Source organism: Schistocerca americana, chromosome X (genome assembly GCF_021461395.2).
Source record: "Schistocerca americana isolate TAMUIC-IGC-003095 chromosome X, iqSchAmer2.1, whole genome shotgun sequence".
Taxonomy (NCBI): Eukaryota; Metazoa; Arthropoda; class Insecta; order Orthoptera; family Acrididae; genus Schistocerca; species Schistocerca americana.
The window spans coordinates 259,296,146-259,368,234 of NC_060130.1; the positions used below are offsets into that span (position 1 = coordinate 259,296,146).

A 72,089-nucleotide genomic window follows, 5' to 3' on the forward strand; every position below is an offset into this window, starting at 1 on the left:
GGTATCGTGTATTGGAATCCTCAATACAAACAACCTGCTTTCAGAAAAAAACAGAATTGAGTTACCTATTGAACACCCTTCGTATAAATGATTGATTCGTTCCCTAAGCTCTATATTTTCGAAAGCATTACGTGTAAAAATACGACTGATGCAATGAATAGACAGCAAATTTACAACGGAGAAATAACTCAGCCAACCGGTTGCAAATAATTTTTTAATACACTGACTTAGGTTTCGACACCTCTAAGGATGTCTTCTCAGAATTAAATATTATGTCTTTATATTTTGATACAGCCTTAGATACCTGGGCCGGTAGGAATCTTACAGTTTTGAATATGGCTGTCTTTCAGCAACCGTATTTAGGTTTCAACGGAGAAATAACACAGCCGATAGGTTGCAAATAAAGACAGCTTCGTTCAAAACGGTAATATTTCTACCGCGCCAGGTATGTAAGGCTGTATCGAAGTATAAAGATTCAAAAATGTCATTCTGATGAAGACATCCTTAGAGGCGTCGAAACCTAGGTCAATGTACTAAAAAATTGTTTACAACGGGTTTATTGTGTTACTTTTCCGCTGAAATTTATATACGGTTGCCGAAAGACAGGCATGTTCAAAACTGTCATCAAATTTACATTCTGCACCCTACAAAAATGCGTTCTCACATTCTCTGAGCTGCACCAGTGTTCTTCGCAAAGGGGTCACGTATACACGGTACTTAACGTAACCCCAGCAGAAAAAGACACAAGGTGTCAGTTCAAGCGACCGGGGGGGGGGGGGGGGGCTAGAGAGCAGAGCCACATCATCTTCACCACTACGCTCAATCCAACAATGCTGAAGTTACTCGTTCAGATACAGAAGAACATTGATGCTCCAACGAGGCGGTACCCCATGTTATTGGAAGCTGAAATTCTCGAAATCAGCAGACAGTTACGGAAACAACCACAACCGCAACATATCAACGTAAGAGGTACTCGTCACAGTGTTCTCACAGAAGAAAAACAGCCCAAGCAGCTTCGACTGCAACACTGCATAGAAAATATCAACCTTGGGCGACTATTTTCAGTGTTCCACACCCTCACATTGTGGTGATTAACGTTTCCAGATAAATGAGACGTTGCTTCGTCGCTGAATGTCAGCTTGGGGACGATAGGTTCATCCTCAAGTGCTGCCTGCATTGTGATGCGAAACTGAAGGTGGCAGCCATAATCTTCCGGTTTTAATTGTTGGACGAACTGCAGACGGTACGGTTGCAACGGCCGTCGCAAAATCTTCAAACTTGGTCGGCCGGTGCTTTTCTGTATACAGGGCAATGAAACAGCGTCCCTAAATTGTCGATACCAAAGCACGGTGCTGTGGTTACATGGCAGTTCTTTATCGTAATTGGTTATAAATGCGCACTGCACTGTTGTAACAGATAAACAGCTCACACATTCCAACACACAAAAACTCTTTTCTAGCTATGTCGCCATGAACTCGTAATGCCAACTGTGGGGCGCAATGCAAACTCGAAAATGGTTCAAATGGCTCTGAGCACTACGGGACTTAACATCTGAGGTCATCAGTCCCATAGAACTTAGCACTACTTAAACCTAACAAACCTAAGGACATCACACACATCCATGCCCGAGGCAGGATTCGAACCTGCGACTGTAGCGGTCGCACGGTTCCAGACTGAAGAGCCTAAAACCGCTCGGCCACTCCGGCCGGCAATGAAAACTCGGTGAGTTTACTGTTCTGTCTATGAATCAGTCATATGAGTACATGCAGTACTTTGGAAAATATAGAACTTAGAAAACGAATGAGTCATTCAGCACCCCGGTATAAATACGCGAACTTCTGCATGCCTCACCTGAAGCTGAACCTGAAAAGGTTCTAAAACTAATTAATTAAAGTGAAGTAACACTTCATAAGTGAATGGTCGCAGCTATCTTTATTAATGATTCGTTTTTGAGAAGTTCCAGAATTGCACTTCAGGGATGAAATCTGCTCACTGATTTTAGTTTGGAAGGTTATAGACAGGTTATTGGCTCTACGCTGAAGTTTCCGCTCAGCGACTGAGCAGTTGTGTAAGAGAGAGTAATTCGTTAACAAAGACGACGCAGAGTATTAATGCGAACAGTTCACGTTAAAATCCATATCTCAAAAGACTTATTGGCTGACTCAACTGCTCAGCGACTGAGCAGTTGTGTAGGAGAAAGTAATTCGTTAACAAAGACGACGCAGAGTATTAATGCGAACAGTTCACGTTAAAATCCATATCTCAAAAGACTTAAACACAAAGCAGTAGTCGTATCCCAACAGTCGCACATAAAGTGTAAGAGAATGTTATCATGTTAACCGCTTGCCATTAAAAGTCGAGTATATCAGTTCTGCCAACAGCACAGAACTGGGATAATGCAACCCGCTTTACACGGGCGAGTGTCAACGGGATTGTTCCGTGACGCCCGACGTAGCCGCCGCCGCTCCAATTTGGTCGGTGTCCAGCGAGTCCGAGGAAACGCGGGAGGGGGAGGGTCGCGAAACGAGTGTGACCTCCCTCCCTCGACCTTGTGTGGGGCAACGTTTGCAGTTACGCCAACCACCTCCGAGTTTCCGTGAGAGCGCGCGGACTCCGTATATAAACGCGAGTGAGATAGCTCTCTCCTCATCCCCACGGCAAGGCGCATCCTCAGAGGAGCGGCGTCCAGTCGAGCAACCCGCAGCCCGCAGCCAGGACAGCTTCAGAGGTATTTTCTGCTAGACTGCGCACCCGAGGAGCATTGGACGGTTGTGCCGCGGAATGCAGACTTCCTTCGTGACTGTGCGTGCTAGAAGCTGCGTGTGCGACCTTTAGAATGCGTGTTCAGATATTCGGTGCCCAAGTTGAGATGCTTCTCACTATCTATTGGTTCCAAATCAATCTTCGGGACTGATTTTTAAAACGGCGATACAGAGTAGTGATGCATATTTGGATACGTATTCAAAAGAGTATACAAGAACAGGAATTTTAATGTCTGGTCCTGTTTCTTTGCTCTGATCTTGCTCAGATGGATTATTTGCAGTAATATTTTGTCTCCAAGCTTCAAATCGTGTTCATCAAAAGATTTATTATTCTAATTTCTTTTATAATGAAAATTTTTAATCAAATCTCCTAGCAGGCAGTTTATGGACAATTTTAGTTACAAGTGCTTCATGTGTGTAGAAATCTGTAGTAAGGGTTGCTACGTGTGTCTCATAGCAGTGGTAGCAAACGTCTTTAAACTTCTTTCTCGGTGGCTTGAACCAGAGCGTTCTTCGTTAGTGCCGTGTCAAGCGAATAGGAAGTGTACAGCCATGAACGGGAATCCGATTATATTTGTGGTAGTTAATGGATATGTGTATGAGGTTTTCACATGAATCACCTTCTTGTTCGGATTTTTCTAACAACTTTTTGGTTACGAATTCGTTAGAGCACTTTGACTGACGATATACAGAAACGCCCGTTACTTTATCGAAACTCTGTTCCAAGCAAAAATCACGGAGATATAATGGACATAACATAACGAGAGTTTACTGCGTATGGTGCTGTTGCACAGAGAAAAAAAATGTTGGAACTAACGGGCTCGGGAGCACTTGTGGGTGTTGACGTCTATGGTAGCAATTACTTTGAACACTATAATAAGTATTGCAGCTATCACTTATCATTTTCGTAACGAATGCAGAAGATAATACGTTTTTAAGTCGTATTGTATAGGGGTAACGTTTGTTAAGTGCGACCAAGTTTACGTTCCAGGTTACAAACGTTGCTCAATATGACGACCATCTACATCCACGAGAGCCTGGAACCTCACTAGAGACACTATTTCACAACTGCTCGCAGCCCTTTTCGAACGGTGCACCAAGGAATGTTTATCTGCCACGACACAGCTCGTGCTCTGCTTTAAGATTGCACATGCCGTCCAGCTGTCTTAGCCATGGCAACAGTTAACTTCTTCAACAATTAGTGGCGCAATTGGCCGTTGGCCTCTCTCAGGAACAATCCTGATATCGCCCGTTAATTCAAAATTACGAATCGTATTCTTTAACTACTGTGCACGAAAAGTACCTCTACGTATTCCCTTAATGCGCCGATACTCACTAAGAGCAGCACCACTATTATTGTTGTTTCGATAAAACAGCTTTGCAGGTAAAGCCGTGCTCAGTTTGTCCAAACACGCGTTGACGTCTGCAACTATAACGCACACTGATGCTTTTGTTTCCTTCCTACGTCGCTGTACCAACACCGGCGCCTAACAATGCAAACCCGGAGAGTACAGTCTGAATATCATTACTATAAAGTTTGGTACCAACAGAGTGAATAGTTTCCCGTCTACACTGTCTCAAGTAGCGAAAGTTTAATTATAATCACCATGTGCATCAGATACTTTACAAAATGTAGTTTCTGACTTTTGCATCACAGCAGCTGCGTATATCGCAGTAGAAACCAAGGCACCAATGTGCATTTGAAAAATGGTTGAGTTAACTGCAGGAATACATGCATTTGCGACCGGTGGATGTTTTCATTAGTTATCCTTTCCTTTGTGTCATATCAGTTTGCAGAATGCAGTGGATGTTTTGGCCCTCTGTAACGAGCTACTGTAGGTTCTTTCCTCGCTGCAGAGCTCCGTTACAACAATGGGTAAAACGCAATTTCTGTTGTACTTCATGGTCTAAGTTGACATAATTAGATAAGAATTTAAAACAGCCAGAGTTTCCACATAATTTTGTCTCTGTATTTTATAAGTATGTGTACTTACAGTGTAATGTATCAGATTAGAAATTACTTTCCGATTCATGCTAAGGACTATAGCTGAGAACTTCAACATTTTTTTCTGTAATAGTAGTCTCTAGAATAGTTAATTTTAATTACTTATTAACTGATTGTTCCCAGATGGCGCAGTGGTGCAGTTTTTCGGCCTTCGTGTTGCTCGTGTCTGCGGCGTGCTTAGCCTTGGCGGTAAGCTGACATTGTTTCTCACTTTTATACTGATCACTATTCTTCACAGCATTTTCTATTGTCGTTGTTCCGCACTGGATAACATTTTTGCTAGCTCCTCTTGCACTGTTTCTTTTTAAGCCTTCTTTTTTTCAATTGTGTGGTCAGGTCACACGAGATCATTCACATGGAAGATAACTGAATAGTATTCAACTAGTCTAATATGCCAAGTTCTTGCACTCATAAGTTTCACGCCAAAATTGTCCTGGAGCACACAGTGACATATCCCTATTTGTATACTTGTTGGCTCAACTGCACCCTGCGACTGTGTTGAGCCAACATCGAATCTATTGCCGGAGTTGGTTGGGCACGGAAACTTCGTGGTTTTCCCATGGGACAATGGAAACGCAGGATGGAAGTTTAAGATGCCGTTGACAACGAGGTCATAAATGACGGAATACAAAGATACCGAGCGAGCTAGCGCAGTGGTTAAGCCGCTATACTCGCATACGAGAGGAATGGGATTCCAATCTCCGACCATCCATTAAGAGTTAAACATTTTATTATTTCATTAAATCGTTGAAGATAATCACTACGAAGGTACCTTTGAAAAGGTCACATTCAGTTTCCATCTCCGTCTTTGCCTAATCTTCCATTTTTCGTTACAGAAGGATGGGCCAAGAAATCAGCTATTGACTTTCCAACGGAACAATCTCGTCATTCAGCCGAAGTATGTTAGGGAAACAGAGAAAAATATTGACTTAAATGATCAGGTGACAATTTGATCATTGCTCCTTCCAGTTTGCTAATTGATTGGTCACCTCGCTCGATAGTAGTGGTATGATACCCCGTCTTCCAAGAGAATGCACACTCGACGTAATTTACATACGCTAGCGGTAATAGTATTGTGGTTCTTAAAGAAGACACCTTGGAAGCTTTAGGTTACGTTCACATTATTACTGACCACGTGCAGCCCTTCCGCATCTACATCTACATCTACATATATACTCTGCAAGCCACTGTGCAGTGTATGGCTAGGGTACACCGTACCAATATAATCGATTTTCTTTCCTGTTTCATTTTCGTCCAAAGTGGGAGAAAGAGACATGTAAAGGTGTTGCAGGGTAGGTTATCCTGAGAAACAACTGTTCAGAAAAAAAATTCGATACGTTGCTCCGTTTCCGAGTTGATTAGCATTTAATTTAACCAATCAGGACGTTGCGAGCGCAAATACCAGCAGCCCGCCGCATACAATTAGTGTCAGCTGTTCTCACGAGACTGCTCAACCTTTGGCTTGGGTTCGAGCCTTATTATTGTCCCATGTCCAATTTTTGTATCTCTCTCTAGTTCGGTTTTAGGAAACCAAATGAAGAACACGTTCCGCGACGCCGTCTCGGGCGAGCCGCTAGAATTTGCGCGTGCAAACGCCTGATGGGCTAACACGAATGCTAATTAATTCGGAAACGGGACAACGTATCGAATTTTTCTCTTAGCAGTTATTTCTCAGCGTAGCCTACCCTGCAACACTCTTACAAGCTTTTCAGGCTGTTCCTGACCACCATGTATATACATCTGTACGTAGCCTAATGTAGTATCTTATACTTATGATGCCTACGCTATATATACGACAGTGGTAGCATAATGGTTGTACAGTCATATTTGAAAACAGGTTCTCTAAATTTACTCTACAAGATTTCGGGAGAACTATGTCATCTTTCATCCAGGGGTTCCCTTTTCAGTTCCCCGAGCATTTATGTCACATTTTCTTATGGTCTATACAGACTTGTCACGATCCTAGTAGCATGTGTCTGAATTTGTTCGATATCTGTTGTCATGCCTACTTGATAAACACTCCAAAACACTGGAACAGTCTCTAGAATTGACTTCACTGTCATTTCGGATGCGACTTCCTTTACATGTGTATTGCACTTTCCCGGAGCACTTTCCCGGAACATTTCCATTAGATTTAAGCCTTCCATTTGCTTTCCATAATACTGATATTGCGAGATCGTCCTATTTACTATCACTTCTTGGTATAATGATGTGAATGTTCAAGATGCTCACCACTAATTGTTAATCTGATACTATTGGGTTCTTTTTCATTGTTATAGACAGTATTTTACGCTTATCTCATTTAAAGGGAGGTGCCATTCATTAGTCTAAGTGAAAATGTTGTGCAAGTTTTTCTAGGATTCCTTACGGTCGTCCAACGATGATATTTTTTTTTTTATACTGCAGAACTGTCAGCGAACAATCTTAAAGTGCTGTTAAATCTGTCTGATAAATCGTTTACTTATACTGAAAACATCAGACGTCCTATTACGCTTCCTTGGGCACACTCAATGTTACTTTCATTTCTGAGGAACTTTCACCGTCCATTATAACGTACTGGGTTTTTGTAGTCAAATATTCGTCGACCCAGTCGTATATGTGTGACGCTGCTCCATATGACCATAACTTCTTCGTACTCAATCATGTGATACAATGTCGCATGCCTTTCTGAAATCTAGGAAGACACAATCTACCTTCAAGGCTAATGTCTTTCCTACTATCAATGGCTTTGTGCTGCAGGACAATTATTAAACCCATACGGCAGGGGTGTGAGAATCATTACGATGATGGTCTGGCTTAACAAGTTTCTTCGTGTCGACACCGAACAATACGGCAATGCAGGTGAGGCACTGGATTCGAGACAATAACCGAACGAGGTGGTGCAGTAGTTCAAATACAGTAGTCGCATTCGTGACTACAGGTTCTTAAGACCCTGTTCTGTCATCCAGATCAAAGCTTTAAGTTGTTTTTCTAAATCAGTTAAACCTATCGACGAGACGATTCCTTTGAAAAGAACATGTCCTATTTCCTTCCTCAGCCTTTCCTAATATACTCTCGGGCTGACTCCAATTACAGCGTCAACGACGGTGCGTCAAAACTCAATCTTCTTTCCTATCTTTTTCGAGAGAGGAGCCGTGTTCAAATCTTCTACTGGCCTGTCTGATTCTAGATTTTCGTGCTTTACGTAAACCAGACCTGTAAATTTCCAGGACGATGCCTTCAGTAAACCTGCTGACGAATCCGTCCCACTTTCTTGTCCGGCTGAGAATGTGATCGTTTTCTGATATCTTCGTCTACGACGAGACTTTCAAATATCTAACTTTTTACTTAAAGAATCATCGAAAACAGTTCGAGCGTAGTACTTACGGAGAAGTTCTGAAAACGTATGGCAGTCCATCTCGCCCTTCCGGAACCTTGCGATCTAAAGGTGCGTCCTCACAGAACGAGCAGCCTTCCTAAATGGTTACGAGTCGTGAGGCGTTGGTGTTGTTGACGGTATAGTCCACCAAACTGAGCTGCGCCGTAAACTGGTAAACTCGATCCACTATCATTTCATCAAAGTGTGTGGTTCGTTCGTGAGCTGTGCATTTAGACGGCTTTTCAGGGATCGTTGACGCGCTCTGTTGCAAGGTGACTTCACGAGCAAAAATTGCCTTTACAAAGGCTGCCACAGCATCATTACCCGCCTCCGTTACCGAGCTCGCGAATGCACCAGTGTGCGGTGGCGGTAGACGCGGAGGTAAGCGGTTTCGAGTCTTGGTGATGAAGTAAATTTTCAATTGACTGGCAAGGGAAAGAGAGGCGGTGGCGTAAACTTAATGATCAGCAGTTTTTGCGCCAATGTTCTGGATTAAATTCCAAACACCTCTGCTCATGAAGTGAGGGCATATGACACTACTGATAGTGATCCATCCATCGTATGGGGACGTTACGTTCGGCGCCTTCTTGGTGCTATTCGAGAGGCGTAGGCTATGTGCCAGCACCGGCTTTCATCCTCTCCCTTCTCTCGTCATCATATAACACAAACATAGCACCACCCTATACACGCATCCATCAAACTCATCTACGCTCTACAAATACGCATACAACGCCACTCTCACATATCCGCGAGGAAAGAGCCCAATGTGCGTGGAAAAAGTGTTTTTCTTACCGATAGGCAGCTGGACACACCCTTTGGGATACACCAGCTAGTAACGCCATAAGACATTTACGTTCATTGCATGAGTGCGAACCGTACAAACATCACTGTCGATAGTTACTATACTTTGCTCGATAACTTTCAACAGACATACCTAGCTTGCGGATGAATCTCTACTGTAAAAAGTCCAAGTTTATTGCGAATTTCTCTTCGTAAGCGATCCTGTTATTTGTGCCCTTCTTTATTTTTGCTGGTTCCGCTAGAGTGACGCGATATTTGAATCTTTGAATAACATTCGATAAATACTATCGAAATGTCCGTTACTGCCTGCAGTCATTTAAGTGAAAAGATTTTTCGCATCAAACGTTCTCCCACATTTTAATATTTGGATTATTCGTTGTTGGCAACTATTTCTTGTTGTTTTTACATGATGGCACAGCACAATAAACGCTGAACGTACTATTTTGCCTCGCTCCATCTTAGACAGGGCGCAGTTACTAACTGAACCAGCTGCGCGTTCACAAACATCAGATTTGTGCCGGGGGCAGTGAAGCGAAGCGCAGCGGGATGGCTGTGGAGCCACCTCAATACGTATGTCCATCGCCAGTGCATACAAACTCGTTGACCACTGACAATTTTTTAGCGTACAAATTGGCTGCTGTTCTTAATGAAATGCTGCGATTTTGACTAGAAAGGAAGCTCAGGGAACAACTCGTTGTAATTCTATTCCTACGAATTGTGTTTCGAATACTGGCCCAGGCAATCTATAGGAATCTCTTATCGTCTAAAAATCGGCTGCCAAACTCCGTGACAGCTCCACTCAGAAGATCACTTCGTTCTTGTCAAAATAAGAAACGTATAGTCTCTAATAGTTTGCTGAACATTAACATACGAAAAAGATCTGGAGTTGAACTTTGTTTGGCTTCCATAACGTTAATTTCATCAGGTCGTTTTGCTGCCGTTTATTTAATATACATGTATATAAATTCATCTGTACATTAGCTTCAGCAATGGTTATGCGCTCTACGTCGTAACTGGTTATGCTATTGGACAGTTATAAAAATTCTGATTGTAGACAATAACAACAAACAACGAGGCGTAATAAACTGCTCACTAAAGTTTTGTCCAACTTGCAGGTCTGCAAACGTGCATGGGCATAGATTTTAGGAGAGCAAAGAATGAAAGGCTAAGTCTTATGGAACCAAAAAATACGCTGGTGCTCAAAAATTAAGGACGAAAATAACTCACGCAAAATGTGTCACTAAAAAGACACGAAGGTCGATAAAACTTGGACGATACACAGAAATATCTGCCACAGTATAATACAGAAGGTAACTGAAAGAAATTTCCAATGAAACGAAATCTAAAGGTACTTTTATTCAAAGATAATAATTACTCTGAATTCACTGCAGTTTATGATGGCCCTCTGAACATTACAATAGGCGGTACATGCTTCAAGATAGGGTGTGTGAGCATCACGGAGAGCAATGCGTGCTCTGAAACGTACTACCACATTGGCCACAAGGATCCTAAGGAGTTCTTGTGGCAGGGCGTTGTATTCCTCTACAAGCGTCGCTGACAACTGATGGGTGACCTTTAGGGTGTGTGGAAGTGCTGTAATACGCCTCCCCACCGCATTCTACAAGTGCTCAATTGGATTTAGGTCGGGGGAACGGGCAGACCACTGCACTCGCCGAATATCCTCTCGTTCTAAGAGCTCTTCCACCAGCGCTGTTCGAAGCGGTCACGCATTGTCATCCATAAAAATAAAGTCAGGGCCGAAAACATCCCTGGAAAGACACACATCGGGAAGCAGTACAGTGTCAAAGAAACTTTGGTTGATGAGTGTACCGTGTTCAAAGATTTTGAGGTTTTGAGGTCAATACGCCAATGCAACATTATTCATCCCTGCACCGTAACACTTACACCACCAAGACGATCATGTTCGACAATGCTCCTAGATGCATTACATGTTCGCACCGTATTAGGGTACGTCCAGAATCACTACTCAGACTGAAACTACTTTCATCAGAGAAGAACAGGTGATTCCACCTCTCGCTGGTCCAGTCCCTAACTTCTTGGCACCACTTAAACGGTGCCGCCGATGTGCTGGTGTCAACAGAACACGACGAGTTAGTCGTCGGCAAAGATACCACCGCGATTTAGTCGCCGTGCCGCTGTGGAGTGTGAGACTGCAAGTCTTGCAGTCCTGTTAAATGTAGTTGCAATTGCATCCGCCGTTTGACGAGGCCCCTTCTTGACTGTTCCACAGCGTACTGTAGTAATTAACAATGGTCGACCACCTCCTCTATTCCGGGCAGCAGTACCTGTTGTTTGTAACACTCTCCATGTACGTGAAACAGTGCTGTGACCAATACCAAACTCCTGGGATAAACTCGGCTCACTATGTCTTCCTTCTAGTCCCCCGATCATTCTTTCCTGTGTGAAGACATTTAGATGTTGTATCAGGGCCTTATTGTAATGAAGAACAGTGCCACGGCGCAACGTAACTCTTTGATTGACACGTACTGTCCTTTCCCGTTCCTTCTACTACTTGATTTTGTGGGGCCAGCCCCTTTTGGCGCTATAGTCACGCTGACCTCACGCCATGTGACGCCCAGCTTTCTGTGCACTACTTTCATTCATTTCTAGCGTTTAATTAATGTGTTATGTTACTTTATCTATCTCGCCCTTCCGTTCTGCAAAGCAGTGTAATAACTTTACTGTGAAATAAAAATAAAGCGTAAACAAAATAAAAGCAGTCTGTTCGAAAGGGCACGTTTGCATACCTGTAAATTCAAAATCTCCTTCTACTTAACATTCAGTACCGTATTGACAATCACTGTGCAGGATAACGTGCTTGGATACACCTTTGGATGGTGTCAAGAAGAGACGTTGCTATTGAAGATTATCCCACTGTTCGACCGCGGGTCTCCTGGGATCATGCACTCTGTGAGGACGATCTCTGCGACAACACACTGCAGTCGCCAGTTGGTCTCAAGCATGCTGAGTCTGGCTCTTGTGAACACATACCGCAGGGCACTGCATTCGTTTCATCCCTGGCTTCTTGAGATGGACGTTCATGAGGTGTTCGCGATGTGTTCATGCGTTTTCGTCTTGAAAGACCGACTCATCGCTGAAAGGGGGGCTTTTGAACTGGACAATAAGTTGTAGGACCTTTTCCAGGTATAGCACAACTCTCGAACTACCTTCGATAGCGATGGGAGTTGCCTGACATCCGTACATGATACTGGCCCAAAATATGACTGATGTAGCTCCCAGCTTGACCCGGGAGACTAAATGCCTAACACATTCATTTGTGCCTGGCTCTCTGCGCACTCTTCTACGACGATGGTCACACGACAGACACATCCTGTCTCGTCGGTAAAGTGGACCCGACGTCAATGATCCTGTTTTTTAACTAGTTCTAAGTTCTAGGGGACTAATAACCTCAGCAGTTGAGTCCCATAGTGCTCAGAGCCATTTTGAACCTGTTTCAATACCAGGTCTTCCCACGCCCGCCTACTTCGCGCACGACAGTCTCGGCAGGCTTGTAATGTTGTTCGTAATGGACACCCACAGGTTAAATTGTTCGTATGGAAAGGGTTGCGTATTGTCTGGGTCGATACAGCCTCACAGTTGCCTCCTAAATAGACAGCGCGCATTGCTGTGGTGGTCTCCCTGGGGTACCTCCGCGTAACGTAGATAGCAGCCATCGGATGGTGTTGTCGACTTCGGAGGATCACTATGAGGCAGATCTTACAATGTTTATTGTCTCACGATAGCAGTTTAATGCTCGAATACTGTCGCTTAAGTGTTCATGAATTCGGTGAGCAACTTCCAAGACTTAAAACCCTTCTTGCCATAACATGGCAACGCGTGGACAGTTAAAGCTTGAAATGATTGCTCAGTGTGCGTGAATAGACAGACCAGTGTATCCTAGACAGATTGTGTTTTGCACAATTCGCGACACATAGCCTGCCCTAGTGAACTGCTCCGAGAGGTAAGTTTAGTTTTACATACCATTATAACGTGATTACACACCGAAAGCGACAAAGAAACTGATATAGGCATGCGTATTCAGATACAGAGGTACGTACACAGGCAGAATACGGCGCTTCGGTCGGTAAGCCCTATATAAGATAGCTAGTGTCTAGCGCAGTTGTTAGACCAGTTACTGCAGCTACAATGGCAAGTTATCAAGATTTAAGTGTGTTTGAACGTGGTGTTACAATCGGTGCACGAGCGATAGGAAACAGCACCTCCGAGGTAGCGATGAAGTGGGGATTTTCCCGTACGAACATTTCATGAGTGTACCTTGAATAGCAGGAATCCGGTAAAACATCAAATCTCCGACATCGCTGCGGCTGGAAAAAGATCCTGCAAGAACGGGACCAATAACGACTGAAGAGAGTCGTTCAACGTGACAGAAGTGCAATCCTTCCGCAAATTGGTGCAAATTTCACTGCTAGACCATCAAGAAGGGTTAGCGTGCGAACCATTCAACGAAACATCATCGATATGAGCTTTAGAAGCCGAAAAGCCCACACGTGTGCCCTTGGTGACTGCACGACGCAAAGCCTTACGAGTCGCCTGGGCCCGTTAGCACCGACATTGGGCTGTGGTGACTGGAAACATGTTGCCTGGCTGGTTCAAATGGCTCTGAGCACTATGGGACTTAACATCTGAGGTCATCAGTCCCCTAGACTTAGAACTACTTGAACCTAGCTAACCTAAGGACATCACACACAGCCATGCCCGAGGCAAAATTCGAACCTGCGACCGTAGCGGTTACACGGTTCCAAACTGAAGCGCCTAGAACCGCACGGCCACTCCGGCCGACTGCCTGGCCGGTCAGACGAATCTCTTTTCAAATTGTATCGAGCGGATGGACGTGCACGGGTATGGGCACAATCTCATGAATCCATAGCATGTCAGCAGGGTATTGTTCAAGCTGGTGGAGGCTCTGTAATGGTGTAGCGTGTGTAGTTGGAGTGATATGGGACCCCTGATACGTCTCTGACAGATAACACGTACGTAAGCATTCTGTCTGATCACCTGCATCCATTCATGTCCATTGTACATTCCGACGGACTTGGGCAATTCCAGCAGGATATTGCGCCTTGCAACGTGCTGTTCAGAAGAGATTTCCACCCCGTCGTACTCTTACGCATTTATGGACAGCCCTGCAGGATTCATGGTGTCAGTTTCCTTCGGCACTACTTCAGATATTAATCGAGTGAAATGATTGCTCAGTGTGCGTGAATAGACAGACCAGTGTATCCTAGACAGATTGTGTTTTGCACAATTCGCGACACATAGCCCGCCCTAGTGAACTGCTCCGAGAGGTAAGTTTAGTTTTACATACCATTATAACGTGATTATACACCGAAGCGACAAAGAAAGTGGTATAGGCATGCGTATTCAGATACAGAGATACGTACACAGGCAGAATACGGCGCTTCGGTCGGTAAGCCCTATATAAGATAGCTAGTGTCTAGCGCAATTGTTAGACCAGTTACTGTTGCGGCACTTCTGTGCGCTCACGGGGCCTCTATACGATATTAAGCAGGTGTACCAGTTTCTTTGGCTCTTCAGTGTATAACTATACGTAACGAGCGATTGCCTGTGGTCGAAAGAGTATTGACAAAGATAGTGGCTTTACAATACGTGGATGTGAATTTTCGTTAAGTGAGACTCTACGAGCCTAACACTGTGTTTAAAGCGACCTCAAACAGATGAAAAATGGAAACAGTATGTCTCCAGGACACTCGGCGGTAGCAGTAGGCTAATGAGGATCAACTACATGAAGAGGATACATTCGGTAAAATGCATACATTTTATCTCAGTTCCCGATCTCCTAAGAAAAGTTTTTATAATGACTCAATTATGTCTCGACGAGAAACAATAATAATAACCTAAGAACCGGAGGCTACTGGGTGTTCAGCAGGGTTATTGCGTCTATTCTTTGCACGGTATTGGATGGCTGTTCTCGTCTTCTTTACGAACTGTGACCGCTGAGCTCCGCTGCATAGGCTGGCTGTAGTTTATTAACGAACTCAACACCACAGAACATAGTGAAGATGTTTAGGGCAGCTGTCGAAATATTGTACGGAACGTGGAATTCTTTTACCTGGCAGGAAGTTGAAAATTTATGTTCTATGTGTCACACTGAAAATGTGACAAACACAAACTAACGAAGGTGGTAAACTGGTTAAGATTATGAGCTCCTCACTCGGGAAAGAAGGGCTTCAACCTCCATTTGGTCATACCAATTTTAGATTTCTGCGGCTCACCTAAAACATTTTACGAATATGATAGCACGCAAAAAAAATATACTGTCGATGATTCGCTTCTCTATGTTTATCAATGTGAGCAGATATTCCGTATGTCTCGACGAAGTCACTGTAAGGACTTAAAGACGCTTATTTGTTTACGAACAAGAAAATAACGTTAAAGAGAAGAAACTGTTCCCATTTCTCGCCAGTTGTCAGATGTTAACTGATACTTAACCTGATAAAGAGTATTTCTTTGGCTGTGTATGTTTGTGTGACAGGATAACGTGAGAAGAGGGAGCTCTGCACTTGAGTGGACACAGCTGCAGGTACCTAAGTAAACGTGAACACTCACTCATCCAGTTTTCTGAGTCGAATATTCCCTTATCAACAAGGGATACACACTACACGAACTGATAAAGCTACACTTTGGTCCAGTCCCACACTATTCTCAAAGATGAGGTGCCGAAGGTGTGTTACCTCAGTAGTGACCTCCACACATAAGTGACTGGAGTTCCCCTTCCACGAATTTCTCTTGAGCCAAAGGTTGGCTTTACATATGGTGAAGCTGAGTTTGTGTTCATTATCTATCGGATTACTTTCTTTCATACCCCGTAGTGGAGAGTTCATTTCTAATCAGGAATTATTATTCTGTGAAGAGAATCTTCAATAAACAAGGGCTTTTCGAAAAGTAAGGTCCGATCGGTCTCGAAATGGAAGCTACAGTGAAAATAAAAATATTTCATTTGCAACAGTTTGCTATATCTTCCAGCTACTTCTCTTCATAGTCGCCGCTCCTACGCAAACATCTGTGGAAGCGTTTTACCAACTTTCCAATACCCTTGTCATAGAAGGTAGGCGCCCGTGCTTTCCACTATTTCTCTACGCTGGTCTGCGGTTCGCTGTCGGTGCCAGAAAGTTATCTTCACAGCTAGCGGTTCATGTGAGCAGAGATGAAGGTCAGACGGAACCAAGTCGGGGCTGTTTTGTGGTCGATCAAACACTTCGCACGAAAACGCTGCAGGGGCACGCTCGTTGTCCCTGCAGTGTGAGGCCAAGAACTGTCATGAAGAAGGAAATGCATGACAGGGGCGTTATATGGGGTTGCATAAAATCAGGCTATATCTCGTAACGGGCATCCACACCTGGCGGTAGTCCGCTTGCTTAGCTGGGTGGTAACGTGCTTGCCTCCTGAGCAAGCGGGGTCGGGTTCGATTCCCGGCCGGGTTGGAGATTTTCTCCGCTCGTAGACTGGGTGTTGTGTTGTCCTCATCATCATTTCATCCTCATCACCAGCACGCAAGTCGCCCAAAGTCGTGTCGACTAAAATAAGAGTTGCACTTGGCGGCCGAACTTCCCCAGCTGGGGCTTCCCGGCCAACATTGCCATACGCTCACTTCCAATTTTTACCTGGCGGGAGACACTGGTGTTCTAGGCATTTTTTAGTATTCACTGTGTACTCAGAACTGAAAAGAGCGACGTGACGTGGTAGATAGGCGTGTTAGAGACATTGCCCAACACATTGTGTAAAGCTTCATCCGATTTTCAGTGTCGTTTCCATTTCTTGACCTGTCGGACCTGTCTAAATAGCCTTCGTATCATTCATTTGCTTCAAATTTACCACGAGAAGTGGAAGGTCTACGGGTATCCATTGCATCTTCTCTAATAATTTGTGTCGCTTAATCAGGAAACAATGTAATCTTTACCGCAGAGGCAACAAGAAATACAGCGTAGTGGTAGAGCGCTGATGTATCTCGTTCATAATTTCTATCTGCTGTCTTCACTTTAATGTTTCTTCAGTATCAGTGTTACTGCTGCCAATGCAGGCGTTTCGTAAGGTATAAGATATTCAGATCTGTAAAGATATACAAAAATTGTATTTATCATTAGAATCAGATGTGACGAAACAGTAGATATATGTACATCTACATTCTTCTTTTTATTTAGTGATTTTCTTAGATGGCATGCCTCACAAAACGTGTCAGGCATTAATTAAAATTTATGGTTCGGAAAAAAGCTGCTGTGTTTTACATAACACATTTCTTTTGAAGCAAATACCAAACTCAACAGTTTCATAAATTTCCAAAGTCCTTAATCAGTGAGTCTAAGACGTTCTGATTTCCATACTAGTCTCTTGCTGTGATCCCCCAACGTAAGTACCAAGTAGACAACATTGGAATCAGATTTTTGTAATTTTTCATATTTGTGGTACTCGAAGCTCAGACCCCAAGTAACAATATCCCAAACCAGTTCAAAACAACTATCAAAAATTCTCGAGATAATCGACTTTGAAGTTTTCCGAGCGTCGTTCATACACTGAAGTAATTTATGTATTTCGAGAGGTGGTGTGGTACTGTGGTGGTAGACGACTCCGCTGCCCTGTGGGGGAGGGGGGGGGGGGGTTCTGTGTTCTATTCCCAGCCAATGCAAATTTTTAAAGAAAGGTGTATGTTCTACGAGCATTTCCGTGAAGCTTAAAATGCATAAAGCTGGGGGAAAAAACCAGTAGGCCTCGATATTGGTAATCGCTGTATGGCTATTTCAAATTTGATTTTAGTCATTTTTTTTTTTTTTGTTTCTTCCGTTCATTTGAATACCTACGCCATCTCAATACAAAATTCATCAAATATAAACTAGGAATCACATATCCAATTGTCATTTTTGAAAGAATTCAAGGCTTTTTATTCCCTATTGAATATCGCATACAAAAATCCAGTTCTCATTCTTCATCATCATCATTTAAGACTAATTATGACTATCAGTGTTTCACTGCAAATATGAAATCTGAATTACCGATCTTTTATAAAAGATTGTCTAAAAATTAATTTTTTTTCGTCTTTGTATAGCTTACGTATCATGAAAATGTTCGTGGAACAAGTACCTTTATTTAAAAATTTATCATGGCTGGAAGTCGAGCCCAGGCTACCCACATGGCAAGCGAGGATTCTACTAAAGATCCATGTGGCCCAATGAATGAACGACCTTGTTTTAGGGTACTGAAGACGCCTAGAAAGCTTCAAAGTCGATTTCCTCAACAACTTTTGGGATCTGCAGCGAACTGGTTTGGAACACTGATATTTGAGTTCTCAACTTGACGTACTTTTATCATTACTTATTGTGTTGCCAGTAAGATTTTTATAGCATGCAACCTCTTTGTACCCTGTGTTCCATTTTCGTCTTGCTTACTCCTTTCAGGATACTGTGGATGTAAAACTGGTTTCTTCTCGGAATCTGTCGTTTGTTAAGCCTATGTAACTTCGTAATAGGGTGCGACTTTAACTAATTTATATTCTGAATTGTAAAAATAAACCGTAATACAACATTCACAATCTTGAGATGCCTGAGTGGACACGTTCACGTATAATAAAAAAAAAAAAATGAAAAAAATCTAATTGGTATCCTTGTAAAGTCTCCAACGCGAGCTACTACGATGGTACACGGCACATAGATAGCCAGCTCGAGGCCTAATAACTTCACATTACTAATACTTGGCAAGTAGAGGAGAGGTAATGCCATAGAGATATACAACACCAGACTCTGTTGTAAGGTATTCGAAGAGTACGGATTTCCAGTTAACTGCTACCATGTCTACCAAGTCTAGGAAACGGATGCGTGTGTCACTTCTAAGAGCTTAGATATCTGTGACACGCTGAGGTGCCATTGTATCCTGATGAATTTCACAATCATGGTACAATCAAAATCATCAAAAAATGCATTTTCTGTGAAAGTAAGGCTTTTCACATTCGCGCTGAAAATGACCTCGAAATGCGACATCATTTGTACAGGTCTAATAAGCAGCGTGAGACAAACAACCATCAACGGAGGAAAGGCGTTTGCGAGATGCGAGAAAGCAAGAAAACATTCCCTCGGTGCGTGTCGTAAAATGAGATTCTAATCTGTGGCTGCGTAATACTCGGCGCTCACTTTTCCCGAACAAACGGAAAGAAGTCCGTCCGACCGAGCTGCTCTCACTCACAGATGCTTCTCTGAGTATCGAACAATAAGAACCAAAGGTACCAGTCGTAATTACGTTTTCAGAGTTGCAGTTTTTCATTGAACATTGATATTCACATGCACTGGAATCTCACGCTCTGCATCGACTCGTCACTGGTCTACGAACACCACTGCTGAAAAACTGCAGACCAGAGATGTACATTATCTTTCACAGCGTTTGAAGGTCACGAGTGATAACGAGTAAAATCTGAGAAGCAATCAAGTAAACCTTAGATACATTTCCATTAGGAGATCGCTACTTCAGATGAAGTGTAGCTATTACGCTTTTACAACGTATCTGACATGCTATAGCAGTTCGAAAACGAGACGTTATTTTAAAGAAACAGCGTTTAACTGATAATATTCAGTGGACAAGAGTTCTGCAGCACCTTACTGATTCAGATATCGTCATCTTCTAACGGTCACGAGTTTATTTCAGTTGTCTCACTGGAAACTTTCCTTCGCTTGTCTTGTATCTTCTGTTCAGGTTTGGTCTCTCCGTTAGGATTTAATGGACCGTCGATGGTGCGGTTGTTACAGCAGAGATTTATTATAGTAGCACAAAGATGGCAGAAGAAACTGCCATTTGCCTCGGGTGAAGGAACATTCGCGAAACAAACTAGGAAGTTGCTTAGGAAAAACCACAGAGACCTAACCAGAACGATCAGACCAGGATACGAGCGTAGTTTCCAAGCAATACGAATTCATTCCAGTTGATAATTTCACTAAGTCATGAAAGTTGTGTTATTGTAACGCACATATCTGATGTCTTTCAGAACAAGGAATCATCTCCCTCTTTTCTTATTGGAAGATACGTGGAACTGAACAATCTACCAACGAGAACGACATGGTTCAAATGGCTCTGAGCACTATGGGACTTAACTTCTGAGGTCATCAGTCCCCTAGAATTTGAAACTACTTAAACCTAACTCACCTAAAGACATCACACACATCCATGCCCGAGGCAGGATTCGAACCTGCGACCGTAGCGGTCGCACGGTTCCAGACTGAAGCGCCTAGAACCGCTCGGCCACTACGGCCGGTGAGAACGAAATGTTTCAAATTTAATATTAATGTTTCACTATTCAACAGTGATAAAACTTCCTGACTGTGATATTAAACTGAATAAACGCATGAAATCAGTGATAAGAATTGCAAATAGAAGTAGTCTGGGAAACAGAGCTGCAACTGTAATGGTACGACAAGAAACATAAATGAAATTGATAATCGCGCAGTTAACACCCACTGGAAAGTGTAGCTCCCAAGCTACAGGAACTTACATTGCAATTCTTAGAAAACAGCTGACCTAGTTCTCACGAAAGACTGTTGGATAAATTCAGAGAAGTTATATTCGAGGAATAATGAGAAACATTTCAGCTTCCTACAGAACATATCTCGCTTAGCAACCATTAGGCTAAGCCAATGTGAGAACAGGGTGTACACCGACGCATGCAGAAAATTGTATTTCACTCATTCCATATACGAATCAAATAGGACATAAAATCGCTATAATTGATCCATAATAGTCTCCAGAACGTACTGCATAAGGACTTCCGGAATTTATATGTGGATATCGATTAAAACTCTGAGCTGAATTGTTATCAAACCTGCACGAAAACAAACGACCAGACATAAACACTATAATACTGTGCAGAGAGAGAACCACATACAACTTCAGTTCAGTTTATAAACGTGAAGTCAAAATAACCCAACTGCAGCGCGAGAAATACTGCAGAATGGCAAAAACTACCAAGTGTATATGTGGAACGAAGTCTTTCGACGCCAACCGCTGCTAACAAGGAAGAGGAGACTCAGTGGCTTGGAGAATATGCAAAGAAACACCGTAATTAACTTGCACTCCAACCTTATATACAAAACGCTGTCTTTAATCTAAAACAACCAAAAATGTACGTGAATCCAATTTGCACAATAACCACGGAAGATGCTTTATAAATAAAAGCGAAACGCGTCTGGTGTAATTCTCTATAACTAAATAGCAGTAACCTCAAGGCGGAAAACCAATAATAATGGATTGGATATTTGCCTTTTGTAGTCAACCATCTACCACTTGAGCATTCCGAGCACACGTCAGAAACCACCTCTGACATTCTATTACAAATTCATATTGAATCTTTCAAACTTCAACGCCTAAGATGTGATTAGTAGATACGAGCTACTTCCACGGAAATTGCGTCTTCTTAAGATTTGCGACATTAGCACAGAGAAAATCTACTTGAGACAATAGAATTTTTAAATGATCTACTGAACAGAAATAGTATGTCCATTGAATTTACGCTCATAGAGGTATTCGCGAAAATCTACAGAAACTTTAGGCGGATATTTTCTTTGCTCATCAGTACATTCCTGAACTTTTTATCTCTTTCATTCAGGATACACATTAAATCTTGGTTCTGCGCTGCTATCAGTGTTCAACAAAGCCGCTGACTTTTTATTTTTCTTCCATCTACGTTCATCTGCAGTCCATAGCCATATTGGTTGTTTCCCGACAATGAGGCTGGGGTTGTTTGGGGAAGGAGACCAGACAGCGAGGTCATCGGTCTCATTGGATTAGGGAAGTACGGGGAAGGAAGTCAGCCGTGCCCTTTCAAAGGAACCATCCCGGCATTTGCCTGGAGCGATTTAGGGAAATCACGGAAAACCTAAATCAGGATGGCCGGACGTGGGATTGAACCGTCGTCCCGAATGCGAGTCCAGTGTCTAACCACTGCGCCATCTCGCTCGGTCTCCCGACAATGACTATATCTTCTAACTAATAAAAATTTTTAACAACCTCTGCTAGTCATAACAAGGACATAAAAATAACTGCACTTTAGTAAAACTGTTTAATGTTTCTAATAAATGGTATCTTACCATATGTCACTAAAATACCACCACCAGGAAAATCGATTAGTGTAATGTACGCAAAAATAATTTCCGTGTGTAAATGGATGTCTGTTTAGAGTAGGATTTGCCTTTCTTTGAATGAATCGAAGACAGTTTATCACATCAGTAACAGAGATCATCCTGGTGTAAGAGGCCCACTCCTGCCACTGACAACTGGAAGCAAGGTCTACGAATTAATCAGAGAATATAAGCACTGAAGTCATGCCAGATAGAAATTAAAGTGAGGATGCAAACCAGGAATCTATCTTACCACACTTACTCAAACAAAATCTAAAGTATTATAGTCTCTCCTGAAAGTTTAATTTCCAGATGTCTAAGACCTTTATCCAATCAATTACGTTAAATGGAGGTATCCGGAAACAAAACTTCCACAATCTCCTTGTTTTTGAATAGAAAATACTAAGTAAATGCTTCGGTCCACTGCAAGATGTGCATCAGGAAATCTGGTGGATCATGTTCGCTCGTGAATTACATCACATGTACAGCAGACTAACCAGCGTAAGCCTGATGACAAATGAGCGTGATATGTGGAGATGTCACATGAACGCTCACACAGTCTGTAAAAGAGCTTACTTTAGTTATCGTTGGAAGAAGGCCACTGGGCAGCCTAAGAAAAAGGAATGGATTCCGGAAGGACCTGCTACAGATCGGTACAAAGGTCGAGTGGTGGTAGAGTTAGAGAAAGAGAGCAAAATAGAGGAGTCCTGTAGGTGCGAACGGCCCCGGTACGATGATAACGATGAATGAACGCCGGATGATGAACGTTATGAATTGGAAACCGTAAAATACATAAAATAAAATAAGGACTTCAATAAATTATAAACAACAGTGCCCTTTAAAAGCGTTTATTTATTTTGAATATTTTCTTTTCTGTATGCTGTTCTGCAGCTTCTATAAATGGAATTACGAGGGGTAATCAACAAGCAATGAAGTACTTTTTTTCTCGGGTAATTTAGTTGAAAAAATGTAGAATTTGTTGCGGGACATCGTGGAATATTCCCGCTTCAGTCTCTATAGTTTTCATGAAGCTCCGATAGGTGGCGGTACTATACGTATCCCTCAAAACCTCAAACGGAGGTTCTTTCCAAGCAGAGAGATGATACTGAGTTTCAGACGACAGAGGGGCAGGATGGCGGGGTACCAGCTAATGTCTGATTTAACTCAGGGGTAAGGGTCTCAGAAAGTTTGGGAACAAATGGCCTAGTCCATAGCTGGCATAGTGCCTTCGATTATTACCAAAGGTCCCATAGAAGTCCACATGAATATATCCACAGCATAATAGTACTGCCACCGCCCTGCTGAGCTGCTGCTGTGTTCGTTCTGTGGCGCGGGGCATGTTTCGAACAGCTGGACGCCTGGATGTCGACGTATCAATCTAATGTATGTGTGTATGTATGTGTGTATTAAACCGCGGACCTAGAAACGACGGAGAAGCTTCGACCCGCCGTAGCCCTCAGTGGTCCACAACCCCACAACAGGCCACAGCAGTCCACTCACCCCACCGCCACCCCACACCGAACCCAGGGTTATTGTGCGGTTCGACCCCCAGTGGACCCCCACTCCCGGGAACGTCTCATACCAGACGAGTGTAACCCCAATGTTTGCGTGGTAGAATACTTATGATGTGCGCGTACGTGGAAACAGTGTTCGCGCAGCAATCGTGGACACAGTGTAACTGAGGTGGAATAAGGGAAGCCAGCCCGCATTCGCCGAGGTAGATGGGAAACAGCCTTAAGAACGATCCACAGGCTGGCCGGCACACCGGACCTCGACACTAATCCGCCAGACGGATTCGTGGTGGGGATCGGCACACCTTCCCGTTCGGGAAGCAGCGCTTTAGACCGCGCGGCTAGCCGAGCGGCAACCTGATGTAATAAGAAACGTAATCTACTAGAGCCGGCTACACGTTTTTCATGATCCGTGATCGAATTTTGAGCATCCCGTGCCACCTGAAATCGCAATTGACGTTGTCGTTGGGTCTACATGGGAGCACCTACGGGTCATCTTCTATGGAGCCCCACGATCGACGGTGCAAAGTGAACTGTGTGCTCCGAAATACTCGTTCTTGTGTTCCACCAGTATTGTACTCGACCGTCAGGTTTGCCACAGATCGCCGCCTGTGCTGCTTTGCGAAGTGGTCAAGCCTCCGACCACCAAGTTCTATGATGGTGTGGACGGCGAACACCTTATCGCCTATTCGTACTTTCTTCGTCTGTCAACCGCTTTCTATACCTGCTTACCACAGTAGCACGACAATAACACGCCGTTTCTGAGATGCTCGTTCCCAAGCGCCATGCCATAACAATATGCCCTTCGTCAAAGTATATTGTCATTTGATTTGCCCATTTACGGCCCGTATTGTAGAATGACTCTCCATTCTTTCCTGCTCCATTTAAATACTTCCTTTATCGTGTCAGGCACTCGGAACGTTACCTGGCGTCACTGAGGCCTGGGGTGGGCAATGGTCATAAAGCTTTCTTCGTCTGTCAACCGCTTTCTATACCTGCTTACCACAGTAGCACAATAACACGCCGTTTCTGAGATGCTCGTTCCCAGGCGCCGCGCCATAACAATATGCCCTTCGTCAAAGTATATTGTCATTTGATTTGCCCATTTACGGCCCGTATTGTAGAATGACTCTCCATTCTTTCCTGCTCCATTTAAATACTTCCCTTATCGTGTCAGGCACTCGGAACGTTACCTGGCGTCACTGAGGCCTGGGGTGGGCAATGGTCATAAAGTTGTGTACAAGAGGAGAAACTCGGCGTTAACCAGGTATTTATTTACGGCCATACCACGCAGCATTTGGCCTTCTGCTAAATGTTTATGACGTCATATCTCCTGAACTATGTGTCGTACAATGATATAACTTTGTAGGTACGTTCAGCGACGTATGTAGATACTGTCTACAAAGTGTGTTGCAACGAAATAACAAATTTAAACGTCATGCACGATGCCGTAGTTTTTCAAGCATCTCACATCGTGTGATGTCACGTCTCCTGAACTATGTGTCGTCCAACGATATAATATTGTAGGTACCCGCAGCGGCATATGTGGATACTGTCTGCGGAATTTATTGTGAATTGAGTCAGTAGCAAAGAATTAATAAATTTAAACGTCATGCATGATACGGCAGTTTTTCACGTGTCTCATTGTTTACGACTTCATATCTCCTAAACTTCGCGTCATACAATGATATAATTTTGAACTTATATTCAGTGGTATATGTGCATACTGTCTGTAAAATGCATCGCGTACAGTTATTACTAAAAAAGTAATAAATTATAACGTCGTACCTCATGCCGTACTTTTACTGCACGGAAAGTGGAAAAGTAGTAAGTGATAAATATTTTTCCTGTCGTCATTTTTTAGGAGTTGTAAGCGATAAAAGAAATTCGTGAAGGTTTGAATGCATGTGTAAAGTTTGTTGCAAGTCGTTAAGTCCTCTCATTCATTCTCAAACACTGAATGAATAAATTCGCTGTCTGTATACACGCTGTTTGCTTAATCGAAGTTTCCCGTATTAAGAAAATGGAAGGAGTGATCTACATTTAACCTGAAAAAACTTTTCGTAACCAAAATCGCATTAATTAATGTTCATTATTGACGACCGGTTTCGACGGTTGGAAATATCGTATTCTGATCTTCAAAAAATTTATTGGTTATAAACCGTGTTCCATTATGAGTTTATCACTCATGCTATGTCACCATTATGGTGGAAGATATACAGTGCATTATACATAAGTTTGTCAAAAGTAAAACCATATCGAAAGTACCTTGAGCAAATGGACATGTACACACACGTAGCACTCCACTCAGGCTTGGTAGTTCTATAAGTGAACGATATTTAGTAAAAACGCACATTTGCACAAATTTTTACGTTTACATCGCATGTTCTGTACGTCATGGCTACATCTCAGTTGGAGAAAGGTCACTTGAATGATGTGACTGACCTGCTCGCGAGTGACTGCTGGGAGTGAGGCTGGTTCAAATGGCTCTGAGCACTATGCGACCTAACTTCTGAGGTCATCAGTCGCCTAGATCTTAGAACTAATTAAACCTAACTAACCTAAGGACATCACACACATCCATGCCCGAGGCAGGATTGGAACCTGCGACCGTAGCGATCGCTCGGCTACAGACTGTAGCGCCTTGGTACATGGGTTATAACCAAAAACTTTTTTGAAGAACAGTGGTCAATAATAAGTATTAATTAATGCGATCTTGGCTATAAAAAGTTTTTTCTATTTACTTATGTTTACGGGTCTTTAACGCTATTTATGAACAATGACATCATTTTGATTTGTCATATTTATAACGTAATCAGGCAAATGTCATAGTAACAATTTCTTTTCCTGTCAGAGATATAGTCTGTCCTTACATTTTACCATCTTTGATTGAAGTCGATTTTCTTATTTGATGTAAATGTTAGTGGTACCTTTTGTTCATAATTACCTATGCACTGAAGAGAATTTGTCGATATACAGGGTCGAGAAAAACTGTGTTACGAAATTTTAATCTTGGATAGCTGATGCCAGTAGGAACCAAAATTGCTAATGTTGTGTAGGTCGACAATGCACCATTTTTAAACTACTGAAACTTGGCGCCGCGTGCTCCGATTGGCCGTGGGATTGCCCTGTTACCGTTCGTCGGTTGACGGGCAGAGCTATGGTTGTCGGTTCACACATACCAACGTCCCTCGCCCTGCAACTGCCCCAATTTTTTACGCACACGTGTCGAATAGGTCTTGCTGTTTGTCTCCATCTCACGTCAGAGACATCCACACGTAAGCTTCGCTTCGGAGCACAGCCACGTTACCTGCGATTTAGTCATACAGTAAGTATGGCGGCACAGTACTAGTTTGAAGAACAACGAGATATGGTTTTTGTTTATAGACTAGCCGACGGTAATGGGCATGAAGCTCGACTCTTGTATAAGGAACGTTACCCAGCAAGACACCACCCACACGCTCAAACGTTTACAGCAATTCACCGGTGACTTGGCGAAACAGACTCGTTAGTGGGATTTTATGCTGATGCTGAAAGATCTCGAACACCGCGGGATGCTGCATTAGAAGAAACTGTTCTCCATCGCTTCCAGGGAGTACCTACGACAAGTACTCGAGTGGTTGGACATGACATGGGGTCACTAATCGGTTAGTTTAGGAGCTTTTGAGGGATGATGGTCTGCATCCACTTAGTTTCCACCCTATCCAAGACCTAAATCCTGTGGCGGACTATGAACATACGCTAGGGTTTTGCCGGTGGTTTCTGCGACGTGCTGCACGAGATCCCGACTTCCCCGCCATTGTGTTGTTTACCGACGAGTGCTCCTTCCATCGGGATGGCTTTTACAACACTCTAAACGTTCATTACTGGGCAAGGGGAAATCCTCACGTCACGAACGTCCACAGACACCAGGAACGATTTTCGCTCAACATTAGGTCAGGCATTGTGGCTGACCATCTGATAGGCCTGGTTCTTCTACATCCTCGACTTACCGGGACAAATTACCTTCACTTTTTGCAAGAAACTCTACCTGGCCTGTTGGAAGATGTTCCCCTGGACATATGGCTACGCATTTGGTTGCAGCATGACGGGGCGCCCACACATATCAGTCGTGCTGTGCAAGGATATTTAAATGAACTCTTCGACGGCCGGGTAATTGGCAGAGGTGCTCGCAGGACATGGCCCCCACAATCACCAGACCTCACGCCACCAGACTTTTTCCTGTGGGGATTCTTCAAGGTACTAGTTCACCCGCCCGGTCACGAACCACCTAGAAACGAAGGGGAATTAATGGATCGCATTCAACATACAGCCAATCACATCAGGGCAATGTCATGAATCTTTGAAAGAGTTCAGCAAAACACCGTTCGAGGTTACCAAGCTTGTGTCGCGTCAGAGGGTCGCCAGTTCGAGCATCTGCTTTAAGTAAACAATGTCCTAGCAACAAGGAAGCCCTTTTCAGGGCCAACGCAATTTGTAAAAGACTTTCTGTACGCGATCTAACAGCTGTTGACGGGTTTGTTCCCGGTGCATCTTATCATGAAACTACAATGGATGCGTCGGGATCCCGGCGGATTCGTCTCGAGGCCCCCAGAGTGGAAGGCTTGTGCGCTACCACCGAGCGTCCGGGCCGCCTTGGATACATCACGATCTCTGGCAGGCAAAGCATTCGCGGTCATGCGTTGTCCAGAGCATCCGGCAACAGAGCAATCCCGCGACCAATCGGAGCGCGTGGCGCCAAGTTTCCACGGTTAAAATTTCGTGACACAATTTTTCTCAGCCCTGTATATTTCATTTCAAAATCCGGTTTGTTCGTTTAAACTGCAACTTGGATTTTTTCAAACATATGTAAATCTCAATCTTCTTTAGAATGTTCACGTTGTACCCCTTTTTCCATTTACGAAGGATGTCCCCGTCGATGGAACGTTACACCCTAACCTATGTCCATTCCTTCCTTTCTTCCTTCCTTACATTGCGTCAAAATGGTTCAAATGGCTCTGAGCACTATGGGACTTAACATCTGAGGTCATAAGTCCCCTGGAACTTAGAACTACTTAAACCTAACTAACCTAAGGACATCACACATATCCATGCCCGAGGCAGGATTCGAACCTGCGACCGTGGCAGTCGCGCGGTTCCGGACTGAGCGCCTAGAACCGCTCGGCCACCTCGGCCGGCTACATTGCGTCACATGAGACGTTCGGGATTAAATCACTAGAATCAACTAAGTGCTAAATGCCATTCAGTGACCGGCGTTAGGTACAGCGAGTAATCGAGAACCACATTTCTGTCTCATTTCAACATGGAGCATGGTTGACCACTAATTAAGGCACTTGAATGCTCTCCCCGATCTATTCGAAAGTATTCTGTTTGGAATGAATTTCTCACGCACTTCAAATAGAGATGCCTAAATTCACAAGAATGGTGTCATAGTGGGTCTCAATATACCTAGGGAATCTCTCCCCAAGCGCTTTGTATGCGAGTCCGGAAAACGACGTCAGCAATTGCTGGTGGATCACGGCTGTTGTCCGTTTTAACTATCATTCCTCGAAGACGGCATACACATTCTTCGCCATATGCGGCCAGATATATTTCTGCTGAAGTATCATATACTGAGTTGCCCGAAGGAAGCACAATATCTCATCTTGATGCAGCCGTTGATGTTCAAACTATCTAGCTAGGAGTCTATTTCGCATGCTCTGTCTGGTAGCGCCCAAAAGTATAACGTTTGGCATTTGTTCGCAATGGCGATAAACACCCTGGCACTCCGCCTGTGGTCGACACTATGTGACTAGACGTCTTACACGTTTGTGGCTCTCTCTGCAAAACATACTGAAGTAAAACGTGGCTGCCATTGCTAAGTTTGGCCACTCAGCTCGTCAGAAACTGCGTTCACGAACCTATTGCTGTTTGAGGAGTTTGTTGGTGCTGGATAATGGAAGTCTACGAAATGTCATCCGCACCTCCAGTCAAGATCAAAGCAGCCTTCAATGAACCTTCAACGGATGCGGGTCCACACCCTATCCCATGTCCCAGGGTCGAGAAGAAACAGCGCAGACAAATACGACCGCACGGATAATATGCTGATAACGTAACGTTGCAAAGAGATACGAAATGGACGAGCACGTAAGGACGGTAGTTCAGAAGGCGGATGGTTGACTTCAGTTCATTGGGAGAATTTTAGGAATGTGCAGATCATCCATAAAGGAGACCGCGTGTTGCCACCCATTATTGAGTACTGGTCGAGTGTTTGGGATCCTCACCAGATCAAATTATAGGAAGACATCGAAGTAATTGAGAGGAGAGCTGCTAGATTTGTTACCGGTAGGTTCGATCAACATTTGATTGTTACAGAGATGTTTCGTGAATTCAAATGGGAACCTCTAGAGAGAAGCCGACGTCTTCTTCGTGAAACGCTACTGAGAAAATTTACAGAACCGGCGTTTGAAGGAGATTACGGAACTAAAACAATGAATAACTAAATAAATTAGGTTTTAGAATACTTGGAATAAGAAAATGCCTCCACTGTGCATTAATAAGAACGTAAATACATAAAAGTTTAGAATGAAAATTATTAAAAAGTCATGAAGTCACCTCTGATGAGGCAGACAAAAACATGTACAAATGTGTGTTAAATCTTATGGGACTTAACTGCTAAGGTCATCAGTCCCTAAGCTTACACACTACTTAACCTAAATTATCCTAAGGACAAACACACACACCAATGCCCGAGGGAGGACTCGAACCTCCGCCGAGACCAGCCGCACAGTCCATGAAGGAGACAAATTGTGTCAGATGTTGCTTCGCACTTAGAGAACAGGAGACAAAGGATAACGTAAAACAGGTCTATGTACTGCCTTATGCATATAGTTTGACGTGTTTGTATGTATTTATTTCTCAGGTAAATTTGTGATAATGGTTTGTAGCGTTTGGACGACGCTTCTCGTATCCTTTCAGTTTTCAACAGTGTGTAGAATTTCCGTACATCTGTGACATGAATTCGGCTTTGACTGTTACTAAACTTTACCATCATTGCTACTGCCTTAATGATGTGACTATATTCCAAATTTTTTAAAGAAAGACGGTCTCTCACAATTTCACTTTCACAGAAGCCAGTACTTAGATGACATGGTATTTTGCCCCGATGTCTAAACAAGGAAGTCTTATTACAGGAATAATACTCCACGGGCGCAGCAGTAGGCTAACTTGCCACGTGAAGTTCACTGAAGAAGAAAATCGCTCTCGTAAAAAGGACTTAACTTTTTTTCGGTCTTATAAACACGCTGAAAACCGTACCGCAAAAGTTTCTACATCTACATCTGCATCTAGATGATAATTCACAATTAAGTGTTTGGCAGAGGGTTCATAGAGCCACTTGAACCTACTTCTCTACCGATCCACTCTCGAACAGCGAGCGCAAAAAATGAAAACTTAAATCTTTCCATGCAAGTTCAGATTTCTCTTATTTTATTTTGACGATCATTTCTCCCTATGTAGGTGTGCGCCAACAAAATATTTTCACACTCTGAGGAGAACGTTGGTAATTAAAATTTCATGAAAAGGGCCTGCCGCAGAGAAAAAACACCTATGTTTTAATGATTGTCACCACAATTCGTGTATCATATCCATGGCACTTACTCCCTTATTTCGCGATAATACAAAACGAGTTGTCCTTCTTTGAAGTTTTTCGATGTCCTCTGTCAGTCCTAGATGATGCCGATCCCACACCACACAGCAGTACTCCAGAAGTGGGCGGACAAGCGCACAAGCAGTCTCTTTAGTAGACCTGTTACGTAGTTCTAAATACTCTGCCACTAAATTACAGTCTTTGGTTTGCTTTCCCTTCACAACATTATCTATGTGATCGTTCCAATTTAAGTTATTCGTAATTATAATGTGTAATCCCCAAGTATTTAGCTGAGTTTGCAGCCTTTAGATTTGTGTGATTTATCGTGTAACTGAAATTTAGCGGATACTTAAGGGCGCTCACGTCGTTGACTTCACATTTTTCATGATTTCGAGTCAATTGCCACTTTTCGCACCGTACAGATATTTTGTCTAAATCATTTTGCGATACGTTTTGATCATCTGATGACGCAACATGACGGTAATTGACAGCATCATCTGCAGACAATCGAAGAGTGCTGCTCACATTGTCTCCTAAATCGTTTACGTAGATCAGGAACAACAGAGGGCCTATAACATTTCCTTGGGGAGCGCCAGATATTACTTTTGTTTTACCCGATGAGCCGGCCGCGATGGCCGAGCGGTTCTAGGCGCTACAGTCTGGAACCGCGCGACCGCTACGGTCGCAGGTTCGAATCCTGCCTCGGGCATGGATGTGTGTGACGTCCTTAGGTTAGTTAGGTTTAAGTAGTTCTAAGTTCTAGGGGACTGATGACCTCAGAAGTTAAGTCCCATAGTGCTCAGAGACATTTGAACCATTTTTTTTTACCCGATGACTTTCCGTCAGTTATTACGAAATGTGACCTTTCACGAATCCAGGCACACAACTGAGACGGTACTCCATAGGCACGCAAGTTTCCAGCGCAACAAACGATTAGAATCTACTGGCATAGCTAACGGAAGTTGTGAAAAATTTAAATTTTTAGAGGAAGGGGCTAGGAGCACGAATTGAAGCTAAATCGCCTACTGCGGGAATGCGGCTGCTTGATGCACGCGAATTGGTATCAGCTCTCGGCAAGTGAGCCTTTAATGGCGTTTCCTGCGACCAGACAAAGTGCAGCGCCCTGCGCGTTACGACATAAGAGGGCAGCGATTAGAAGACGCGGCGTGTGGGCTGGGGCGCCTTCCCGCGCGTAATTGGACCAGCGCTGCGCTAATTTGCGTCAGTGCGTGCGCCTGCCCGCCGCTCGCGATTCCGGTTTCTCACGCCGACGTCCGCCTCCAGTCTTTTCCCGCGTGATGTGTTAAGTCACGTCACCTCAATTACGCAGATAATACAGGTGAGCTAAATAATAGATAGCCTTATATTCTCGTAGAAAGTAAATTTTAAACATCGTATCGCGTGCCTGCCTTCCCGTGACGACGTTCGAGTTTAGTGGAGGTAAATGCCAGTTCTGTTCCTGGCCAATGTTTCCTATTCTATACGAGAGAAAATTCGGAATCTCTTTCACCGCCGGCCAGGGTGGCCGAGCGGTTCTAGGCGCAGGTTCGAATCCTGCCTCGGGCATGGATGTGTGTGATGTCCTTAGGTTAGTTAGGTTTAAGTAGTTCTATGTTCTAGGGGACTGATGACCTCAGAAGTTAAGTCCCATAGTGCTCAGAGCCATTTTTCTCCTTCACCAAAAGTTCTCTCCGTTTTTTCTCGACTATTGGTTAGCTGTTTACTAGTGTCGGAACCAAAACATTCTGCAGCAGTCGAGGTGGTTTAGTGGTTAATTTTGGTATATTCGATGAAAGTAGAAGCATGTAACGTAAACTGAAGGGAATCATTGGCGTCAGCTGCAGAGGGACATTACGCGAAGTCAGCGGCAATTCCGACCCGGAATCTCCTGCTTACTAGGCGGGTGCGTTAACGACTGCACTATTCGGGACACAGACGATCGCCACTACGCGAACTATCTCGGACTGCCTCACGGTGTCGATTCACACTCCCACCGAGCGCTGCCTCACGCTCGCTACTCCGAGATTTCCACAGGAGATCGGACGCATTTGTGCATCCACATTGAAGAAGGTAGCTCCATTGCCCATCTAGGCATATCAATTACGCGAATGCGTAGTGTCTGTTCTTTCGGACATTTCCGAAAGAACAGGCACCACATATTCACAGAAGGCCTAAACAAGTCCCATAAGAGGATCAAACAGTGTAACAAACGGCGAACATCATGTCAGCAAGCAATGCGTGTTCAATCTACTGAGCTGACAGTTACCGATTTTGGACCTATATAATGATCCAGAAGTGCAATAGGGGTACAATACCCTAACCACGAGAAACACGTCCATACAGTACCGCAAACTTCCACTGCGCTGCACTGCTGTCACTACACATGATGATCAGTAAAAGTGCAATAGTGGTACAATGCCCTAACCACGAGAAACACATCATACCCTAACGCAAACCTCCTCTGCGCTGCGCTCGAATTATAAATTTCTGTCCTCAAGAACATGTTCTTCAATGCCTGTATGGTTTTGTTGAGAATATTATTGTACAATTTATAATTCCTAGTCTTATTCAGACCATCTGATCTCTTAGCTGCTGCATAAAGCTACCTTTTTTCTCCACAAGAAAGTTAGATGCCCTTAGTAATCGACCTCTGTAACCTGATTTAAACAGATTTTCCATCACTAACTGTTTAGGAAATCTTTCTTCAAGCACTGGTAAATAAATTAAATTTGGAGTGTACATCAATAGCAAATATACAGGAGGCAGCTGGTATTTTCTTTTCTATAAAAATCATTCATTGTGTAAATCATGCTGCAGTCTTGTAATATGTAATATTATGGAGATAGGGGATAAGTGAACAATGGTCCATTTCAGTTTTCTAACAAGTGACAGAAAGTTATCCATCATTGTCAACAAACAAAGAGCAGAGTTTAATGTGATTGAAGAGTTACAGCATGTGGATACTATAGGATGCTGCTGTGACTCCTTCCTGCTTCCTTAACATACATCAATGATCTGCCACTGAACATGGCAAGTGATTCATCCTTTTTCCTATTTTCAGATGATACCAGTGTCACGGTGAAGGATGTAGAATGTAATGTAAATGATTTAGCAAATATGTCAATGGATTGCATTAGTTTATGGCTTACTGATAACTAATACATTTTTAACATCAACACAGTGCACTCAGTTTTTGACATGGAACTCTCATAGAGGTAAAATTTCACTTTCACGAGGTTATCAAAAATCATTCAAACGTTGTTGAGCGTCATACTGAAAACAGATGAAATGCTCTCTTGGGAGTCTCACATGCATAATCGTGCACAAAAACTAAAATACTGTAAGAATAATCTTCTCTGATTCTGAAATGGATAGCTTATTTGTTTTGCATTCTGTCATTCAGATATACCCTATGTTATGATATTTATGGGCAGCTTAGTGCACTTAAGTGACTATTTTTAAACTAGGGAAGAATAGTTTTAATGATTTGAGCTGCCAGGTCTTGAATTTGGTACAGATAATTCTTCAGTAGTCCTAGACTGCTGTCTCAGCCATCCCTGTACATACGTTTCCTTCTGAGATTTGTGGTTAATGATATCCACTCATCCAAAGGTAACTACCACAGTCACTCAGTGAACACCAGTCAGAAAAATAATTAGCACTTGGATAAATTTATTTAACAGTTAGGAATGAAAGTGTCCACTATTCCACACATTTCATTTCCATAAATTTCCACCATAAATGAAAAATTTTAATAGTAGAACCCATATTTACAAATCAAAATTGAAATGCTTCCTTGTGGAACATTTCTTTCATTCTGTAGAGGAGATATATTTAGACCCAGTTTAGAATCTTGCATGCTAACATATTATTTCTTGTCACCTATGTATTACTCTAAATCATTTTGTGCTCTTTTTCAAATTTTTTGTCTTACTGTTTTGTTTGTAAATTTTCTTACCATCTTTCTATGCATTGTAATGACCCACTTTAAGTTCAAGTAGCTTTGGCTCACACAGTCCTGTAGACTCTGATAAATTATATTACATTAATTTAACTTAAAATGCACGAAGGTTACATACTCCACTCAGCTAATATCTTTACCATAATGTGTGAAATTTTCCAGCAAGAGCAAGGGCTCGAATACCCCACATACAATGAAGTGCCACAAGGTCTCAGCTTCACCTGCAATCAGAGAGGTCCTGGCTACTATGCAGATGTTGAAACACAGTGCCAAGTAAGTGAACAGAGTACAAGAGAACCATTCACTAACAAGAAGTCACATATTTGCATAAAATAAAACAACTCTTTGCATTGAAAATCATGTGTAAGACCTTTTTATCTCATACTTATTATTTTAATGATGAAGTTGGAGTTTTATTCAGAATGAGAAACATCTAAAAATTGAGCCAATTCCCATTTGATTCCATGAACAGATACAGTGTGATAAATATTTAAATATTGGTTTGCTTGAAATCATAATTATGTTTGTTACTTCAAAATAACTTTTTGAATTAGCAAAATATAAGTGAAATGAGATGCATGAAGATTGTGCAGCAACATGCTGATATTGTATAAATGAGTGAACTTAATTTAGAATGGCACTGCCTCCTACTGAACTTGAGATGTAAATATTGTTGTAGAGGTATTGTTTCTTCAGGAATTCAGGAAAAGGACATTCTATTTCTAAATAATCTAATAAAAGTCTCACTATAAATGGAAGTACATCCTCAAGCAACATGCAAAGAAATTATCAAATCACTGAGCTTATTTCAGAGTCTGTTTCATAAAGACAAATTTTAACTACAAATAACTTTAATTGTCACTTAGCGTGTTTGACACATGAAAACACAATGTTGGCCAATAAGAAAGGAAGAAACTGTATAATATGAGTGCCTGCCATTTTGTTGTGAGCAATTGTCCAATATTGGCATAAGCCACACTTTTTATTTCATTAAATTATTTAATTAAAGTTTAATATGTAATACATAAAGACTAGATATCTTATGTTCCTTTTTCTGCTATTAACTTTGTTTATCCATTAAGATTCGTGTTTTCTCACATGATCATTAAAAATGTATGGCTTTTATAATGTTCATATTTCATGACTTAAAAATTCTCATTAGTTTCAACTAAAAGGAAATTTATCGTCTGTAAGACATTTTGAAAGTGTAATACTTACCACCATTGACAATACTTTGTATACCTTGTTTTAAGTTTACTATTATATTAAATACAAATGCTGCACATTTGAAAAGATGCATTGCATTGTTGCAGGTATGGCACTGGTGTCTTCCTTCAGGCCAGCAGTTCAGCTTTCTTTGCCCAAATGGAACAGTTTTCAACCAGAATTTTCGCGTTTGTGACTGGTTTTACAATGTTGATTGTCCTTCTTCAACAGATTTGTATGGGATAAATGATGACTTATACAAGGACAAAGACGGAAATTACATATAGAAAACCTTGAATTTAATTTTCATGAGAAAATACACATCTGAATGTCACAGGTGCACATAAATCATTTCATAGGAGGAGCTAATAAAAAACAACTAATAACCATCTAAAGTCAAAATACTCGCATATCCAACAAACATGGATTAAAGCAGAATATGAATATGAATATGAAATGTGATGAGCCAAGGGTTTCTCTTCTACCTACAGAGAGAAAAAGGAGAAGGAGAATTGTGAGGAATGTATAAGTAGTTAGATCTGCAACATTGAGGAAGAAAGTTGTGAAATAAAAGGACTTATTAACCTTCACTTATACTTATACTTATATGGTCTCACAACTCCTCCTTCTTCCATTTCTTCTCAACAGAATTAAAATAAGTAAATTTTGATTACAGGTACTCACATCTGCTTAGTTATTTTAATGTATGAGTTTTTGGTCTACCATAATTTCCAGTTTCTACTGGAGGGTGAAGCTGTTTCATCCAGCAGTATTTAAGTCACAAGATTTGTCATGTTATTCAAGGCCAGTTTCAGCCAGAGATTTTTAGTTTCCTGCATTCTGTGTTTGTTTGTTTGTGGTAGTACAAAGATATGTAAAGAATTTGTCAGTGCTGTTAAAAAAAAGAACAAAAAAGAGTTATCAGTCATAAAAGTTGTTACATCAATATTTATATAACTTGTGTACAATTTATGGAAGAAATTAAATCATTCTTGCATCATTTTTATACTCAAATTGTTATTTTTTTAAAACCTCCTGTTAAATTATGGTCCATATGTTAATAACGCAATCAGTACAAGTACACTTTGAAAAGCCACAAAACAGTTTAAAAAAATAAAAATACATTTCAAAAGAATATGACAAAACAGAGCTACTTATTTATTTTTTATAGTTTGATCACTGTTTGGTAGTAATGCTATATTAGACAGAGCACATATACTCAAGCTATGGATGTGAGGTCTATTTATATAAGACTGGAACCAATGCCGCTGATCTACACTATATGATCAAAAGTATCTGGACACCCCTATGTAATAGAGAAATGACCATTAGAGGTTTTAAAAGGCAGACCTGCCAATATAAAAGGAAGTGGGGAGATTTGTGTTGTCAGTAGAGAAGCAGTAACAGCAGATTTGGTCAGTCAAGGGTGCTCAGTGACTTAAATGTGAGCTGGTCATTGGATGCCACCTGAGTAACAGACGCAACAGAGATGTTTCATCCCTTAAAGCTTTCAAAGGTGACTGCTGCTGATGTGTCTGTGAAGCAACTGCTGCAGCTAAATGAAGACCTTATATTCTGAATGACAAGGACCATTGAGCACTGTGGAGGATGGTTGTAGAAAATTGCCTGAAATCAGCCAAAGAAACACTCACGAATTCAAAAGTGCTGCTGGCACCCCAGCTACCACAATTACCAAGACCAGTTTGAGGCCCAAGCATCACAAGCTGCTGTTAGAGGCGCCAAGCTTAGAGGGATGCCAGAGGCACCACAACTGTAAGAGGGGTGCCCAAGTGCTAGCTCTGTGTTTCAGTTTTCAATTTATTGCTTGTAGCACATAATTTTTTATGCACGTGAATTTTTAACTAAATATAAAGTTTTTACAATTACAACTCTCTTTAGTTTACCTTATTTCTTATTACATTTTAATTCATGATAAATTCAAGTTATAAGGGCATTTTTGGATAAGCCACTGCTTAACTCACTTTTTAAAAGTATCCCCTGTAAATATCTTAACTTTGTTTGGTAACAAGTCATTGAAAACAGCTCCTTTGACATAGGGGCTTCAACTATGTCTTAGTGTGGCAATGTTGTTTGCAGATAGTATTCACCTGTACTTGTACATTTTTCTTGGTTTGAATTTGGTATTATACTTTAGCATTAGTGTTTGGCCTAATGGATCTGAGAGGTGATGATTTATGACATCTGTTGAGATGATGTAGTCATAATTCGTGATAACATGATCAATTGAACTACTATTTGTGTTAGCTATTCTGGTGGGTACCAGTCCAAGAAGATCTTTAGCTTCATGAAATAGGATACAATCTGTAAAAAGTTTGCTTTCCTGACCATCATGTAGAGCGTTGATGTTCAGATCTCCCAGTATGACAAAATTTACACTTCTACCACCCGAGATTAATTTACTTAAAACTTTATGAAGTGATTTTAGAAAAGCATCAAAATTTCCACAGGGAGATCTATATAAACCTATGACATAAAGGAACAGTGCAAAATGTGAGTCTGAATTCCCTTGTAGCACTTTTTCTGTGGTGGTTATGAACTTACATTTCTTTGAGTAGATGGCAACACTACCACCTTCATTATGTATTCTACAGTGGGACGTAGCTAGGTTGCAACCTTCTAATTTCAATATTGAATGTTGTCCGCTGTTTTGTGGTGTTCTGTAACTATTACTACATGTGGAGATAGTCCCGTGATAAATGGTTCAAAAGCATCTATTTTGTTTTCTAAACTCTGTACATTATAATCCAAAAGTGATAAATTATTCTTGTGTGGAGTGAAGTCTGTTTGAGACACATATGAAACGCATACACTTTGATCTGGTGTTGCACTGGTGGAAAGCTTTATTATCCCAAAAAACATCGCTCTTGTCCTGCCAATGTATTGTTTCACTGACCTGGCATTTAAAGGTTGATTCTCCCCAGTATTCATTATTTTTGTCCTTGAGAGGGATTTCCTCTGTAGCACCACACCTCACGTTCAATTTTCTGTTTGCTACTTCTTGGATCTGTGTTATAACTAAGTCCTTCCCTAGTCTGTTGAGATTAAGCCATGGGATGTTTGGAATCTTCTTCCTATGCAGCTTATGTCCACAAATGTAATATATTTCAATCTTGGGCATGTATCTAGATTCTGTTTGGGGTTTTTTTGAGCACTGAGGCTTAAGATTCTGATGACATTTCTTCACAATTGTTTATTTGTAATTTTCAGTGACGTACATTATTCTAGCAGCTAAGTTCACATGTTTGCCTATGAAAGTTGATCCCTTCCATATTTGAGGCACTGAAAATATTTGTCATGTCTGGGGCAAGTAACAGTGCACAGCTATTACACATGATAAAGATGGTAACAATTAGTGAAGTGTTTTATGTTTCAGGTTATGCATTGCATATTGTGACATCAGCGACATGTCTGCCAAGGACAAGTGAATGTCACAATTAGTATCTAAAACTGACACAGGGGAGAGTGTAGGAAGGGAAAGGGGGAGAGGGGGCACTAAATGTTAAGTCACTTGTACAGGAAAACTGGTCCTGACAATGACTGTGTGTAGCAAGTTAAAAAGGTTGGTGTACAGTGGTTATACAGCTCCTAATATGCCACACATTTGTAGTCAGCACTAAATAAAATGTGAGTTCGTTTAAAGATTGATGCCACTGGACAGTGGATGACATGAAATGAGTAATCTGGAGCAATGAGACACACTGTGTTCTGTGGCAATACCATAGGAGGGTTTGGGTTTGGCAAATGCCTGGAAAAAGTTACCTACCATTGTGTTGTGCCAACAGCAAAGTATGGAGCAGATGGTATTACGATATGGGTGTGTTTTCCATGGTCAGGGTGTGGTCACCTTATTGTAGCGAAGTAGATACTAAATGCTGACAGATTCAAACACATTGTACAGCATTGTGTACTACATACATTAAGAGAGAGTTTGGAAATGATGATTGTTTGTATCAGCATGGCCATGCACCCTGTTGTAAAGCAGCATTTGTGTGGCAATGGTATGTGGAAAATAAAATTCACACAATGGACTGAACTGCCCAGAATCCCTGCCGGAACACGAAGGAACATCTTTAGGATAGGATACAACACCAGCTTAGCTTCAAACCTCAGTTTCCTATACTATTACCTTCTATTATTACCTTCTCTGGTTTCAATTCTTGAAGAAGAATGGGCAGCCATACTTTCACAGCCATAAAGATCCGTAACTGAAAGTGCCCCCAGAAGAGTTCAAGTGATCATAAAGGTAAAGTGTGGATACACCACTTATTAATGTCCACTAACAGATATCTGGAATCCTTTTATCTGATAGTGTACCTTTCAAACCAATGGGTAATTGTAAAGTTGTCAGTAAGCCAGGGCTTGCTTTAAACACCGCAACACTTTAGTCCTACTGGAGGAGATATGCCCTTGCCTTCCTCTGACCTTTGAACTAACTTACCTAGGCATTTTTGTAGAGGAACCAGCAGTTTAATGTGGATTGTCAACCACATTGCAATTCTATGATTTTCAAATTAGCAAATACTGACACAGATGGAAAAAGTGAAAAGTGATGGAAAAAAATACTACGATTGGCTATGAATCAAATACAGGACCTCTTGATCTATTTCCTGGTACTTTCCCACTGAACCATTGAGCGAAACTTTAATTATGTTATGAATTATACACAGTTTTTACAGTATACATATGGAAGGAAACATAATACTTAAGTACAAACAAATTAAGTGCAAAAAAGCAGCAGTAACTTTACAAATGCACAAACTTTAGTGAAGAGAGGAAGTTATTGGAGAAAATGGAAACAAAAATTATTTTTACATAATGATCATTTTATTACACTTACTCTGAGGACACCAGTAGAATAACTTAGGCTGCTGTATATAATATGAATGCAAACTGGATTCAGACAAATTTAAAAGCTATAATCAAGTCACAGAAAGGAATGAGTTCAACTAGTAATGAAAATATATCTGTTAAATATCTCATTCATTTATATATTTAGTTACCATCTTTTTGAAATTCATTTCATGAGCCTGTAATGCATTATGTAATTGTTTATTAAACAGCATCTCCCCCCCCCCCCCCCGACCCACTAACCACACCCCCCCTCCCCCCCCCCCCCCACACACACACACAAAGAGGCTAGTAATGTGATAATGTGAAGTGGCACACACATACTGGAGCTGGTGAAGTGTTGTGCATGCTGAAGATGATGCAGAAGCATAGATTGGGAGTGGGTGACAGAAAAGAGGAAGGGGGAACTGGTAGGGTAGAGGGTGTGGGGGTACAGTGGGTTAGCGGAGACTGAGGACAGGAGAGTTATGGGAGTGAAGGATGTGCCACAAGCATAACTCCCGTCTATGTAGGTAAGAAAATCTGATTTTCGGAGGAAGAATCCTGATGCACTTTTTGGTAGCATCCATTGAGCTCAGGCATGTTGTGGTCAGCACCATGTTGTGCCGGGTTGGTGAATCTGGCACATCTTACACCTGGGTTTTCCACATGGATATGGTCCCTGTGGCAAGGGGCTGTCATGGGAGTGGTATAGGTATGGATCAGGATGTAGTGTAGCATGGATGGGTGATGGAATAACATTTTAGGAGGTATGTGAAGGATCTTGGATAGGACATTCCTCATTTCAAAGTATGATGCTAGATAGTCAAAGAAATGGCAAAGGACATGCTTTAGTTATTCTGCATCTGCCTGACACCTGGAAGTTGGGTGCACAACTCAATGAAAAATAAGTTTTACTGATTATTGTATTTTCACAGCTTAAGTGCGTTTTAGTACTTTTTAATTTACTGTAAGATAAGCATCATTTGTGATGAATGTGGAAGTTGCTCCAGGTGAATTGGTACGGAAGAAATATGGCAGGTTTGTGGGTTGATGTTTCACTGGGAAGAATACAGCGGGGAAGCTAAAATAGTGTTAGATAAGGCTCTTGCATGGTGTTGTTGATTCTGTAGTGAAGACAAGAAAATTGTGGAACAGGGAAAAAAGATTTGTGCACTTCAAGCAGAATTAGAAATGGCGTATTCTGAATTAGATAGGTTGAAGAGGAAAAGAAACAATGGGACCTGGGAGAAGGTGAAAGTAACAGGGCAAAGGAGAAAACCTCAGAAATGGCATTTCAAATTCCAGTTAGCAATCAGTTTGACTTGTTACCTGAAATAAGAGCAGATCCTCAACCAGTTTTTGAGCCTAACAGGGTGCAGCAGACTTATAGGAATAACCTTAGGGTTGGTTCTCTAGAAAAATCACATAGAAAGAAAGAAGTCTTCCCACTAGTGAGCAGTCATTGGAGAGATGTGGACCAATTGCCACAGAAAAAGCTAGGTGCAGAATACCATGTCACATCATGGAACATAGTGCCAATTTTATCTTGGTGACAAAAAACATAGGGGCCTTGGATGGAAATTATGTACGTGAGGATAAGTTAATTATTGTTGGAGAAGCAGGAAACAGTCTAGCTGGCAACTTAGAATATAGCATTAACGGTGACATGGAGAAAGCAGCTACAGCACACACTTATGTGGGGTATGTTGAAATTTCGTTGCGGCATGACCAGCCCTGGGTTAACATGGCTATTAGCCACATGAACAAAGAGCTGAGCTGGTTGATTTTCACTGAACCAAAGTCTCACATCTCTCCCGTGGCTGTTGCTGCATTTGGGAGAAGGGGATACACTAATCATGGCCTTAACCTAAATAGGCAGGGGAGGTAAAAGTGTAATGAGGGCCACAAGCACACAAAAACTCTCCGTGAGTACAGGAATCAAAGGAGCACGTTCTCTAGGTTAGAGTCGGGTTACAGACAGAGAGTATTGAAAGAAATCAGAGCAGTACAAGACGATAATATGTGTAAATGTTCTCAAAAAAATAAAATTAATTTGTTTCATCAGAGCATTAGAGTGTTGAAAAACAAGACAGATGAGCTTACTGCATGCCTAGAAAGCATGGAAAATTCTGAAGGGATAGATGTTTTGTGCTTCTCTGAACAACATGTAACCACAGGGATGGAGAAGTTAAATATCGGGAATTATAGACTGACATCATTTTCATAAAGGTAGAGTTGCAACATACATAAAGTTGGACACAAAGTAAAAAATATTGAAAGAAATAGGTTTTCGTGTTGATCAGTACCTAGAAGCATGTGCTTGTGAGCTGTTACTGCAGACTACTTCTCTGATAATTGTAACAGTCTAAGATCCTGTCTAGGAAACTTTCAGCTCTTTATGAGAAATCTAATACATAATTAAGCTACCTGTCAGACAAGCATAAACATTTAGTAGTTTGTAAAGATTTCAGAATAGATTTCTTAAAAGATATGGATAGGAGAAATGCAATAGAATTAATATTTCGTTATCACAATCTAATTTCAGTAAACAATTTTCCAATTTGTGTGCCGCTAAATAGTAGGAAACTGATTAATATCATTCTTATGCACAGTGCTCAGGCTGAAACAATTAATAATGTGTACCCAGTTGCTAATGGACTATCTGCTCATGATGGAAATAAACAGTATGGCACCTTACAACATGGAGGCAGGATCATATGAAGCAGCGAGGCTTATTAATGAGAACAGGATGCAACATGTTTAGAGAAAGCTAAGAGGTATGGTATACAATGAGGTGTATATAGAAAGAGATGCTACTGTCACATTCAATTTATTCCATAGTAAATTTGTGCCAATATTTGAAAGTTGCTTTCTTAAAAAAATTATCCAAAAAATCATTAAAAAACAAGTAACCAATGGATAATTAAGGGAATTGAGCCAGAGTAAGTCAAGATCCAATATTACTTGCATAGTACAAAAAATACTTTAGTATTTTGAGGAAAGTTATTAAAATGTCCAGAAGTGTGCATGGTCTGACAATATTAAATAAAGCAGATAATAAGATTAAAACTGTATAGGACATTGTCAAATGGGAGACAGGACAGCCAGTCAGGGTACAAGATTCCATAACAATTAAACTAAATGACTATGTTGTGACTGATAATTCACAAGTTGCGAGTACTTTTAACAGTCACTTTCTAACCATTGCAGCAAATATAGGATTAATTGCTCAGTTGAAGAAGCAAGAGAATACATTAAAAATGTCATTTCACAAAACTTTAAGTAACTAGAAGTAGCACCAACATCCTTCACTGATATTAATACAATTATGAAAATTTGAAAAAAAGCTCTTGTGGGGTTGATGGAATTTCCAACAGAATTCTGAAAATTTGTTCGAACTTAATAAGCAATGTCATTAGTGATACATGCAATGTAACACTGGCACAAGGTATTTTTCCAGGCAGCATAAAATATGCAATTATGAAACCATTTCATAAGAAAGGTGGCAAGACAGGCTTAAAAAATTATTGTCAAATTTCCTTAGTGACATCCTTTTCCAAAACTTTCGAAAAAGTAATGTACTTAGAGTAGTCTCACACATAAGTGGAACTAATTTACACAGCTGATTTGAATCTTACTCAACAAACAGAATGCAAAAGGCTGTACTGAATAATTAAGACAATGTCGAGAAGGTAGAAAATTCTAATGACTGGTGTAAAATCACAAATGGAATGTGTCACAGGGTTCAATTTTGAGGCCACTTCTATTCCTTGTACATGTGAATACTTAACAGTCAACAATCAAAATTGGTACATTTTGCAGATATTATTAGTGTTATAATAAATCTAAGTAGGGAGAAAGCAGCAAGAGAGTTAATAAATGATATTTTCCAAATAATTATCAAGTATTTCTCTGAAAATGGACTCTCCCTAAATTTTGAAAAAACAAACTACATCTACTAGATGCTGTAACTTAATGTATCATGCCTGCGAATGGTATTGCTTTTACTAAATTGTGTACATAGCACTCGAAATGATATCCAGTTTTATTATTATATTTACGAATAGTGAACATGTGACATAGATCACACATCCTTTACTTAAATTAGCCAAGTTACTACTATGTGCATTACATTCACTACACTATTTTTAGGTCTTTAAGTGCAAATTAATCACAGACTCATTTCTAAGACCACAGTTTCATTTCATCATATTATTATATCTCAGTTAATCACATCAAGTCCATAGTAAAGGTACAACACCTGCATTGAGTGGATTCTTGTTTCAGCAATAAGGTTCAAGACTATTGTTCCAAGGACTATAGGTTTAATACCCAGACAGTCCTTTGATTATCATCTGTCATTTTTCACTTCTTTCATCATTGGCAGTGTTCGTTAATATGATAAACACTGACTTACACTGGGTCAGAGTCCACATTATGTCATAGGTCCCCCAATAACTCAATGTGTACGTAAGTTCAAAGATCAGAAGAAGACAATGACATATATGCCACCTCTAATAAAATCATTCTTAGTAAAAACTTGTGGTGTTCAAACCATTCTTCAAAATGATGACACCTTGTCATTAACTGCTTTGGAGAGCAGTTGTAAGCAGTTTTTGGTACCTTGAGCTATTTTTCTTTGTGGGAGATAAATTCATCTCTGGACTACTGAATGATGTAAGCAGCAAAGGTGAAATTTGTGGAATTTATCAGAGCTTTCATGTGTAAAAAAATTCACATACAGATAGCTGGTAATGTTTGTGTAAAGTTACATAAATGTTCTGTGTGAAGCAATAAATGAAACAAGCAGCTGCATACCTTAAGATGAGTACCAGTAGTGGCTTGTTGAAAACTGTCTATTTTATCCTATTATATAAATATATAGTAATTTCCATAATTATCCATTTGAGTAGTTTAGAAACAGTCATAGTTGTCAGTACGCTTTGTAGCTGTAACCTTAAATGATGATACTTATTGATGTGTAAATGAATGAAGGAATCATATCATGAATTAACTGAATGCTGCAAGTTTTTGTAAACAGTCAAAAAGTTAAAGGAAGCTGTCTGGTCTTTTCAAGCAGGAAAAAAAGGAAACAGGATATCTTCAGTGACTATAAAACATAGAGAGTTTCAGAATCTAAGCAGAGAAGAGCACATACAAAAATATGGTGCCCCAGTTCTTAATTGAAATTCACAGGTAACTCTGATTGCTTCTCAAAATCGTAACAATGCACAACCTCACTGACAGTCATGGCAGTGTGATTACTACTTAGTTTGATGAAACAAAAGCTGTCAAAACAACAGTACTTATGGCGTTCCCTTGCTTGAAAACCTTGTCCAATTGCCTGAAACGAGTAATTTATCTCACAATGACTTTGTTGTGCTGTTTGGAGGGGCAAAAAACATATTCAAAATTGAGACTTCAAAAATCATAGATGAATTTGAAAAGTTTCATGAGAGAAAACATTGTCCATTATAGGATGTACCTTTTTATCATTTATTTGTTGAGAGATTGGCCAATTTTGATTACTATATTATTATCAAGCACATATACATCAACAGTATGTACTATGTCACATGTGATGCGGCATACAAATTAAATAATCAGTCCACATGTGAAGCCACACATGAAACTGTCCATATACATTATAACTTAAGGACAAAAACCCTCCCTTTCACTACAAGATAATATTATACCATGTGTGAACCACAACTACTCGGCACACGGAATGAGTGCAATATAATGGATACTGTTAGTTTATATGTGCTTGATAATGACTTAGTAGTAAAAATTGTCATGTTGCACAACAAATAAATGATATAAAGATATACAGTTTAGAGTGGATAATGTTTTCTTTTACGAAATGTTTGAATGCTATAGACTGATATGTAAACAAGATTATCAATTTCAGTATTGAAATCTTGGGTTGTCGGGTGTTCTGCCGGATATCAGCATCATTCTTCCACAAAATTTCTGTAATGTAGCTCGTACCTTCATCAGGTGTGGGCTGAGACTGTTTCTGGAGTGGACCTGGTCCAGTATTTATGTCTGTGGTCATCCCCCTCCACCAGCAGTTGCAGGCATTCCCTCTGCATTCTGCGCCCGCTCGCTGTGACCTGCTGGAGCACTGCCGTTCTGTTTTCGGACACTGTAGTTCAGGGTATTCCCTCTGCTGTCTGCACCCACCAGACCCACTCCTCGGTGTTCCATCTTCAGCCTGGTGTGTTTGGAGTTCTGTCTGGGTTGCCAGGCGTTCTCCCTGAGGTCCTCCCCCATTCACTGCAATCTTATGGAGCATCGCCTTTTCACTTTCAGTCTGCTGCAGTTCTGGGTGTTCCCTCTGTGGTCTGCGCCCATTGGACCTGCTCCCAGATGTTCCATATTTAGGCTGGAGAACGTGCCACTCTGTCTGAGGACTGTTTTCTACATCCACCCCTTCAGTTCTTCTATTCATGGAGTGCTGCAGCTGTCTCCATTGCTCCTTTAACAGTTCCAGAGCAGGATCCCAGGCTTGGCTTAGCTGGTATCTCATGTTGCGGTTCATGAGATTGTCACTTACTTTTATCTCTATCAGTTCCCTTATAACACTATCCCAAAATTGGGGTGTCTGCTCTAGAATCTTGGTTTCATCATAGTTCATGGCATGATCTAGTTGTAGATAGTGTTCAGCAATGGCTGATTTCATCATTTGTCTTAATCAGGTGTGTCTTTGATGTTCCTTGCACCTGATATCCACTGTTCTTGTTGTCTGGCCAATGTAGGGCATGCCACATTGGCAAGGTATATTGTAAATGCCTGGTTTTCGTAACCCCTGAACATTTTTAATATTTTCCACCAGTCCCATGATCTTTCTGGATGGACAGAAGACACACTTGATGCTGTGTTCACCCCTTTTTCTGGAGTAATCAATGTCATTTTTTCTTCTGGTATTGAAAATATGTACATCATTGTTCCTTTTGAACTGCTGTGAATTACTTAAAACAAATTTCACTAACAAATTATTTTAGTAGGAACAGCTATAAATGTAGAGGTCTCAAAATTTTAACCAAACGGGGGCTCAATCATTCAGTATGTCAGTGCAGAAAGGGACTGAACTGTTAGCTCATTGACGTCAGTGATGCAAAATCAATTGTAAAATGCATGGGCGTTACCAGAGGGGGAAGGTGTGGGGGCAACTGCACCACCCTCCCCTCCCCCCCCCCCCCCCACACCTAGAAATTTAAATATGTTAATGAGAGAATGAAAATTAAATACTTTCTGTATCTCAAATTTGAATATTGGGATACAAGTCATGACAATGGAATCATTTGAAAATGGTACTACAAGCATAACACAGTGTAGTGTAAATTGTTCCCTTTTACTTGATTCTTGTGCCAATAGTTTTGAACTTACCTAAAGAATTTTAAAAAATTTGTTCCACTTGCTAGTGCTGCCAATGTATGTGATTGAAAGCTGGGTAGAATTGCAGCAACGAGCAGTATTGAGTGCCAATCACATGTATTTTCAGCACTGTGGGACAGCTTCTCCAGTCTTCATTGGACATCTGATGCCAAAAATAGTGAACTAGCTTTTTATAATAGAATTAATTTTGCTGCCTAAACTTACAGATGTCAGTATCTGCATTTCACCAAATGTAATGAAATCAAATGAATGACTGACGTGATTGTAGTCCATGTGTCTCATTGACTGAAACTGCAATACACATGAATTTGAAAGTAATTGTAAGTAATTTAGCTCAGTTTACTAGAGGTAAGTGGTCAAAATGTATTTAAAGTTCCAAAGTAAGTTTCACATTAATGTCTTCTATTGAGAGTTGTTTGTGACCAGTGATCTACTGCAGTAGCACAGACACACCAGAGACACATGAAAGACTAGGTTTCAGATTTTTACGGCATATGGTACATCCCTTCATATCTTCAAAAAGTAAACTTTGAGTATCACTGCTTAAAATTTTGCTCATTTATAGACAATCATCATTTTCCAGTGTCCAGCAAGGAATTAGAAATTAAAAATACTGTTTAATTCAGTAGCCAACAGTACATCGAAATTTGTGATACATTCCCGGTCTTTACACAATGCCTGTGTTACACATGACAATCTTTCCTACACCTGTGGCTAAGGACTTAGTTTCTTGTAGTTAAAGGTAAAAAATCATACATGAATTTATGAAAAAGGTATCATGATGCTGATTCAACAGTAGTGCAGTGAAATAGTTATTAATGTGACTAACAATGAATTCAGATCAGTGAGGTGATTGTTGTGTGCATGTGTGGTGGGTTAAAGCAGCTTATGTTTCATGTTTCATTCATACAAACAAATCTGTAACTACACATCATTATGGATATCAGAAACATTTTGATAAGTCACAGCACTCAGTTTCTATATAGATACATTTTATGATTATTAAGTCAAACTATCATAAAGCTATAATTCTGCCAACTGAATATTAATGTAGATGCAACCATTTGCTGTATCCCATACAATGTGATTTTGTACAAGATGACTGGGATTCCAGTGATTTTGAGATATAATGTACTAATTTCAGACAACTTTTTTTTTTTAAGGAAACAGATGTTGGTGGTCTTATATAACTGTATTTGCTTCCTTAAATATGGCAATAAAATAATTCATGAAACAATTTCAGTTAAAGAATTTTAAGCAAGAATTACAAGAAAAAATAAAGAAAAACACACACACACACACACACACACACACACACACACACATTGTTTCTGCTCAAGGCATATTTGCATTCTGTGCAATTCAGTAGGCTTTGTGACTGTGACATTTGTTTTCTACTGCTGACAACAGCAGTGAGCTAGTAGTCCCAGGACTGTAGCTGCCTGTTAAGCTCAACCCTCCATAGTTCTCCTCTTGCCTTTTCCTATTGCTGCCAACAACTGAAATAAAATAATCTTTGAAACAGAGTAGATACACTACTGCAGTATGTGAGCTGCCCTCCCTCTCCAGCTCCTAAGAAAGTTCTCAGTCAGTTTAACTCATTGAGTTGTATCATGCCAAACTTAATTTCATATCCATTACTACTAATAAACAGACCAATACATTTGAACATGAATGTTCCTACAATGCACTTTCACAAAATGTCATTATGTACATATATCGTTTCTTCCTTTCCACCATAGCAGCTGATTGATATGTGCTGCAGGTGATGGTAGCAGTGTAATAGTAACAGAGACACTTTAAGGGTAAGAGGGAATTGTTCTTAACCCTTATGACGCTTTTAAATTTAAGCCTGAAAACTTCTCAATCTACATATAAGTCATATACACATAACTCACCAACCATCCCCCATTCATACTGAACTGCTGCCATGTTTTCAAATTACTGCTCAGAAATTTTTGGAAAATCTGATCATATGGTTATTTCATTACTGTAACAATAGTACAGTTTAAATTTCAAAATTAATTGTTTTAGTCTCAACACAACAATTATAACATTATTGTACCATGTGCTACAAAGATGGAATAAATAATTTTGAACACATCTTGTGTTTGAATAGTAGTAAGTGCACCTGGTGGTGTAGTGGATTGAGCACTTAACTGGAAATCAACATACTAAAATATCAGCTCTTCATTGCGTAATTTGCATTTTTATTTTTCCATAAATTTAAAGTGAAAAAAACCCAACAGAAGACAGAGGCATTGATATCAAAAAGAAAGATGAAGATGTAGAGAATATGGAAAACCTGAATTTTGTGACAGGTTATTCTCATTCTTGAAAACTAACGCAAAGCCCTGGTGTTGGCTCTCCAGCTTCTAATGATTATGTGGGTGACCTGTCAAAATCTAGTACTTCAAAAGGTATGTTTCTGGTACAGCTCAAGAGAAAACATTGACAGTCACTGACACAATTTTCTCATAATCGGATAGTGAGTTACTGTTCAATGGCATTTCTAAAGTTCATTAGAAGCATTAAATGTACAAACAGCTAGGGCCACCTACCAGGTAGATCAGTCACCTGGTGCAAGTATTTTTAGTTGATGCCACTTCAGTGATTTGCATATCAATGAGAATGGAATGACAATGAAGACAACACAACATCAAGTCCCTGAGCGAGTGAAAGTCTCTGATACAGAAAAGAATCAAACCTGGACCCCTCAATGGGATTCTGCCATGCTGACCACTCAGCTATGGAGGTGGAATCTTCCTGGTAGAATTAGCTTTCAGTACTTTTCCTGTTCTACCCCATGATAATCCATAATGTAGATTTTTTTGATAGACTTAGATTTTGATCCAGATATGGATTCTACACTATATGCTGGAAAGTTGTTGGACCCCTCCAGTGTCCTATAACTTTGTATTTAAAGCGAAAATTCAATTATTCCTATTCAGAAACTCACTCAACTGCCAGAAGAAAAAAAGAGCTTTTTGTCAATACTGTACATAGTTTCCATCAAATCTGTATTCTGTTAGGCACATATAGGAATCTTTTATCACAAGGACATTCTAAAAGTTCAAAGACATTCATGAACAGTGCAAGAAGTGCATAGAAACCCACTACCACAAAGTGGTACTGGAAGTAGCTAGAGCATTTCTCCAAAGTGTTCCAGTTGATGCACAAATCAATAGATACTCCGAGAAAATTTTAGAAGAAAACAGGAAAAATATTAAATCCACTATTTATTTTATTATGCTTTCTGAGATTTATGCCTTAGCTCTGCAAGATAAACATTATGGAGAAGGGATTATGGATGGCTTATTCAAGAAATGAATTGGAGCAAGAGATGTGGCTCTGAAGAAGCATACTGAGCACCGGAAAAAGAATGCAAGCTATAAATCATTCCACATCCAAAGTGGTGTTATCAGGATTTTTGGGGATGTGCTTAAGGCAGATTTTACAAAGAAAGTGGAAAGGCAGAATTATATAATATATTAACAGATGAAACAGCTGATACTTCTGGAACTGACTAATTATTGATTGGGCTTCAATATTTCGATGAGGAATCTGATGAAGTCAAAGAAATGTTTATTGGACTTTTTTAGCTGAAAGCTCTAGATGCTGAAGTACACCAGGACTTTATTTCTTCACTGCTGTTTGCATAAATCGAATCTAGTCATTAATGATCTCAACACTCTTCCTGGGATTCAGAACGCTATAGGGACCATCAAAAATATCAGATATTTCCATGAATCAGTATTGAGAAGGAAATTGATACCTAACATTTCCAAACTGTGTGAAATGAGATGGAGTGAGAAACAAAAAAAAAAATCAGTTTTTAAGGAGAATTTCCTTGTTATAATGGAAGCCTTAGATATGTTACCATATGAAGGAAATAGTTGCACTAGAAAAAATGCTTTCCAACTCCAAGTGGCTGCTTCTACCTTTCCAGTTATTTTTATTTTAATTTTAAAATTGCAATAATTAGATTTCATGGATTCAGTAAACATTTTGCAGTCCACTGATTTGGATGCAGTCACAATTTCACGTCACATTAAACAAATTTTGCAACTGTTGAAAACTCCTAATGATAATCTTGAAAAAGTTGAAGACAAACTTATGAAGAATGTTACCGTTATTGCTGAAAAATTTGGTTTGGAGGATATAAACAACATTCTGCACATAATTGAGAGACAGCAACATCAAGGCAACCCCTCAGCAGAAGCTCCATCATAATCCTGGAGGACGTCTTTAATAAGAGCATACTCAGACTATATTATTAGCTCTCATGAAGTGTGTTTTGCTGACAAAAACACCCCAGTATTTGCTTTATCTCAATTACACCTGCAGAAACAATGACCATGTCAAAAGATCATTTAATGGAAGCTTGTAAGACATCCACCAAATTTTACGGTTTATTGAACGTAAAAAGTGAAACCGAACTTCAGAGAAAATTGTGGAGAATACATGGAACCCAGGGGCACTAACTGTTCTTGACATCCTTAGAGAAATGAGAAACTTCTATGTTAAAGGACAAAAAGCATAAAAAAATTTGTTTCAGACCATTGCACAAGATGTACTGTGGAACGATCTCTCAGCAGCTTAAGAAGAATTGAAACCTGGTTGAGAAGCATAAAGTCAGGAAGCAACCTCAATCATGTGTGTTTAAAGAACACTTATTGTTGGCAACATAGAGGCTTTTATTAGTAAAGTGTTGGAAGCATTTACAGAAAATCTGTAAATTTCTTTAAATTTTATAAATTTTCACAATTCAGCTTGATAGGTTCTCGGGACTTACGCCGGATAATATTGTAGAAGCCGCACAATATTTCAGCGAGACAACTGCCCGCCATCTTCAGGTGCTACTGTCGCGTCGCTGAGAAACGCGCTAATTTATATGCTGGCTTTCTAGAACAGCGCAGGCGCCAGCGGGGCATAACGTCATCGAACACCAATCGTAGGCAGCGTCGAATACCAGAGTCCTCTGCTGGAGAAACGGGTCGCGGTCTGCGGAAGCGCGCCGCGGCGCGGGAAATGCGGCCGGGAGCGACGGACCCCGTTCGCGCGCGCGAGGTGTTGGCGCCCGATTTAAGCATCTGCGCTAAGGCTTCCCATCTGCGTTGACGGGTGCGCTAAGGCTTCCCATCTGCGTTGACTCGGTGCGGTTGCTAATCTGTGGCTGACGGTTCCTTAGTGCCGACAAGGCTGGTTCCCAGGCTTTGCTCAGGTGAAACCCCGTGTCTCTGTTTATTAGCTCACTGCTTATACGTATTTCGACCGCCTCTTTGATGATGGAGTCCCAGTATGTGGAAGCATGCGAGAGGATCTTGGTTTCTTCGTAATTCATGCCGTGTCCCGTGTCAAGGCAATGTTCAGCAACCGCAGATTTCTCTGGCTGACCCAACCTCGTGTGACGTTTATGTTCGTCGCATCTGTCTTTGACCGTACGACACGTCTGGCCAATATAAGATTTCCCACACTGGCACGGGATTTTGTATATTCCTGGTCTCCTCAGGCCGAGGTTGTCTTTAACAGAGCCCAGCATCGATTTCACTTTTGCTGGAGGCCGGAAAACACATTTAATCCGGTGTTTCTTGAAAATTCTGCCCACCTTAAAAGACACGCCACCGACATACGGTAGAAAAACCAACCCTGTGGTGTTATCTGCTTCTTCAGGTTGTTCTTGAGGTTTGGAGCGTGCTGGTCGAAAGGCGTTCCGGATCTGCTTCTCGGAGTACCCGTTCTGGGCAAATACAGAGCGGAGATGGTTGAGCTCTGCCGATAAGCTGTCCTGATCTGAGATGGCTCTAGCCCTATGCACTAGCGTCCGTAATACACCGCTGCGCTGTGAGGGGTGATGACAGCTCGTAGCTTGTAAATACAAGTCTGTGTGCGTAGGCTTCCGGAACACACTGTGACCCAAGGAGCCGTCACCTTTTCTACGCACCAAAACATCCAGAAACGGGAGCTCACCATCTTTTTCTACCTCCATGGTAAAACAGATACTTGGATGGATAGAGTTCAAATGTTCCAGGAAAGAAGGAAGCGTTGCTGTCCCATGCGGCCATACCACAAACGTATCATCTACATATCTCCAAAAACATTTGGGTTTCAGAACCGCCGTCTGAAGTGCTTTGTCCTCGAAATCTTCCATAAAAAGATTTGCTACTATGGGAGACAAAGGGCTACCCATAGCAACACCGTCAGTCTGCTCGAAATACTGGTTGTTAAATAAAAAATAAGTCGAGGTAAGCACATGTTTGAAAAGGTGTAAGACGTCCCCTTCCAGCTTGGCTCCTATAAGTTGTAATGAGTCCATCAGAGGCACCCGTGTGAACAAGGAAACCACATCGAAACTCACTAGTAAGTCTGTAGATTCAAGACGCAAGTTCTTCATTCGCCGTATAAAATCTTCTGAGTTTCGAATATGGTGTTCACATTTCCCCACCATGGGACTCAGAAGAGAAGCCAGATGTTTAGCCAGATGGTATGTTGGGGCACCTATATTACTAACGATAGGGCGAAGCGGAACATTCTCCTTATGTATCTTAGGCAGGCCATAAAGTCGTGGCGGAACTGGCGCTCGTTCTCTTAAACTCTTCTTCAGATGGTCAGGAAGTTGGCTGGATTTTAAGAGAGCGGATGTCCTCCGTTGTACGGCATCCGTCGGATCTTTCTGGAGTCGACGATACGCTGTATCCTGTAGTAGGTACATCATCTTGCCAGAATAAGATGTAGCAGGCATAAGAACAGTGGCGTTACCCTTGTCAGCTGGTAAAATTACTATATCATTGTCTTCTTTTAAAGAACGGAGCGCTCTTCTTTCTTCAGTGGTGACATTCTGCTTGGGTGCAGGCATCCTGGTTATTGATCTACAAGCCTCTCGCCTTATTTCTTCAGCAGCGTCATTCGGAAGTTTTAAAACACCTTGTTCAACGGCACTGATGAACTCCTTGATGGGCAAGGTCTTGGGAGTAGGCGCAAAATTAAGTCCCTTTTCTAACACTGACATTGCAGCGTCACTCAGTGGTTTATCTGTGAGATTAAACACAGTCCGTCTGCTAAATTTCTCTTCTTGCAATGACCGGTGTGTAAGGCGTTGGAACTTAGAAGTTTGACGCGCTGTGATTTGCTGCCGCACCCAGTTCGAAAACGCCCAAGTAGAGCTGTCCACCCACTCCCAGGAATCCGCTGACAGACCCGACGAGATCTTCAGGTGAAGTGAGAGCAGGCTTCTGGAGACTTGGTCTAATACTCGTCTAGTATAACGGATTCTTTCTCTCACCAGTGCCCTGCTTGCTCGTTGTTTAATTCTCCTGGCCTCCGCAGAGTCCACGTAATGGGTAAACTTGGCGAAAGTTGGTGTAGTTTGCTGGTCGCGACATCTCAGTAAGAACGCGAGAGAGCACAACAGTCTCTCCCTTTTGTTGCGGAGTTTATCGAACTCACGTACTGCGTTAACCATCTCCTCCCCGTAGAGGTACCAGATGTGCTGTTTGAGGCTTTCCCGGCGCTGCATCTGCTTGATAGGTTCTCGGGACTTACGCCGGATAATATTGTAGAAGCCGCACAATATTTCAGCGAGACAACTGCCCACCATCTTCAGGTGCTACTGTCGCGTCGCTGAGAAACGCGCTAATTTATATGCTGGCTTTCTAGAACAGCGCAGGCGCCAGCGGGGCATAACGTCATCGAACACCAATCGTAGGCAGCGTCGAATACCAGAGTCCTCTGCTGGAGAAACGGGTCGCGGTCTGCGGAAGCGCGCCGCGGCGCGGGAAATGCGGCCGGGAGCGACGGACCCCGTTCGCGCGCGCGAGGTGTTGGCGCCCGATTTAAGCATCTGCGCTAAGGCTTCCCATCTGCGTTGACTCGGTGCGGCATGAATTACGAAGATACCAAGATCCTCTCGCATGCTTCCACATACTGGGACTCCATCATCAAAGAGGCGGTCGAAATACGTATAAGCAGTGAGCTAATAAACAGAGACACGGGGTTTCACCTGAGCAAAGCCTGGGAACCAGCCTTGTCGGCACTAAGGAACCGTCAGCCACAGATTAGCAACCGCACCGAGTCAACGCAGATGGGAAGCCTTAGCGCAGATGCTTAAATCGGGCGCCAACACCTCGCGCGCGCGAACGGGGTCCGTCGCTCCCGGCCGCATTTCCCGCGCCGCGGCGCGCTTCCGCAGACCGCGACCCGTTTCTCCAGCAGAGGACTCTGGTATTCGACGCTGCCTACGATTGGTGTTCGATGACGTTATGCCCCGCTGGCGCCTGCGCTGTTCTAGAAAGCCAGCATATAAATTAGCGCGTTTCTCAGCGACGCGACAGTAGCACCTGAAGATGGCGGGCAGTTGTCTCGCTGAAATATTGTGCGGCTTCTACAATATTATCCGGCGTAAGTCCCGAGAACCTATCAAGCAGATGCAGCGCCGGGAAAGCCTCAAACAGCACATTTCACAATTCATTTTAAATGCTTATAATTTTTCTTGCCACTAAACAATTTTTCTACTTTAATCATTGCACCATCGTTTCTTGGTTCCCTCACTCTCTTTCTCATCCTGCCTCCCCACCCCCACCCCCCTTTCCCCCACCTGCCCTCTGCCCACTGGCTGGTGACATCATTGGTAAAATGAATGTATCACTTCCCAAATGGTATTTTGACTCATATCTAAATTAGCTTTAAAATGTTCTAAAGAGGCTTCCTCTAGGCAAGAAATCAATAGTGGTCTGTGGAGACTTCAACAGTGATTTTCTTGCATTCAGCTAAGGGAAAGGGATATTGCTGCACCTCAGAGATACTTTCAATTTAAAGTAGACAATTACAACCTGAAGAAGAATTGCAAAGAAACTAGTGCTACCGGCTATATCAGATATTAGCAAATACAGGTAGTACTCCAAAATGTGTAAATATGAGTTTCAGTGATAATAAAACCCAAGTTGTTACCCTCCCAAGCTAAATGCTGCCCACCCTGAACTATAAAAGGACTGTAACACCAAAAAGGTCCAACACACATAACATAGAAATATTCAGTTTCGTATTATTAGAACTAAGGTGGGAAGTAGTTTTGCAAATAGATGACACCAACAAAATGATTAAAAAATTCTGTAGCATTTTCAACAATTATTGTGACATTGTCTTCCCCCTCAAAACACAAATTTGAATATGTGGTTAACAACTGGCATCAGAATCTCAAGTGTGAGGAAAAGAGAATTGCTAAGATACAGAAAAAATAATAAAATATTTCCCTCCCCTCAACAATTACAATCAGAAATACAGTCATATCTACAGATGATACATATACAGTCTCAAAAAATGGTCAGTGACAAATTCATAACAGAGTCATCAAATAAAATCCAAAGAGTCTGATAAGTAATATAATAAGAAGCAAATAAAGTGACCCTTCAAATGGAAAATATCAGCCTAAATCATTACACCAGGAGAGTTACTGATCCCCAACATACTGAAAATCATTTCAGACATTACTTTGTGTATACTGCAAATAATTTAACAGTCAGTGGTAGTACAAATGGAAAGAAGAAAGTACACTGTTGCTAATATTTTTGATATTATGCAATGTAGTGTGAGATAATGGTTGTTATGTTTTTATAGTAATAATTGGTGTGTTGTCCTACACACTGCTCAACAATGTGTTTTAAGAGACAATGCTCCCATTTTCAGGTTGTAGAACTTTGTTCACAAGATTGATGCAAAATGCCTACCAACGCAACTGTGGCATTTGTAAAATGAAACTGAACAAAAGCACTTTTGACTATCAATCCTCATCTTACATTAAAATTGATGACCTCTGTCCATGACTGTTCCATCCCACACTGTTTTACAACCTGATGATGAGAGCATTGTCTCTCAAAACATGTTGCTGAGCTGTATGTAGGATAAAAATATGGTTGAATACTGCCAATTAATGTTAATATTTGTCTTGTAGGCATAAGCTCACAGTCCAAGGCATAATTCTCTGCTAAACATTTGGTCATCCAATGCTGGAGACATCATCAGGGGCTTTAATGACTCAGAATGCTGTTACAGTGTCAATCAAGCTCAGAAAGCTGAACTGCTTATATGTATCCATCCAATGGTCAGCTCATGATGTCATCAAACTACTGCCTAAGATCGTAGAGTCACCTCAATGCATGTTACGGAGCTTACAATGGGAAAAAGTTCATGCTGTGTGTTTTATTTAGCACTAAGGCTCACAACTTGCCTAAGTTCAAACCTTCTTCTATTATGTTAAAGTTTTTTTATGCTTTTGAACTTATTATGGCCTCATTGTGCATTATAGCATAGTTACAATTAGATCTTGCTAAAACTACAGTGTCAGAAAAATGAATTCAGTGGTTTCCTGGCCACAGTGCACAATCTACTACTGCTGATTTATCCATCTTACCAAGCAACAATTGCTCTTGTGTTCCTTAAGGCAGGTATCAATGCTTCTTTTTGTGGTTCATATGCACACATGGATGCAAGTGTGTGTGTGTGGGGGGGGGGGGGAGTCAAGCCTTTGGTAGAGGAAACATTAGGCAGATAATTATGCTTTGGACCATCGTCATATGCCCAGAAAACAGATATCAGCAATAATGCAAATATTGACTGTGAAAGTCTGCATTCTAAGAAAAAAAACACTCTCTTCCACCTTCAACATGTATTTGCAAAACAACTCAAAATGAAGTCATTTGTATTGCAACAACTTTTAAGAAATGTTTTCAGGGACTGGTGGAATTGCAGATTATATCATCATGAAACAATGCATTATAAATATTTCGACATCTCTTGCAGACATAAACAACTCATCTTTTGTGGCAAGCACTTTTCTGCTCTGTATAAAAGCTGCCAAAGTGGCCCCCAGTTATCAGAAAGGAGACAAATAAAGTGTAGAAAGCAGAAAGCTATAGACCAGTTGCCTTATTATGGCTTCAGTAAAATCACAGGAAAATTAAGCCCCTAGTGAATAACAGCTTAATGAAATCTTTTGGCAAGAACCAAATTCTCACTGTTACTCAGCATAGCTTGACACAAAATAAATCAGAAAATAGTTCCATCTATGATTTGCTGCAAAATGCTGTAGAAATAGTGGATAGAAAACAAAATGTCATTGTCATCTTTTTTAGCCTTTGACATTCTCTACTACAAAATATTGTTGGAGAAAATGAGTAACATCAGAAACTCATTTTGTAAATGACACAAGCACCCTTATTACAGCAAACATCCCACAATAAATACAAGCAGCTATAAATAAAACTAAACATAACTAAACACATGGTTTGACTGATAAGCATAAAAGTGTTCCTAAATTTCTGCTTAAAATGTTATGCATGCAACACCAGCGTGACATAAACTCCAACAAAATTACATCATTTCTGGAAATGAAATTTTTAGCCATTTAACTTCAGTATGATTTCAAATGGCATACACTTATAAGATATTTTGCTTACATGGAACCCCCAAATAAAATATGTTATTGCCCTCATTTACCTACCGTTGAAATAAGTTTTCACACTGTCTGAATTTCCTGCTTTACCATTTCCACAAAATCCTATTGCACGGGATTACATATGGATAAGGGGGACGGGACTAGGGTAATATGCCCTCTAGTACAGTCATTTTCTTAATTCAGAAGAGAACTTTAAGAGCAAGGTAACATGCTTGCCAAACAGATCCTTGCAAGCGCCTGTTTCAAAAGTTGTCAGTCCTCCCACTCCCATCTATGTATGTACTAGAAACTTGTAAATATATCAGAAGGAATTGGAAACAAGTAAGTAAATATTTTAATACCTATGAACATAATACAAGGCAGTAAAAAAGATTTTGTGTTGAGTCAGTAAGGAGACCAGTTTTTAAAACTTCCATTACAAATAGTGTGACACAAGTTTACAATATTTTTCTACAGAAGATAATAATTCTTTGCAAAACTGCAAGAACACTGTTATTAGATCATTCCTATTCAGCAGCAGAATTTTTAGCATACTTGAAATACAGGAGACTTGAAACAAGACTGTGCAATGTCTGCTATTGTAATCCTCTCTTTTAAGCCAGCAACATTTACTGAACACAAACGCCTTGTGTTACAACAGAAATTATTATAAGCCGTAGTTCCAGATAGAAATTAATATGTGACTGATTGTGACTGAAATTGAAATAAGTCCAAATACTACTAATTTACTGCCTATACATTCTGCACAGATGATATTCAACAAAATTCTGTTAACCCTGGTGGTGGTGTAAAACCTGTAGAGGAATGTTGGACGAGGATGGGTTGTCAGGATGCGCCGTATTAAAACTCATCTGAGCCTCCCAAGTGATTTATTATTTTCAGCTACAGTGCCCCCTTTCCTCTTGCTCTGCGTCACCATGTCCTGCAATGCTGAAGACACCACTTTGCTGTCTGTGAAACGGCTTTGCACGGAATGGCTGTCTCAGCGACCTGTGCAATGCCCTGCTGTGTGTCACCCTAGTACAGCCGCGGAGTTGTGATGACGGGAAGCTGGAGCGGCAGTCAACTCAGCAGTCTCTGTTGCTGCCACCTCATCGCCACCCACTGGGAGCTGCAAGGCGCCCGCGGCATGCTTCCTTCCCAGTGGGGCTAAGATCGCGGCAACAACAAGCTCCCGCGATCCAGCATCCGAATCTGCGGCCCTCACTTCGGGATGCCTCCGGTGTGTGTTGGGAGCCAACAAGACTGCTCGCAGTAGCGAACTGTAGCGTGGCCCGCCGCTGACTGGCTGCAGACCCTGTGTTAGCCTCAGAGTGTCGAACCAGCGACCTGCCATGGACTGGAACACTGGCACCCCATCTGCTGCTGCGTGTAGCTAGTGGTGTGACATGTCCCGCCTTCCAGGAGAGCTGTCACACTTGAATGCCTTCTTAGTTTTTTTTTTTTCTTTATTGTGATTTTAACACCTTATACAAAGGCGGGCTGGCAGCAGCACAATACGCCGCTCTTCAGCCTTGAGTGTTACAACAAGTAGTACATAAAGGTGGCACAGAGTAGACAGTAAAAACGGTGGGCAAAAAAATGTAGACACTAAAAATCGAAAAAACATGGAGCCGTTCACGCTGGACGAGAAACATCACTGACACTGGGCGACACGATGCACAGAACATGGATTATGGCGACGGCACGTGAACGGTGGGGGCGTGACGGCGAACAACACTACACACAAACAAAGGCACACACACGAAACACTGACGGCGATGATCTCCGGCGCGCGAATGTTCACTGAGCGTGTACGAGTCCGGCGACCTGCCAAGAGAGGAGGTGGAGGAGGAGGAATGGGAAGGGGAATGGGAGAGGGGGGAGCAGAGATGCCATGGGCAAAGCAGAGAGGGGGAGGGAGGAAGGGGGAGGGGAAGCCCGGTGGAGAGGGGAGGAGGGAGGGGGGAAAGGAAAGAGGAGGGAAGAGAAGGGAGGGAGGGAGGGTGCCTAAAGGAGAGGACACAGGAGGTGGGGGGGAGGATCAAAGTTGATAAGAGGGGTAGATGGAGGGGACGAGGACATCATGAGGGAGGGGGAGCTGGCGGAAGCCACCTTGGGAGAGGGTAAGGAGGGTGGAGAGATGGAGACCGGGTGGGACGTGGGAATACAGGCGCGGCAGTGGGCGCGGGTGGGAGAGGATCGGGGACACGAGCGGGTGAGGAGGATCAAGTTTACGGGAGGTGTACAGGATCCGTATCCTTTCAAGGAAAAGGAGGAGGTGGAGGAAGGGGATGAGATCATACAGGATCCGCGTGGGGGAGGGGAGACGGATGCGATAGGCAAGGCGGAGAGCATGGCGTTCAAGGATTTGGAGAGATTTATAGAAGGTAAGGGGGGGCGGAGATCCAGGCTGGATGGGCGTAACAAAGGATAGGGCGGATGAGGGATTTATAGGTGTGGAGGATTGTGGAGGGGTCCAGACCCCACGTGCGGCCGGAAAGGAGCTTGAGGAGACGGAGTCGGGAACGTGCCTTGGCTTGGATCGTCTGGAGATGGGGAGTCCAGGAGAGGCGACGGTCGAGGGTGACGCCAAGGTACTTAAGGGTGGGAGTGAGGGCGATAGGACGGCCATAGACGGTGAGATAGAAATCAAGGAGGTGGAAGGAAGGGGTGGTTTTGCCTACAATGATCGCCTGGGTTTTGGAGGGATTGACATTGAGCAACCACTGGTTGCACCAAGCGGTGAACCGGTCAAGATGGGATTGGAGAAGGCGTTGGGAGCGTTGCAGGGTGGGGGCAAGGGCGAGGAACGCGGTGTCATCGGCAAACTGGAGGAGGTGGACGGGGGGCGACGGCGGCGGCATGTCCGCCGTGTACGAAAGGTACAGAAGGGGGGAGAGGACGGAGCCTTGGGGCACACCGGCGGAGGGGAAAAAGGTGTAGGAATCGGTGTTATGGATGGTGACATAGGAAGGACGGCGGGAGAGAAAGGAACCGATCAGACGGACGTAGTTAATGGGAAGGGCAAAGGTTTGGAGCTTGAAGAGGAGACCGGAATGCCAGACGCGGTCATAAGCGCGTTCGAGGTCAAGGGAGAGGAAGATTGCGGAGCGACGGGAATTAAGCTGTTCGGAAAGGAGATGAGTGAGGTGAAGGAGAAGATCGTCGGAAGAGAAGGATGGCCGAAAGCCACACTGGGTGACGGGAAGGAGGCGGTGCTGGCGGAGATGTTGGTGGATGCGGCGGGTGAGGATAGATTCCAGGACCTTGCTGAAGACCGAGGTAAGGCTGATGGGACGGTAGGAGGAGACGGCGGACGGCGGTTTGCCAGGTTTAAGGAACATGAGGATACGGGAGGTTTTCCACAGGTCGGGGTAGTAACCGGTGGACAGGACTACATTGTAGAGCCTGGCCAGGGTGGAGAGGAAAGAGACAGGAGCTTCACGAAGGTGACGGTAGGTGGCACGATCGTGACCAGGAGCGGTGTTGCGTTTGGTGCGGAGTGTATCAATGAGATCCTGGGTAGTGATAGGGGCATTGAGTTCCGTGTGTGTAATGTTGTCCAAGTACTGGAAACCAGGAGCGAGGGGAGGGACAGAGGTGTCAGTTCGATCGCGGATATCCGGGAAGAGGGAGTAATCGAACTGGGGATCATCGGGGATGGAGAAAACATCGGAGAGGTAGGAGGCAAAGTGATTGGCCTTACTAAGGGTGTCAGGGAAGGGGTGATCATCGTGGAGAAGAGGATAGTAGGGGGAGGGTTTAGTTCCGGTAAGGCGACGGAAGGCCGACCAGAACTTGGACGAGTTGATTGGTAGGGTTGCATTTAAACGAGTGCATGTCTGTCGCCAGTCCCGGCGTTTCTTAGCCGCGAGCAAATTATGAACGTGTCGCTGGAGTTGCCGGTGGCGTCGTAGTGTGTCCGGGTCACGCGTGCGGAGGAAGGCACGGTAGAGGCGATGGGATTCATGGAGGAGGAGAACGGCCTGTGGGGGTAAGGTAGAACGGTGGGGGTGGATGGCGACAGTAGGAACGTGGGCCTCCACGGCCTCAGACAAGGTCTGCTGGAGAAAGGAGGCGGCATGGGTGACATCGTCAGGGTGGTGGTAGGTGAGAGGGTGGCTATCGACCTGGGTGGAAAGGGTATCCCGGTAGGCATTCCAGTCGGCTCGGGAATAGTCGTGGACATACTTAGGAGGAGGATCAGTACGAGGATCGGGGCGAGGGCGACGACCGTCTGAAATGGTGAGGAGGACAGGGAGATGGTCGCTACCAATAGGTTCCAGGACATCCACCGTTATGCGGCCAAGGAGGTTGGGGGAGGAGAGGATACCATCAGGAGTGGAGTTGGATTCGGGACGGGTATGCTGGGGGATGGGGACGAGGTCGCCTTGAAGGGTGGAGAGGAACCGATGCCACCGCCGTAACTGGGCAGCGGAACGACTATGGATGTTGAGGTCGGCGGCGATCACATAGGAGGAAAAGGTACGATCGACGTGGGAGAGGAAGTCGAAGGGAATAGGAGCGTTGGGGCGGACATAGATGGTGGCGCAGGTAACGGTAAGGCCGGGGAAGAAGAGACTAAGGATCAGGTGTTCGGTGGGGTCGGGAAGGAGAGGTTGGAGCCGAACGGGGATCTGGCGGTGGTGACCAATGGCAACTCTGCCACGCGCAATTGGGAGGGGATTATCGGAGCAGTGGAGGAGGTAGGGCGAAGTGTGAATGGTATGGTGGGGTTGGAGGAAGGTTTCATTAAGGAGGAAGGCATCCACGCGGTGGGTGGCAAGGGTGTGCAGGAAGAGGTTCCTGTTGGCGGGTAGGGAGCGGATGTTGTTGAAAAGGATACGTTGCTGGCGCGCCATGATAGGGATTTAGACGAGGGTGTCAAGGCGGGAGAAGGTGAAATGGGCCTGGTTGTTGGAGTAGGTGGCGTACATCTTGAGTTGGAAGATGGAACGGGCAGCAAGGGAGATCTGCTGGAGGGTGTGAGGGCGCTGAAAGGGATGAACATTCTGGAGGACGATGGTAAGGAACCTGATGACGTCCTCAGCGGTGGGGGGGGGGGGGGGACGAAGGGAATTGCCAGGAGGGGTGGGGGCGTCCAGGGGATGGACAGGGACGGTGAGTTCAGGAGTGGTTGGAGGGGGTCGGGCTTTACACTTTTGGGAGTAGGTGGGATGGGGGAGATTGCAGGTATTGCAGGAAGGAGGGGATTGGATGTTAGGGCACTGCCTGAGGAAGTGCGCTTGCTGACAATGCGGGCAGGTGGGGGCCTCGCAGCACTCAGCTGTGGGGTGCGCGTTATAGTGCAGACATCTCTGGCAGTGCAGGGATTGAGGAGGGGAACGGGAGGGGTCGACCTTGTACCGCTGGTTAAAAAGGAGGGCACCCTCCTTCAGGAGACGGTCAATGGAGGGGCGTGCTCAGAAAAAACCCGCATAAGGCGGGTGGGGCCGGCAGCGTTATGTATGCGGCGAACCGCACGCACCTCCAAATGGGGATGCGCCTTGAGCTCCGCCAACACCTCCTCCTCCGTGATCACTGGACTAAGCCGAGTGATCACGGCGGTGAGAGTTGGCGGGCGACGCGGAGGTTGGGGTTGGCGGGAGGGAGGTGGTGAAGGAGCAGGAGTGAGAGAGGCATGAGGGCCAAAGCGGGTGACAGGGATGCGGGAAAGGAGGTATGTGTGGAGGGTGGGGCTGGGGGAGGAGATGAGGACCGAATCACGGCGAGGAGTGAGGAGGGAGATGGGGGCACCAGGACAATGCTGGGGAAGGAAGAGGGTGAGGTTCCGGGCTTCAAGGAGAGAGGGATCAGGACGGGAGAGGAGGTAGCGGTAGGAGGAGGGGGTAGAGGAGGAGGATGAGGGGGCAGGGACAGGCGGGGAGACATCCATGGCATCATGGGTGGGGGAAGGAGGACGAGGCGGAGCCTTTTTGGAAGCAGAGGAAGCAGGGGTGCCACTGGGGCGCTTGATGGCGGTGGAGGAGGTGTGGGGGATGGGAACAACGGGAATGTGGCGGGGAGGGGCAGGTCCCGGGGCCGGAGTCGGCGCCGGAGATGGTGACGGTGACGGCGAAGGCGACGGCGACGATGACGATGAGGATGACGGTGGCAGTGGCGGCGGTGATGGCGAAGGTGACGGGGAGAGCTGGGCGTGGACAGTGGCCCGACGGGCCACCACCCGAGCCGGAGCTGCAGTGACAGGCAGGGGGAGTGGGGGGAAAGGATCAGAACGAGAGGAGCGAGAGGAAGAAGCGGGAGAGGGGGCGACAAAGATAGAGGGTGAAGGGAGAGTGAGGAGAGGTGGGATGGAAGAAGGGGGGTGAGACTGGGCACACCAAGTTATAGTGGTGGAGGCGGCGGAAGGGGAAGTATAAACTATGGCGGTGGTGGTAGCGGTGGCAGCGGTGGTGGGGGCGGACATGACGGTAGAGAGAAACAATAACGAACAGAACGAAGAGGAAAGGACAGAAACTGGGGACAGACAAAGACGAAGACGGATGAAGACGAAGACGGCCGTAGACCAGGGTCAGGAGGGCGGCGACGGCGGCGACCAGGCGGCACCGGACGGCGGCGGCGATGGCGGGCACCGGATGGCGGCGGCGGCGGGCACCGGCGGCGGCGGCGGCGGCGGCGGGCACCGGCTGGCGGCGGCGGCGGGCACCGGCTGGCGGCGGCGGCGGCGGCGGGCACCGGCGGCGGCGGCGGCGGCGGCGACGAACAGACGGACGGACGGACAGCAGACGGCGACGAACAGACGGACGGACGGACAGCAGGCAGCAGTGGCGGCGGTGGACAGCGAGCAGGCAGGCGGACAGACGGACGAACAGCGACAGCAGGAAGCGACGGGCAGGCAGACAGACAGACAGACAGACACAACCGCCGAAGACGGAGATTACAACCTGAGAGTAGCCCAGGCGTTGCAACCTGACGTCGTCGACTGAGGGGATCCAACCCTCTGATGTGCCTTCTTAGTGAACCGGCGCCTATTTATACACAGCTGTGCACCTCTGTTTTGCTAATGTGCCACCCCGAGTCATGTACTCATAACACCTGGGTTGGGCAAGTGAGCCCCTTCTGCCTGTAACTTGCGCCATGCAAACCACTGTGTTTACTCTTTTCAACTTGTCTATGGCCCTATGGCCTCCATTCTACTTCGCAACTGTTGGTAGTGTAACTTACTGTCAACAGGCCTGTGCCTGGCTGTAATTTGCGCACTCAAAAATATTGCTCCAAAGCTAACCTTTTCCCATCTTAAACGGTGGTGCCGCTAAATTATTCCCCTCTTCGGAAAGACCTGGTCCCCGGGTCGACCTCTAACTACTCTTAGACATGTTTGGGTTGGCACGTACTTATGACATATTTGCTAATACTATTAGCGAACTTTATTGTGGTCTAGTCCTCTTAAACACATGACATGAGGCAAAACGTAAAAATTCCTTACTGGATGATCACTCCAGTTAATGCTCCATCAACCGCTCACCTACCTGTCTTACGCCCTCAGTATCCAATCCATTGGGATTTGGACTACACAACAAAGTTAAGGCTGCGATGGCACTTGGCACAGAGGTGCTCAAAACGATCGTTATTTGTCGTTGCCTTTCCCTATATTGAGCGACATGCTGCACAAGCTGATTGGCTGATATGCACCCCTCTTGCTCTGAAATGAACTGGTTTATGGATCTCAACAGACCTGACTCCAGAGTTTGATTTAACAAAGGCAAGAACTCTAAAGTTGTTTGTGGCCAGTACAGCTGTGGCTTTGTAATATTCAATTGCGTGACTCCTGAAATTGACACTGACAAATGTAAGATTGGTCCTATTACGTTACACGCGGTTCCATTGATTAAAATTACGCTCCCCTCGAGCTCAATACGTTTCGTTTCTGCAAATACTCCCTGCTCAAAACAACTTGCTTCTACCATTAAATTTTTTTGGTGGAGAAGATCCAGTGCATCCTGAAACGTTGCAAACTCAATTTTGGCTCCACAATGTCCCTTGGGTAGTCTATTTCTTTCCTCCTGGCTAAAAATAACTGCACCATGCACGTGTACGGATTGGTGCTTATCATCCTGGCTGGACATCCCGTTACCTTCCCTCTATGGCAGCTCCGTAATTCCTCGCTTGTCATCTCGGCGTACTGACTGTTAACTGCCGAAATCAGCAACACCTCCTCAATTTTTTACTTCTACCAACTTGTTCAAGACTCCCCTTTTCAGTGACCTGAGAACAGGGATCACCATCACCCTACCTCCCTCTTCAAACGGCTGATGTCCATAGCACGCTCACAAATATTTAAAAACACATACAACATATGAAAATACAATGCCTAAATAATCTACACAAACACAATGATACAAAACAAGAAAACAAAAAAAACCTACAAATACTCCACTACTTTCTGGATTGCAAAGCATACGGTACATCGTCCTGTACTCTATCTTCCTGGTTTTCTCTGCACTGAACACCTCTTTTTACTCTCTCTTTCTTCCTCTACCCTTCCTGTGACATGCCTGCAGTCACATCCGGACAACCCTTAGATGGCTGCAACCACCCAGTGTATACTATCGATGTTCTAGTTGGCAGCTGAAGCATAACATTAACGGGGGATGTCGTTTCAACTACACTACTGGCCATTAAAATTGCTACACCACGAAGATGACGTGCTACAAACGCGAAATTTTACTTACGGGAAGAAGATGCTGTGATATGCAAATGATCAGCTTTTCAGACCATTCACACCAGGTTGGCGCCAGTGGCGACACCTACAACGTGCTGACATGAGGAAAGTTTCCAACCGATTTCTCATACACAAACAGCAGTTGACCGGCGTTGCCTGGTGAACCGTTGTTGTGATGCCTCGTGTAAGGAGGAGAAATGCGTACCATCACGTATCCAACTTTGATAAAGGTCGTATTGTAGCCTATCGCGATTGCGGTTTATCGTATCGCGACATTGCTGCTCGCGTTGGTCGAGATCCAATGACTGTTAGCAGAATATGGAATCCGTGGGTTCAGGAGGGTAATACGGAACGCCGTGCTGGATCCCAACGGCCTCGTATCACTAGCAGTCGAGGTGACAGGCATCTTATCCGCATGGCTGTAACACATCGTGCAACCACGTCTCGATCCCTGAGTCAACAGATGGGGACGTTTGCAAGACAACAATCATCTGCATGAACAGTTCGACGACGTTTGCAGCAGCATGGACTATCAGCTCGGAGACCATGGCTGCGGTTACCCTTGACGCTACATCACAGACAGGAGTGCCTGCGATGGTGTACTCAATGACGAACCTGGGTGCACGAATGTCAAAATGTCATTTTTTCAGATGAATCCAGGTTTTGATACTACCGTATCACCCGGCGTGATGGTATGGGGTGCCATTGGTTACACGTCACGGTCACCTCTTGTTCGCATTGACGGCACTGTGAACAGTAGACGTTACATTTCAGATGTGTTACGACCCGTGGCTCTAGCCTTCATTCGATCCCTATGAAATCCTACATTTCAGCAGGATAATGCACGACCGCATGTTGCTGGTCCTGTACGGGCCTCTCTGGATACAGAAAATGTTCGACTGCTGCCCTGGCCAGTACATTCTCCAGATCTCTCAGCAACTGAAAACGTCTGGTCAATGGTGGCCGAGCAACTGGCTCGTCGCAATACACCAGTCACTAGTCTTGGTGAACTGTGGTATCGGGTCCAAGCTGCATGGGCAGCTGTACCTGTACATGCCATTCAAGCTCTGTTTGACTCAATGCCCAGGCGTATCAAGGCCGTTATTACAGCCAGAGGTGGTTGTTCTGGGTACTGATTTCTCAGGATCTACGCACTCAAATTGCGTGAAAATGTAATCACATGTCAGTTCTAGTATAATATATTTGCCCAATGAATACCCGTTTATCATTTGCATTTCTTCTTGGTGCAGCAATTTTAATGGCCAGTAGTGTACTTGGTATGGTCCTTGATACCTTGTGATGAATTTCTTCGTTTTCCCTTTTGGTGTGTATGGGCTGGATAGCATTACCCATTGCCTAATCTATACTGCGGTAAACTTCCTTTCTGCTTCACTTCATTGTCCTGCCTTTCCAAAGCCTTCGTATTTGCCTTTTGTATCTGTTTCCAAACATACCGAGTTGTCCTCGAGAATTGACATACGGATTCACCAGTCCTTCCTTTCTGTAGCTTCACTAAATTAAACAGTGACGGCATTTTTCGCCCATACACTGCCTCATATGAAGACAAACCGGCATTGGTATGGACTTTTGCATTCTATGTGTATACAATATGCTGCAAATACTCGTCCCACTGATGGTGATGAGAATCCACGTAAAAACTCAGCATCTCCCCGGTTGTTCTGTATACCCCTTCTGTTCTTCCGTTCGCCTGTGGATGCAACGTGCTCGTCCTCAACTTCTTTACGTTCAACAGTTTACACAGTTTTTTCATTAAATCTGACTTGAAGTTGGTCCCTTGGTCAGCAATTATTGTCAGAACGAATCTGTTCCCCGATGGTGTTCGCCTGAAAGGTCCTAAGAAATCAATTCCAAACATAGAAAATGGACATGTCGTTTCTGGCAATCGTAGCTGTATCTGTTTCCAACTCAAATCTGATCTCTGCGCACATGGTGACATACTGATCCACATCCCTTTTGCTACCTCTCCACCAACATCTCTTCGCCACTCTCCTACAGGAGACAGCTCTACACCCGCCATGACCAGATAACACGTATTCATGTGCTTCTTTTAAAACCTCATCTCTCAGCTTCGCTGGCACTACTACTCTTGGCTCTAATTTTGTTTCCCTGCACAGAAGACTGTCGTACATATTAAATTGTGGCTGTGTCTGATACAAGTTACAATCATCGTCAGCATCCTGTAATTCTTGCCATACTGCTAGGTCATAATCGATGACTTCTACTTTTGCCACCTTTCTATTCAGTGATCCGCATTACTGTTCTTCTTCCCAGGCGTGTGCACCACCTCGTAGTCGAATTCACTAAGCCTCACAGCCCACCTAGCGAGTCTAGTGGACGGATCCTTCAACCCCAATAACCACTTCAACGCAGCATGATGTGTCACTACCCGAAATCCTTTCCCATATAAATAACATTTGAAGTATGTGATTCCATAGATTACGCTAAGCATCTCCCTCTCTATTCTTGAGTAATTCCTCTCTGCTGCATTCAATTGCCTAGAGGCATAGGCTACAGGATGTTCTTTCCTTCAATTTCCTGACTAAGAACACACACTAATGTTTGATTCAATGCATCGGATGCTGTGCTAAATCCGCAAAACCCTTCATGAACTTTCGATGGAAATTGCAAATTCCGACGAAAGATTGCACTTCCTTAACGGTTTTCGGCTCCCGAAAATCCCTTACAGCCTGTACCAACCCTGGATCTGTTCTCACTCCGTCCTTACTGATGATATGACCTAAATATTTCACTTCTTCCAATACAAAATGACACTTCTCCAGGCTCAACGTCAAACGAGCTGCTCTTAAGCTCATAAAGACTTCCCTTAACCGCTGTCTGTGTTGCTCCATACTACTTGAAAACACTACAATGCCATCCAGATAGACGAGAGACTGCCTTGGATTAAAACCCCTCAACACACGGTCTAGCAACTTCTGAAACGTTGCCAGACCGTTTCTCAAACCGAACGGCATTCTGATGTACTGGTAATGGCCTCCAGGAGCAGAGAAAGCAGTTTTTGCACGATCCTCTGTAGCCACCTCTAAATGATGGTAACCACTTGTCAAATCCATAGTAGAAAAGTACTGGCACTGTCCTAAGTGATCCAAAGTCTCCGATATGTTTGGAATGGGACATGCGTCCGTTACTGTCTTCTTACTGAGGTATCGGTAGTCACAACAGAACCTGTATTTCTTAGTTCCATCCATAGACTTTTTAGGCACAACGACAATGCCCGCCCCCCACCAACTACTACTGTGCTCTATAATACTGTCCGGAAGTTGCTGATCAATGAAATCCTCCACAATCGGCTGCAAATACCCCGG

The 72,089-nt window shown here is 43.0% G+C and overlaps 1 protein-coding gene across 1 annotated transcript; it reads left to right on the top strand.

Moving 5' to 3' along the window:
- Positions 1-2,594: 2,594 nt before the first annotated feature.
- Positions 2,595-37,231, top strand: LOC124556533 (U-scoloptoxin(01)-Cw1a-like). The gene is made up of 4 exons (XM_047130487.1): positions 2,595-2,728; positions 4,891-4,956; positions 35,336-35,446; positions 36,487-37,231. The coding sequence occupies exons 2-4, from the start codon at positions 4,891-4,893 to the stop codon at positions 36,664-36,666; spliced, it is 357 nt and encodes a 118-aa protein (XP_046986443.1). The 5' UTR covers positions 2,595-2,728; the 3' UTR covers positions 36,667-37,231.
- The last annotated feature ends 34,858 nt before the right edge of the window (positions 37,232-72,089 follow it).

Bases quoted from the DNA above. Each gene is read 5' to 3' on its own strand.
- LOC124556533 (XM_047130487.1), top strand. From the start codon at position 4,891: ATGGCGCAGTGGTGCAGTTTTTCGGCCTTCGTGTTGCTCGTGTCTGCG. The intron at 4,957-35,335 runs GTAAGCTGACAT...GAAATTTTCCAG, and splicing joins CGGCGTGCTTAGCCTTGGCG to CAAGAGCAAGGGCTCGAATA. The intron at 35,447-36,486 runs GTAAGTGAACAG...GCATTGTTGCAG, and splicing joins ATGTTGAAACACAGTGCCAA to GTATGGCACTGGTGTCTTCC.